The sequence below is a fragment of the Apium graveolens genome, chromosome 6 (genome assembly GCF_009905375.1).
Source record: "Apium graveolens cultivar Ventura chromosome 6, ASM990537v1, whole genome shotgun sequence".
Classification (NCBI taxonomy): Eukaryota; Viridiplantae; Streptophyta; class Magnoliopsida; order Apiales; family Apiaceae; genus Apium; species Apium graveolens.
In genome coordinates this window covers 226,212,215-226,274,301 of record NC_133652.1, presented here as the reverse complement: position 1 = coordinate 226,274,301, position 62,087 = coordinate 226,212,215, and the positions used below count along the sequence as shown (strand labels likewise).

The following is a 62,087-nucleotide window of genomic DNA, read 5'->3' as shown; positions in this document are numbered from 1 at the left end:
CTGTCCAATCACTTGGCGAATCGCCGCAGGGTGATAATCAACCGTCAGCCCTCGGACCACAGAAAACCCATTCTTTTCGGCCTTCGCGTTCGCATAGAACTCGCGAACCACGCTCATCGGTACTGCTTCGGGCGACTCACAAAAAGCTATCCACCCCTTTTCTGCAATCATGGGTAGCAACTCACCATCCCTCCCCGATGGTAAAAACCCTCTCTCCTTCAGAATCGGCTTCCCCAAAAGCCTAGTGTACTCCTCCTCCGCAGCTCTGTCAGTCAACCGAGGCCTTGCAGCAGTACCCCTTGATGAATCAGCAGTAGGGACTGTGCTGCTGCTATCGATAGTGCGTGTTCTCTTGGGTGCCATTGATTCTCCACTAAAAGTGTTTAAGAACTGAGTTTTGGTGCTTGGGAGAGAGTTTAAGTGTAGGAAGTTTGTGGGAGATATATAGGATATGTGTATGTATATATAGGGTGTGGAATAGGTTAAATTAGATTAGGGTTTGGGGATTAAGTGTTAAAATGATGGGGTAGTGGGAATAAATCATGGGTTTATGGGCTACAATTGGTTTTTTTTTCTCTGAACTTAAAAAAAAATTCTGGTAGTCGACCCCTGAGTGGTCGCTCAGCAAAGCTGAGCGGGCGCTCAAGGGGTCACTGGAATTTTTTTTTTCAGCCCCGATTTTCTGATTTTTTTGTGTTTTTAGATAGGTTATTAACTTCTAAGGGTTCCTGTAACAACAATTCATGGGTTGCCTCCCACGCAGCGCTTCTTTTTCGTCATTAGCTTGACGTTGCGTACCCTTCTCAAGTATCAACAAAATGGCGCTAGCCACTTCTCGGTTTGCCATGTCCCCATAGTAATGCTTCAAATGCTGACCGTTAACCTTGAATGCTTGGTCCAGATCATTCTCAAAAATTTCCACCGCTCCATGTAGAAACACAGTTTTGATAATAAAAGGTCCAGACCACCTCGATTTCAACTTCCCAGGAAAAAGTCGGAGCCGAGAGTTGAATAAGAGAACTTGTTGCCCCGGCACAAATAACTTAGGATGTAATTTCCTACCGTGCCACCTCTTCACCTTTTCCTTATACATTTTGTTATTCTCGTACGCTTGAAGTCGAAATTCATCAAGTTCATTAAGCTGAAGCATTCTTTTCTTACCAGCTGCATCTAAATCCAGGTTCAACTTTTTCAATGCCCAGTAGGCCTTATGCTCAAGCTCCGCAGTTAGATGACATCCCTTACCGTACACCAACTGAAACGGGGACATACCAAGTGGAGTTTTATATGCTGTTCTGTAAGCCCAAACAGCTTCATCGAGCTTTAAAGACCAATCCTTCCTTGACGGACAAACAACCTTCTCTAGAATGCACTTTATCTCTCTGTTAGACACTTCCGCTTGACCATTTGTTTGCGGATGATAGGCAGTAGCCACTCGATGATTCACATTATAACGCTGCATCATAGAAGTGAACTTACGGTTGCAGAAATGCGACCCTTCATCACTTATAATTACCCGAGGTGTTCCAAACCTTGTGAAAATTTGCTTATGAAGAAAATTTAGCACTGCCTTTGCATCATTTGTCGGTAAAGCTTTAACTTCTACCCATTTTGAGACATAATCGACTGCCAGCAAGATGTACTGATTATTGCAAGACGAGATAAAAGGCCCCATGAAATCGATTCCCCAAACATCAAAGACCTCGACTTCAAGCATCACATTTAATGGCATCTCATCCTTTCTTGTCAAATTTCCAACTCTTTGGCAACGATCACACCTTAAAACAAACTGATGAGCATCCTTGAACAAAGTGGGCCAAAAAAAACCTGCTTACAGAATACGAGCCGCCGTCTTCTCACCACCATAGTGTCCACCATAAACCGTGGAGTGGCAGTCTCGTAATATCCCCTCCATCTCACAGAACGGGATACATCTCCTGATGATCTGGTCAGCTCCCTGTTTAAACAAATATGGTTCATCCCACATATACCACTTCACCTCATGCAGAAACTTCTTCTTTTGAGCGGAGGTCAAATTAGGAGGCATTACATTGCTGACGAGATAGTTTACAATATCTGCAAACCATGGTTCTTCCTCCTGAACTGCAAACAACTGCTCATCCGGAAAAGATTCATTGATTAGTGTCCTATCTTGTGAAGTAAAATCAGGATTCTCCAACCTAGAGAGATGGTCAGCTACTTGATTCTCAGTACCTTTTCTATCCTTGATCTCTAACTCAAATTCCTGAAGTAAAAGCACCCAACGAATGAGTCTCGGCTTCGAATCCTTCTTGGAAACCAGATAGCGAATAGCCGCATGATCAGTGAATACTGTTACTTTTGTACTAAGTAGATAAGATCGAAATTTCTCGAAACCAAAGACTATAGCCTATAGCTCCTTCTCAGTAGTGGTGTAGTTCATTTGGGCCCCATTTAAAGTCTTACTCGCATAGTAGATCACATGGAAGAGATTTTTCTTGCGCTGTCCCAGAACTGCACCCACCGCATAATCACTCGCATCACACATCATCTCAAATGGTTCTTTCCAATCTGGTGCTGTAATAACTGGTGCAGTGATCAAACTCTTCTTGTGAGTCTCGAATGCTGCCAAACATTCCTCATCAAATTTGAAAGGCACATCTTTCTCAAGAAAATTGCACAATGGCTTAGATATCTTTGAAAAGTCCTTGATGAATCGCCGATAAAAATCCGCATGACCAAGAAAACTCCGGATTCCTTTCACATAATTAGGTGGTGGAAGATTTTCAATGACTCCCACCTTGGCCTTGTCCACCTCCAGACCCTTGTTAGAGACCTTATGCCCAAGAATAATGCCTTCACGCACCATAAAATGACATTTCTCCCAATTGAGCACCAAATTAGTTTCCACGCACCTTTTGAGTACGGCGCGCAGATTATTCAAACATTTATCATATGAATGTCCAAAGACGGAGAAGTCGTCCATGAACACTTCGACATTATTTCCAATCATGTCAGAGAATATAGCGATCATACATCTCTGAAAAGTGGCCGGGGCGCCACATAACCCAAACGAAACTCTGCGAAAAGCAAACGTGCCAAATGGACAAGTGAAGGTAGTCTTTTCCTGATCCTCTGGTGCAATAAAAATCTGATTATACCCTGAATAACCATCCAGAAGACAAAAATACTCATGACCCGCCAACCTGTCAAGCATCTGATCAATAAATGGAAGAGGGAAGTGATCCTTCCTTGTGGCTTTGTTCAATTTTCTATAATCCATGCATACTCTCCATCCTGTAACTGTTCGAGTGGGGATGAGCTCATTCTTTTCATTTGCTACCACAGTGATACCTCCTTTCTTAGGTACACATTGTACGGGGCTTACCCACGAGCTGTCAAAAATAGGATAAATGATGCCTGCATCCAGCCATTTTAGAATTTCTTTCTTCACCACCTCCTTCATGATAGGATTCAGTCTTCGCTGCTGTTCCACAGTCGGCTTACTACCTTCCTCTAGCAGAATTTTATGCATACAATATGAAGGACTTATCCCCTTGATGTCTGCTATGGTCCATCCAATAGCCGATTTGAATTCTCTCAAAATCCTTAAGAGCTTGTCTTCCTCACTACCTGAAAGGTCAGATGAAATAATAACAGGTAAAGTAGATGCATCACCTAAAAAAGCATACCTCAAGTGTTCAGGTAATGGCTTGAGCTCCAAGGCAGGTGCTTCCTCTATTGATGGTTTGAGCTTTCCTTCAGCATTCTTGAGGTCAGAAGTACCAAGAGATTCAAACGGCATGTCCAGCTTTCGCTTCCAGGGAGAAGCGTTCAGATATTGTAATTGCTCGTTGCCATCTTCATCATCGCTGTCAAAATCCCCCACTAAGGCCTTTTCCAATTCATCAGATATTAGCATGCGATCGAGTTCCGAAGTAACCGCAGAATCAATCACATCCACTTTAAAGCACTCCTCATCTTCTGTAGGGAATTTCATTGCCTTGAATACGTTGAAGGTCACATCCTGATCTTGTACCCGCATAGTAAGTTCACCTTTTTGTACATCTATCAAGGTACGGCCAGTAGCCAAGAAAGGTCTTCCCAAGATTATGGGAATCTTCTTATCTTCCTCAAAATCCAGAATAACAAAATCTGCATGAAAGAAGAGCTTATCCACCTTGACGAGCACATCCTCCACTATGCCCCTTGGGTAAGTAATGGAACGATCAGCCAATTGTAGAGACATGTATGTGGGTTTTGGATCAGGCAGATCCAGCTTTTTAAAGATCGACAACGACATCAGATTAATGCTTGCTCCCAAATCACAAAAGCACTTGTCAAAAGTCAAATTGCCAATGGTGCAAGGAATGGTGAAGCTACCTGGATCTTTCAGTTTCGGTGGTAACTTTTACTGCAGAACAGCGCTGCATTCTTCCGTGAGAGCAACGGTCTCAAGGTCATCCAGTTTCACCTTCCTTGAAAGAATATTCTTCATAAACTTCGCATAACTAGGCATTTGCTCCAGAGCCTCAGTGAAAGGTATATTGATGTGAAGTTTCTTGAACACCTCCAGAAACTTACCGAACTGTCTATCCAGCTTTTGTTGCTGCAATCTCTTAGGAAAAGGTGGTGGAGGATAGAGTTGTTTCTCCCCTGTATTAGCCTCAGGCAGAGTGTGTTCAACAGTAGTCTTCCTTGGTTCCGTCGCTTTCTCCTTTTGCTTAGCTTCTTCATCTCTAATTTCAGCTTCTCCTTCTTTTGCCTTTTCAACATCAGCAACTTTTCCAGACCTTAAGGTAATAGCCTTGACTTGCTCTTTAGCTTCCTTCCTGCCTGGTACTTCCGTGTCACTGGGAAGAGTGCCAGGTTGACGATTGAGCACTGCATTGCCTAATTGACCGATTTGATTTTCAAAATCAGCACTAGTAGGTGCAGCTGTACTTCCCTGTTGAGGATATGATTGCCTTGTAGCATACTGCTGTGGTTGCTGGAATCCAGGTGGGTTAAACTGTTTACTCACTCCTTGCTGATATGGTGGCTGAATAGCATTCTGATTATTCCCCCAACTGAAATTTGGATGATTTCTGTTATTAGGATGATAGGTCGCTGGCACAGGCTGCTGTTGTCGCTGATAATTATTCACATACTGAACAGATTCTTTGATAAGAGAACACTGATCCGTAGCATGAGAACCTGCACAAAGCTCACAAACCATAGCTATTTGATTAACTCCATATGTAGCCAGAGAATCAACCTTCATTGATAGCGCTTGAAGCTGGGCTGCAATAGCGGTGGCTGCATCAACTTCCAGAATACCTGCTACCTTACCTGACGTCATCCTCTGAGTTGGGTTTTGATGCTCATTTGCAGCCATAGTCTCTATAAGATTATACGCCTCAGTATAGCTTTTAGCCCATAAGGCGCCTCCAGATGCTGCATCGAGCATGGGCCGAGATTGGGCCCCCAAACCATTATAGAAACCAGTGATCACCATCCAATCAGGCATTCCATGATGTGGACATTTTCTCAACATTTCCTTGTAGCGTTCCCAAGCCTCGCACATAGATTCTGTAGGTTGCTGCGCAAACTGAGTAAGAGCACTCCTCATAGCAGCAGTCTTTGCCATCGGATAAAACTTCACCAGAAACTTTTGCGCAAGATCTTGCCACGTAGTGATGGACCCAGCTGGTTCAGAATGTAGCCAGTCTTTAGCCTTGTCCCTCAGTGAGAATGGGAAAAGCCTCAACTTGATAGCCTCATCAGTCACGCCATTATACTTAAAAGTGCTGCAGATCTCGACAAAATTCCTTATGTGCATGTTGGGGTCTTCAGTCGCTGCTCCTCCAAAAGAAACAGAATTCTGCACCATCTGAATAGTGCCCGGCTTGATTTCAAAGGTGTTAGCTTGAATAGCCGGATGAAGAATGCTTGACTTAATGTCATCAATTTTTGGCCGAGAAAAATCCATAAGAGCTGGATCAGCTTGAACAATACGATCACCCATGTTTACTGGTTCTTTTCGCTCAGTTCCTGAATCCGAATCTTCAAAATCTAACTTCTCCGGAATATCAAAAACTTCGTCTGTCTCCTCAGCTGTATCTAAAGCCCTCTTGCGAGTACGAGAACGAGTTTGCATAAACGCTTGCTAAAGTACCTGAAACACAACCAGAAATAATAAGTAACTACTACGTCCTAATCACTGAGTCCTAATGACCAATGATGGTAAGTACATAAACTAAAAAAATACGCCGAGTCCCCGGCAGCGGCGCCAAAAACTTGTTAGAGCGAAAACACACGCTAATATTCACGCAAGTATATGCGTTCGCAAGTAATATAGAATACTTTCTAGTTCGTTCCCACAGAGACTCAGACTAATTTATTGTCTAATTAAACTCACTCACCAATGTATGATTACTTCTCAATGTTAAGACACTAACACTGAGAATTGTTGACTAAATATTAACTACAATTAACTACTTAATTAATCACTTAATTAACACTTCAAATTATCAATAATAAAATACTCATGAGATCACAACTTCATTACTACTTCCTTCAATAGTCATTGTTATTACCTTTAGCATGTGACAGTGATGATATTAATCGAATAACACAAAACTGATAAAAGCCAACTTTCATTGTACTAATACCATTCTACCAACATCCACAATCAAGATAGAAGTTGAATAGTCATCAATTATGTTGAGTTCCTATATGTCTACAGAAATTGACAACACAACGATTTAAGCACAAGTTATTCCTTTTGATTACATAGGGCAAATAAAACTGTTAGAGTTACCCACTAATCATGCACAACGTACATGAACCTATGCTAGCATGGCAAGTTCTAAATCTCAAGATCCACCGTCGCTTCACAAGAGATTAACACCCTATCTTATATGTTCGCGACGCACATAAGACGAATACGCACAAACAAACTAGATATCATACAATCATCACATACTAAAGTATTAAACAATTAACTAAAGAATTCCATAATAAATCCGTTGCAACCCCATGATCACGATTAGCCCATAATAGCACTTATCGTCATCATGGGTTCATATGAAATCATGATAAACAAACACAAGAAAATATAACTAAACTAATTATATTAAATCAGAGTATGTCATAAGAGTAAATAGGTTCAAGGTAAGAAAACTAGCATCCAACGTTACAACAAAATAAGAATCACAAGAAAATATGCTTCCTCTTCGTTGCTGTGCACTAAACGGTCTTCTTCCTTATCTCCTTCGCTCCTTGCGTAATACCACGATCCTCTCTCTTGAGAACGTCTCCAAATCTACTTATATAATAGTCCCATAAAACTCAGATTACATAGAAGTGGAAGCCAAACAGAAATAGAAGTCCTAAAATAAATTATTTTTTTCCCCGACCCTGCGCGGCCGCTCAGCATAGTTGAGCGGGCGCTCAGCTTTCTGCGCGGCCGCTCAGCTATGCTGAGCGGGTGCTCAGGACCCTTCTGGAAAATTCCTGAGTTCGCTTCGTTCCTTCGCCGTAATCTGCCCATTTCTTCCCTCTCTCAATGATGAACACATGCCAAGGCTTATTCTTGATGATTACTCCCCCGAAATGCAACTAATACCCTGAAATGCATAAACACTAGAAAAACGCATCAAATACACAAAATACTTGATTTCAAGACACCAATTTAAGCCATTTTAAGACGTTCTAAGTGGTATAAAATGCCACTTATCAGAGTTTGGCTATATGGTTATTTTTTTGGTATGGTATTTTGCATAATTATGAAACGACGGATCAATTATTTTGGAAAACCATGTTGATGGAATTATTGTAAACGTGCAATAAATTTTGATATTTTAATTTAATCAGTTATTTAAAGTGTCTTATCTGTAAAAATACCAAATTCGTAATTAGCCAACATTGATTTTAAGGATTATATTTGTATATACAATTTATTTATACAGTCACAAAGAAAAAAACACCCTACCTTTATTCAAAATTAGTAATCACGGAATATTTGTATTATTTAAATGAAGCATAGATGTCCGCTAGACTTTATTAGTGACCCAACGATAAAATTTTTAGAATCTTTAACAGTCTTTTTACTATCACAAAAATTTAAATAATTCAGTTTTGGGACTTAATGTTATGAAATATAATATGAAGAAACATATAAATACCCATGTATTAATTTTGGTTAGTACAACAAATTTCATGATATATCACTAATAAGGCAACATAACTCTTTTTTGTCACAAAGAAGCATAAGATTTTCAGCTGAATGATAACATGAATTTACGCAACATTATTTCCGATATTACAACAAATGATAGATATTAAAATAAGTAGTCAAAACGAAGAGAAATAGGACAGCTTGGACTTTGCCAAAATGCTTCAATAACAAAACTAAGTAGAACATATCAATCCCAAATTGCGGTACATTGAGCCTCCTTTTATATCTTGAACATATGCAACGTTCAATCTTCATTACCCAGATATCTGCATCATATACAGGGACATATTAGACATGGTTAAAAAATATATTAAAACTACTGAAAAAGGGATTCTTAGTTATAACCTTTGACGTGACTGATGAACTGGCGGTGTGTCGTGATTGACATAAATCATGGTTGATACAGTGTCCGATAGCTGAACCAAGCCTGTGTAAATATCCTGAACCAATACAATGCTTAGGTTGGAAAAGATATTCATTAATGTTCCCAAAATAATAAAAGTCGAAAACTTCACCGCGGGGAACAAACTTTGAGCTAGTAAGCTGTTGCACCAAGGTGTCTTCTGTAAAGTAGATGTGAAAGTCTGAAGCAAAGCATTTATAGTTGTTGTTGTACGGAGTCACCACGAAATTCTTTATTTCATACATTTTACCATCAAGCAAGAAATTAGAGAACCGATAAAGTAACATTGGTTTAATCCATATATGTATGCATTCGTGCTAAAGAAACATTATGAAAAAAATTATTCAGAGTTAAGATATGAAGTGGTGATGAGTAAACAAAAATGCAAAACATCAATTACTGTACACTTACATGCTCATCAACTACAATGACATTCAAACCTGGTTCACATGTAGCAGAATAAACAGAGTCAGTCCACTGCCTGAAAATATGAACTTTGATTTTACAATCATTGCTTTGCAAGGGTAGAAGTTGTTTCAAAGTTTGATAGTTTGATGAAGCCATGCCTTTTGGGTGTTTGGGGGAGAAAAAATATAAAGTGAGCATATAGGAAACTGTGAATTTGTTGAATAGGAGTACAGTACTTTACCATAAGCAATGTACAGTGACACCAAAAATTTAATATATAACAGGTTACTGGTGTGTTCTAATTGAAATAAACTAGTTTAACACCAACAAATCCAATGGGTAATTTAACATACTTCTCATTGATCTGTGCAAAAAAAAGGTTAGAAGACAGTACATATATATAAAAATTAATTCATGGGAAAGACTAAATAATCCGGACTTCCTTCAATGATTATTATGAATAAAATACAGCACAGTTAAATAACTTGTAGCAACTATAATTGTAATTTATAATTGAGTTATAATTTACAATTGAGAATGCAGGGTTAGTAAGTACATGAATATTATACAAATTGGAATGTATTAATAATGGTACTCTGGGTGCAAAAACATTTCATACTGCATATGTCTACATTGTAATATCACTCCACTGTATCCAGTAGTACATTCATGAATAAATGCCTCAAAAGCCAAGCTTGTATTCCATGCTCACCATCTAGGTTTTTGGCAAGTTATAGAAGACCTCTTGGTAGACAATATTCTGGGTGACATTTTTTGCACAACCATTTTCACCATCTATAAAAAAATTTAGGCCTTTTGGAGATGTTACCCTGCTCACAGCTACATACATCTGTCCATGTGTAAAAACAGACTTCGGCAAGAACAACCCAACTCTTTTAAGTGATTGACCCTGAGCTTTGTTAATAGTCATAGAGTAGCAGATTTGTAAGGGCATTTGTTTTTGTAACAATTTGAATGGTAACTCGGTTTCGGTTGGGAACAATTCCATTCTTATTATGAAATGTCTAGTACCAACAAATGCACCACAAATTACTTCACACTGAACACAATATTTCAAGCACTTTGTGACAATCATTCTTGTCCCAGTACAAAGCTCCAATGTTTGATGTAGATTTCTCATAAGCATTACAGCAACACCTACCTTTAATTTCAGCTCATGTGGAGGCAATCCAGGGATGTTAATTGAGTTCAGATATTCAGGCGGAAAAGCAAAGTTAAGATCAGTAGCAGTACCACCAAAGTCTTCGGCTTTATCAACACTAAAGTGTGTATAGGAATCTCCTGGAATTTTATCAACAATAACTGAATTTAGATGACCAACAGTATGATTCGTCAGTGTCAATATTGCTCGCTCACTCAGGTATTACGGACACTGGTAGTTGCTTTCAAAATCTGGGTAGGTCCATTCAATCATGTTCTCAACAGTATTTGTAGTCTCTGGATTACAAAAGTGAGCTGGAATGACAATGTCATCTTCATGGTAATCTTGCAATTCATTACCTACATTACAAACCTTGCCATCACCAATTTGAAGTACCCATTCAGCAAAAATTCTTAAAACTTCACACTCTCCTTCATCTTTCCCCTGCTTAAGCCTCATGTTCTGTTTGAGAATAAAAATCTTAGCAAAAGACCATAACCTTGACCTCGTTATACACGCAGCAACGATATCACCTCTTGAACCCAAAGTAATCACTGGTAATATTTGCCTGAAATCACCACCTAGTAGAACTGTTATCTCACCAAAAGGTATTTGAGCTCTTTCAGGGTTAACAACTTTCATAATATCGCAGAGTGAATGGTCTAGACACTCAAATACATGACGACGTTGCATTGGTGCCTCGTCCCATATAATAAGGCTGGTATATTTTATCAACTCTGCTATATCAGACTTGTGAGAAATTCCACATGAAGAATCCTCATCCAAAATAATTGGTATTTTAAATCGTGAGTGAGCCGTTCTGCCTCCGGGCATTAGAGTGGCAGCTATTCCTGATGATGCAACTGGGAGAACAATCTTACCCAAGGATCTTAATTTATATATCAAAGTTTTCCATATATAAGTCTTACCACAACCGCCACTACCATACACAAAATATAATCCTCCAGAATTATTTTTGACAGAATTTAGCACAATATTATACACATTTAGTTGTTCAGCATTGCAATGTTTGAACAACTTAGTGAACTCTTGCTCCATCTCACTAATGTTGTAACTCAATTCATCAGCTACCAAATTATCAACACCAATTTGTAGAAATGATGATGGTGGTTGTGGCATCTGTTTGAATTGATTTAATGACTTTCCAATACACCTCAACAATTTATCCAATTATGCAACACAGTTTCAAATATAATAAGGTAATGGTCAGTAAATATCATCCACACATAGCTATCAATATAAAAATTATGATAGATAAAAAAAATTATGTACTAATATGATAAATATATATATTCGGAGGCATGTTTGTTTAATTAACTAACCTACCAATACATAAAATTGAAGTTGTTGGTCAGACAAAACTTGTTGTGCATTCCCTGACAACTTCCTTTGCTGCCTGATAATATCATCACTCATATCTTTCCAATGTTTTGACCATAAATTACCAAGATCAGAAACTTGACAATTCATCATGATGTGCACAAAAAGCTCTCGAATTTGAGGAGGAAAACCACATTTTGCACAATCCTCAAGAACTTGATGCCATTCGTTATCTTCAGCTAAGAAACCATATTTCAGACATGCCTCTTTGAATGTGCTGCAAACCACCCCATGAACAGTTTTTAGATGTTTAAATGAAGTTGGACTGCGAACCTTAGATAATAACAAATACAAGTACCATATCTCTCCTGAACTGTGATGAGTATACAAAAGTGTGCCAATTTGAATGCCTCTTTTGTGTACTGTCCATACAATGTCCGTGTCATTCCAAACATAAAACTTGGGAATTTGATCATAAGTGTAGGCTCTTGCATTCTTGTCATCAATGTTCAGTTGAAAAAATGTTTTGAATTGACTTCTTTTAAATTTCTCCCTTTGCATTACTTTTTGTAGGTCCTCATTTCCTCGAAAAGTACAACTACGCTTTCCAAGAAAATGAAATGATAATCGAAGAACTGAGATTGATCGGTGTAGGATATCAAAACCAAACATACGATGTGCAGCCTCAGCACCACATATGTACCTACCATCAAAATAGGCTTTAATCTCATCCACAGGAAGGTTGTGTTCAATCCCATCTTCATTCATCTTTTTTGAAACTTCTATAGTAGCACGATCATGTCCTTTAAGGCAGTACTTGAATATATACTTGAGACTACGTGCATGATAACATATCTCCACATTCATATGACACTGGTATTTTACCAAAAGATCGCGGTTGTATGGGACAACATATTGGTTGTCTAAATCAGCCTTCCCCTTTCTCACAGTAATGACAGTTTTACGACGCTTATAGACGGGAAAGCCAGATTTATCAAATATAGTTTGAGCACAGTACGTGTCACAATTATTTCCAAGCTTTTATCACTTTTCAACATCAAAAATAGGGAAACTATCTTGGAAAATTAGAATTAAACACTATTATACTTATTTATTCTTACTTCTTGGGAAAGTGTTTGGTGCATTTCATATTCTTCATGAATGGAGATCTTGTATTTTCCAACCCACATGGTCCATGTATCATATGATATGAAACTGCTGCATAACCGATTGGATCCTTAATAGGGTCAGGAATCTCGGCTGATACAAATTTATCCATATTGGCATTTAGTTTCTTCTTTGATTCATTATTCAACCATATGAGCATATGCACATGTGGAAGACTGCGTTTCTGGAACTCCACAACATACATAACTGAAAATGGGGGAAATATAATAAGTAAAAACTTTATAGACAATTTGAACATTTGTTTTAGAGATGTGAATTATTGCTTACTTCCAACGCAAACTCCAAAATACTGTCTTTTCTTTACATCCTCTACAATCTGGTCTAGTTTCATCTTAAAAACACGTGCTACAATATCAGGAGAGTCCTGTCTTGAATAACCTGTATTGAATTTCATCATCTTTAAAATCTCATCTCACAAAGGATTAGTTGTCATTGTCAGGAAAATGTCCGGATGACCAATATATCGACACACAGCAAGAGCGTCTTGAAAATTCTGTTGCATATACCTTTTTGAACCAAGAAATCTAGCAGGTAGTATGAAACCTTTGCCAATATTACTTGTATCAGCTTCACCACTGTGGAAACTTTTAGCAATATTATCATAAAGATCATTGCGTAGAGTAGTTTGGTGTGTACGGAACCACCATAAACGGGCTTGCTCAATGGCTGAAAAAGCATCAATAATATATTGTTGAAACAATCTTCAACCAAGTCTAGGAGTATTACCTGATAACACAAATAAATAAAAACAAAATCCATAATTTTATTATGTCATCAAACAAAGACTAACAAAAATAATACTTAGATTGTTATATATAGAAATGTACCTTCCTCAGGTCTGACCTGTAACTTGTATGCATAGTACTCCTTCATTGTTACTCTTTTACGCTTCTTACCAGCATTATTTTTGGTCTGAACATAAGGGATATCATCATGATATCCATCCTCTCCAGTAGGAAACAGAAGAAGGTATTGCAAGGCCATTAATTTAGGATGTATATCAGAAATATGTTGAAGACCATCAGTTTTGCTCTCAATAATAATATCCCTTTCACCACATGTATCTTCTAAGTCTCCAACCATGATTGCTCCAACTTCATTTGACAGTCCTATAAAATTTTCACGTCCACTATCAACCCTACAAACTTTCATAACAATTTTCAAATCTTGTATAATTTCTTCTTTAAAACGATCACGGGCCATGCGAAAGTATTTTACCAATTCATTTGTATCATCCAACATTCTTAACAGCCCTTCAACAACTTTAGCATCTACTGTCTCACCATCGGAAACATTAACCCAGCGCATTCTATTCTCCACTTCATGATCAGTGTCATAAATATATAATTGATAAAATTTGGGATTTTCGCCATCATTTGGTATAAGAGAACCAAACACATGATGGTTCTGTCCATTTAGACGATAAACATAAGGAACCGAACCATTATTTATAGAATGGTCAACTTTACCTCCCATCGAAGTAAATGCAAACATTATATTATACAAACGAATGAGCTTCCTGAATTTGTTGCACATTTTAGGATCATTATACAATTTTATTATATATTCAGGGGTTGGAGGTTCCTTTGGGAGCTTTATCTGTCCCCTTCCAAAATATATAGCAAATTCAGGGGTACCTCTCTTTACATTCTTATTCACCCTCTCTTCTTTCCACATGTTGGCTCCACATTTTTGACATTTTCCAGTAGGAGGACCCAAACTGCAATAACCTAGCAAATTGATAATATTATCATTAGTTACTTCATAATCTGGAAATAATAGTGTATGATATACACTATATAATATTTGCATAAAAATAGAATACAAAGCACCTCATATTTTACTTTCTCATACCTATGGTTGTATGAGTACCTTCTCCAGGAAAAATTACTTCATCATCACTATCACTCCCAAGTTTTAAACAAAATATTGAAAAATAAGCACAATGTAGTACTATGAACAGTTGTATATTCAGAGTTAAGAATCTTACCAGCTTCAAAAACCAAAACATCATCATCATCTACCATTCCATACAAATCCTGTGAATTTTCTGTAAAGAGTGTAGTACTGTCAAGTTTTATTGCTTATATAAATAAATCTTTTTTAAAAAGTCCTACAAATGCATAGTTCTGTGAACATATTACCACACTTGTACTCTTCTTCATAGTTTGAATTCTCTGCACCATATGTGTCTTTGGAAAATAATTTTGTACTGCATTCCTTAATTACCTTAGGGTTAATCCTTCTTTCAACCTTTTCTGAGAGTACAGAGGTTGAACCAATTGACTGAAAAGTACCTTTCATGTAAAAAATTGAAAGGAACAATTATTTTGAAGCAGAAACAACCTAGTATACTAGAACCTCATGTCCATACAAGGACTGGATTAATCACAGGAAGATTAATGTCTACTACAATTACATAAAAATATCTACCTAAAACAGAACTTTTATGCTGTACTTCCTGGGATGTTGGTGTTGTGTTTTGTCCTTCATTACAAGATGTGAACATCATATTCAGAGGTTTATTTGGCCTACCAACTACAAAATAATGTGATTAAATATTTTTGAGAAATAAAGATACAAAATCTACTCTTTATTGGAAGCAGTATAAATATTTAAAAAAACTGAAATTGAACCTTGATCTGGTTCGTTAGATATATTTGTGAAGGGAGCTCTAGATGTGATATATGAGCTTGTAGGAGTAGACTGCACAACATTACTGTTTAAAGGAGAATGAATTTCTTGGTCATCAATGAAATCATGTAAGCATTGAGTATTTGTAACATCTTCCAAACCTGGGGTATAAGTCTAGGGTTACTAGCTAATCACCAAACATGTATAACGTGTATAATAATTAAACATATATATATATATATATATATATATCTAACCCCTTTAACACTAATCAGGATCTTTTTAGGTTGAAGTATGAAAATAAGAACCACAATATACTTTATTACAAACCAAATTTAAGATCTTACAAACTCTCTTTATTACAAACCATTGTCTAACAAGTTTTAAACTACTTTTCTCATTTATTCAAACATACTCATTAACTATCTACACTACACTTGCTCAGGCAACTCAAAGCTTTCTTCCTGGATTTGGATCAACACCTTGGGTATGAGAGGGTCCCGCGGCTTGACTCGCTTCTTTGCCACTCGAGTCCTGATAGGTTTCATTTTCTTTCTTAACTGAAAATAATAAGGTGAATAACAACAAGAAAGGGGTGAGCCGTAAGTCGCTCAACAAGTCCGCAATATATAAGCATTGTTATAGTAATTTAAATGAATCGGTAATTTGGTTATATCTGCAAAGACATAACCTCGAGATAAAAGAACGAAGGCCATTATCGGCGATTATCAAACGAACTAATCTGGACACAAGTTCGCACCTATATCCTGCTGATCAGCCAGGATACAGTGGAGATCCATACCTCAATGTATAGATCCATTCGGGTACCCAGACTCTACGTCCAATACAAGGATCCGGTTAAGTCCCGGTCTTATGGATCAAGTGTAGACCTAATCTCAATCGTCACCATCCAGTCCATAGAAGAGCAACCGGAACAATCGGTATGTTTTAATATATTCCAATACCAGAGTATATCAAAATATATGTATATGAGTATAACTATTGGAATATGAATAGAGGATTCAATGAATTAGGAGAAATCAGGAATCGAAATAAAATATGAACTAAGGAATAATAATTGTGTATCAGTGTTTGTGAACAGGAATCATAAGTGTGCAATTGCGATAAGAATCTGAAGTAGTTTAACTATTATGAAATTAGAATAGGGGAAAACTTGTCTTTCACGTGATTTACTCCAAGTACTTCACCGTCTTCTATCTCAGACTCGACTCGCCTTGTTGGCTTTGCTTCTGTCAAAGAAATAGACTTATTTAGTCATTTCACATCTCAATCGCGTCTCAAACCGACTTCACACAGCCTCTATTGTCTACCCATACGCGTATTATTGACTCGTATACTAATTATTAACAGATAAGACTCGATCAAACCACATAATTCACATAAGCACGTAAGTCACACAGTCATTCTATGTTTAAAATAATTTTTTGAATCAAAATCGACTCGCTATTCGCTTAACTAGACTATATCTGACTCGTTTCCTATTTTTTGGGATTTATCGGACTCGTCTCTATACGGAATAAGGCTTACAAGTAAATAAATATCGAAAGTCAACTAATTTCTAGAATAAATTTGGATTTAATACTATTTTTAATGAAAACATATCATTTTTCTGAGTTCAAGAGTTTTCGTTTCGCTCAAATCGGATAAACGGTTCAATTATTATTCAATAATTACAGATAAATCAATTTGTTATTCAAAATAAATAATTATTACTAATTATTAAACCCTAACAATATTTTTAAATAATTATTTGGGGAAAATCATAATTAAAAATGATTTTTCTATAAATTTTGGAATTAAAATGAATTTATTATGATTTATTGAAAATTATTTAAAATTATCAAAATAATTAATCATTTTTAAATAATTAATAATTAATAAATAATTAAAGAAATAAATAATTCTGATTTTTAGAAAATATTTCAGAATTATTTATAATATAAATTAATTAATTAATTAATCAATTTATAAAAAAAATAAAAATTGATTTTATAATTAATAAAAATAAAAATAAAAATTATTTTCCAGAAACACTTATCAGAAAAGAAAATCTGACAGAAACATATCAAAACCGGGTTGCAGAACGGGTTGCAACCGGGTTAAGATGAACAAAACGGGTCAGGAAGAACTCGCCCGAAAATTCCCAATTTCCGGTGGGTTTTCCCGATTCCGTTCAGTCAAATTCAGGCTAACACAAACATTGTTTGGTCCTTTCTCGACGAGGATCGATTCCAAATCAACACAACATCTCAAACACACCATCCAATCATCAAAATCATCCCAGAATAACAAACTCGGATCAAACCGACTAAAAATCCGGCCAAAAACCGATATGCTTCATCTGTACATGGAACTTCACGCTTTATAGTGCAAATCAAAGCTTATAAACTGTATAATCAAAGCCCTAACCTCTAAAAAACCTCGGCTTCTTCTGAAATCAAAAAACGATTCAATTAAAATTAAGTATAAACCCTAGAAATCGAATATCACTATTCAGGAATCGTTTGTTCAATTAAATACCATGAATCGACTGTAAATCATCATATGAAGCTATATCAATCATCAAATTATCCTAATAACCCTAGAATCAAAAAGTACCAAATCGGGTATAAACCCTAGAAATCGAAAATCAAAAATAACGAATTAAAACATGAAATTGATGGTAGAAATAGAAAGAACAAATCAAAACCTTCGATTTGGATACTTGAATCACTCGATTTGGTGCAGAAATCAGCTCAAAATCCTTGTTTAATTCTTCGACCTGAATTCAAACCCGACCCGTTCTTCAGAGAATTTTAGTTATTTTTCTGATTTTCAGCAATTAATTAATAATTATTAAATAAAAATTAGGCTATTTATAATAGGTAAAATAATACTCCTAATTAAAATTAAGGCCCTAATTATACATCTTTTAAAATTAATTTGCCCCTACTTTTATAATTTTTGAGTATTAAATTTAATTTGTAAATAATTAATATATAAAATATATGTGCCAAAAATTCCCAAAAATGTTAATAATTCAAAAATAGAAAGAAATGTTATAAATGAAAGTCCTATAATTTTATAAAAATAAAAATGTGATTTTTTTGGGGTTTTTAACGCGATGGTACAAGCCGTTCTAAGAAAAATAAGGCCAATTATTTTATTTGAAATATCAGCTATTAAAACATAGTTCGGGTCATATAACTTTTGATACGAAGGCTTTAAATACGAAATAAAATATCTGAAAAACACCCTGAAAATACCCGGATAATACAGATTACACATAGCACGTAACAATTAGGGTTTTATAGCTAATTACACATAAACGACATAATAAAGCACATAATTTATCATTAATACGATATAATACAAGTGTAATTTCCCAGGCGTTACATCCTTCCCCCCTTAACAAGATTCTGTCCTCAGAATCTCGCTAAGAAAACAAATGGAAATACTTTTCTAATATTTCACTTTCAAGTTCCCAGGTCGACTCTTCAACCCTAGGATTTCTCCACAAAACTCGCACTAAAGATACAGACTTATTTCTCAATACTCTCTTTTGCCGATCTAGAATTCTTATTGGTTGTTTTATATAAGACAAATCAGGTTGAATTTCTATCGGCTCATATTCTATCACATGTCTAGAATCAGGATTATGTCTCTTAAGCAATGACACATGAAACACATTATGAATGTGCTACATGTGAGGGGGTAAAGCTAACTCGTACGCCACTTTTCTGAATATTTTCAAGATTTCACACAAATAACAATTATAACATGCCATGACATAGCAATGATCATTTTAAACTCATATAACACATTATATTTATTTATTTAACACAAAATATTCACATAATTTTCCCGGATATTACATCATTCCCCACTTAACAGGATTCTGTCCTCAGAATCAGCCTAGGAAAACAAGTGAGGATACTTGACTTGCATTTCGCTTTCCAACACCCATGTCGATTCTTCAACCTTGGAATTCCTCCACAAGACTCGCACTAAAGACACATATTTATTCCTAAGCACTCTTTCTTATCTAAAATCTGCACTGGTCGCTCTATAAAAGAAAAATATGGCTGAATCTCAATTGGCTCATATTCTATCACATAATTCGAATCAGGCAAATAACGCTTCAACATTGACACATGAAACACATTATGGATATGCTGTATGTGGGGTGGTAAGGCTAGTTCGTAAGCGACCTTTCCCATACGTCTCAAAATCTCAAAAGGGCCAACATAACGCGGACTCTACTTTCTCTTCTTCCCAGATCTGGATAAATGTAACGACTGGGAAATTTACATTTATATTATATCATAGTCATAATAAAATATGTGTACTAATGTGTCATTTATGTGTGATTATCTGTTAAACCCTAACTGTGATATGTTACGTGTATTCCGTGTCATTTCTGTATTTTTAAGGTATTTTCCCGATATTTTATTAGGCATTCATCGTTTCCATTTGAAACGTTTTACGACCCAAACAATGACTTTAAAGCCAGTATTTCAAATAAAATAATGGGCCTTATTTTTCATCAAACGGCTTTTACAATCGCATTATTCTGAACATCTAGATATTTTATAAATTTTTTCGTTTTACGAAAAATGACTTTTCCGGGCCCCATTGGGTGTCAAAAACCCCACAAAAATCACATTTTTATTTTTATAAAATTATAGAACTTTCATTTATATTATTTCTTTGCATTTTTGCATTATTCACAATTTTTGGGAAATTTTGGCATATATATTGTATATATAAAATATTTATAAATTAAATTTTAATACTCAAAAATTATAAAATTAGGGGGCTATTAATTTTAAAAAGTGTAGAATTAGGGTCTTAATTTTAATTAGGAGTATTAATTTTACTACTATAAATAGCCTAATTTTTATTTAATTAATCATAATTAAAAATTAAAATCTGCAAAATTCTCTGAAATCGGGTCGGGAAGAACAGGTTCGGGTCGAAGAATTAAACCGTGATTTTGATCTGATTACCGCACCAAATCAAGCAGTTCGAGTATCCAAATTAAAGGTTTTGATCTGTTCTTTCTGTTTTTAGCATCAATTTCACGTTTTAATGCGTAGTTTTTGATTTTCGATTTCTAGGGTTTATGCTCGAATTAGGACTTTTTGATTCTAGGGTTATTTTGATGTTTTGATGATTGATATAGCTTGGTTAGATGATTTACAGTCGATTCATGGTATTTAATTGAACAAACGATGCCTGGACAGTGATTCACGATTTCTAGGGTTCATATCGAATTTTCAAAACACAACTCGATGATTTCTGTGAATATTTGGTTCTTGTAATATTAGGGCTTTGATTGTATATGTCCTTAGCTTTAATTTGCACTATAGAACGTTAAGTTTGGTTTACAGAATCAAAAGATGATATTTTGGCCGGAGTTTATGTCGATTTTGACTGGAGATTGTGATCCTGAGATGTTTTGGGTATGTTTTGGCCGTGGTTAGATTGTTGTGTTGATTTGCAATGAAAAGCACTCCAAAACAGCACCAAACGGTGTTGATTTAAGGCTGATCGGAGTTGGCCGGACTCCGGGAACTCACTGGATTCTGGGAAATATCCGGTGGTGTTCTTGGCAACCCGGATGGTGACCCGGTTGACCCGTGTGGTTGACCCGGTTTTGATCCGATCCTGTCAGATTCTGGTTCCTGACAAATGTTTCTGTAATTTATTTTACTTTTATTTTTATTTTAATTATTAAAATCAGTTTATTTATTTTGTAAATTAATTAATTAATAATTTAATTAATTGATTTATATTACAAATAATTCTGAATTATTTTCTAAAAATCAGATTGAATTATTTTCTTAATTAATTATCATTTATTTATTATTTATTAATTATTTAGGAATTATTTAAATATGATTAATTATTTTGATAATTAATCAAATAATTTTCAATAAATCATAATAAATTTATTTTAATTCCAAAAATTATGGAAAAATCATTTTTAATTCTGATTTTTCTTAAATAATAATTTAAAAATTATTTTTGAGCTTTAAAAATCAATAATAATTATTTATAATGAATAATAAATGGAATTATCAGTATTTAATTGATAATAATTAAACCGTTAGTCCAATTCGCATGAAACGAAAGCCTGTTGACTCATAAAAATGAATTCTTTTCATTAAAAATAATTTCAAAGCTTAATTTCTTCTAGAAATTTGTTGATTTCATTATCTGTTTGATTATCAGTCGAGATACGTGCCGAGACGAGTCCGAAAAATTTCGGAAAAATGGGAAACGAGTCAGATAACGATCAGTTGAGCGATCAGCGAGTCAATTTTGGTTCTAATAATTATTTTAACCATAAAAATGATTAGGTGCTTATGTGTATTACGTGGTTAATTGAGTCTTAATTGCTAGTAAGTAATATATGAGTCAGTCATAAGCGCATGGTTAGATGTTAGGAACGGTGCGAAATCGATTCAAGATACAAATGAAGTACGACGTGACTTAACCATTCTGTTTTACCAACAGAAGCTAAGCTAGCCAAGCAAGTTGAGTCGGTACTAGTCCAAGGTGATAAACGAAAGTGATCTAATTGCAGTGAGTCGCGCAGAAGGCAAGTTTTTCCCCTATTCTACTTTCAGAAAAGTGATATTGATTCAATTGCTTATCATATTTGCACTCTTTTGATTATTGTTCTTAATCACTGATACACACTTGCTATTCCTTTGTTCATATTTCATTTCGATTCTTGATTTCTCCATTTCTTTGGATACTTGGTTCATATTCCATTGATGATACACTGAGATTGATATATTCTGGTGATTAGAATATGTCAAAGCATACTGATTATTCCGGTTGCTAAGCGATGGACTAGATAATGATATGTTGGGATTGAGTGTGTCTTAATCCTGAGGACCAGGATGACTGGTGCCTCGACGTGGGCCGTAGTGCCTGGGTACCCGACTGGATCTATATAGTGAGATATAGATCTGCATTATATTCTGACTGATCAGTAGAATATAGATGCGAACTTGTGTCCAGTTTAGTTCATTTGTACTTGCCAGTAATGGCCTTCTTTCTGTTCTCGTGGGGTTATATCTTTGCAGATATACCCGGGATGACGAATTCATTTAATATACTTTAACACTGTTTATATTTTGTGGACTTGTTGAGCAATTTTTGGCTCACCCCTTTTATTGTTATTCACCTTATTGTTTTCAGTTAAGAAGGAATATAAGATCCATCAGGACTCGAGTGGTAAAGAAGCGAGTCAAGCCTCGGGATCCTCTCATACCCAAGGTGTTGATCCCAATCTAGGAAGAAAGCTTTGAGTTGCCCGAACAGGTGGAATGTTGATAGATAGTGTGTGTGTGTTTGAATAAAAGTTGAACTTAGTTTAAAATGAATTAGACAATGGTTTGTAATAAAGAGAGTTTGTAAGATTTTGAATGTTGGTTTGTAATAAAAGTAGTTAGTGGTTCTTGTTTTCATACTTCAACCTAAAAAGATCCTGGTTAGTGTTAAAGGGGTTTAATTTCATTTCTTTATTAATTGTTAATCAGATTGTACAGGTTTGGTGATTAGCTAGTAACCCCCAGACTTATACCCCGGGTCTGGAGGGCGTTACAGGTTTGGTATCAGAGCTCTAGGTTTGGTCCCTGAAAATAAGAACATTAGGATTAAGATAGGATAGGGAATCACATAAGATAGGGATAGTCAAATTAGGAAGAATAGTGTTAGGATTTAGGTCAGATTAGAATAGGGAAGTATAAATCTTAGGATTGTCTAGTGACCTTTTCTTTTCTTTGGTACATTATAAGATGACATCTTCTGGTTATTATGCATCTTTCGAGAGGACAGTCATTGGGCCAGCAGCTCCAGTTATACCTCCAGTATCTGAGTATATGTTTCCTCCTCTACCACCTCCACCATCATTGCCACAGGAGCCGGTACCACCAGTTCAGGTGATAGTGCATGACCACATAGAGATGTTTGATCCATTTGAGTTCTTCGAGCCGATGGTTCCTTTACCAGTTGAGCACCAGTTTATACCAGGCATTGAGCAGGAGTTACCACCACCACCATTGTTACCTCCTATACCAGTGCATGCCCCAGAGCTGGACATAGTTCAGATGATTCCAGTTGAGGGGATGAGAGAGCATAATGTGGATCTACAGTTAGGCTTACCACAGCAGGGTGCAGGTATACCGAGGGTTCCTTTCCAGGAGTCAGTTGGTCAGGTTGCTCAGCCGTATATGGTACCATACCATGAGTATAGAGTCATGAGGGATGATGTGGAGTATTGGCGGGCACAGTGTCGGGAGATCATGCATCTGTTTGATCAGAGGGACAGAGGACCGTTAGCGTCCCTACAGCCGGATTATTATATGAGACAGCGATTGCAGTCAGTGTTGATGAGCGTTACTTGGGAGCTGGATGATTTGACTCATGACGGACCTCCTTCGTTTGCAGAGTTCTACAGGGTTTTCCGCTTGGCACAGAATTTGGTCCAGGCACTTAGAGAGGAGCTTAGGCGTATTTCGCCTGGGTTTTGAGGCAGTGATAGTTTGAGACAGTGACTCCAGAGTACATGTGTATATAGAGGCAGCATAGTATAACCTAGTGAGTAGTGTGTATGCGTGTATCAGTAGTTTAACTTGTAGTAGTAGTTTAACTTGTAGCGATAGTGTGACTTGTAGTCGTAGTGATGACCAGTAGCCTGAGACTTTTTGTATCAAGCATTTACACCTGAAGCTGGTGTCACATATATATAAGAGGAACTTTTTCAATTTCTTTTATTTAAATTCCAGTCTTTACAGTTTTACAACATTTACTTTCACTTTACAGTTTTCCATATTATAATTCCTGTTAAAAAAAAAGAACAACCATTTTATTTAACTGTTTATATTTCTAATTTTTACATTCAGCAATTGTTTTTTTAAATAAACCATGTTATTAATATAGGATAAATTGTTTTCCTTACATACTGTCAATTATTTAGTAAACTGTTAAATAAATATCACCTGTTTTATTATCAGAAGAAGAAGATGGCACCAAAGAGAAAGACTAAGGCTGAGACCTCTAACAGCAATTCCGAAGACCAGACTAATGAGACCATGAACCAAATGTTCCATCTGATACAACAACAGATGGTAATGATGCAGCAGCAGATGCAGCATCAGCAACAACAGATACAACAACAAATGTTACAACAGCCACCTCGTCCTGAGCCTCAATTACCACAAACATTACCTATTGTTACTTTTAAGCAGTTTCAGTCAGTTAAACCTCCAGAATTTGAAGGGTCTACTGATCCTATTAAAGCTACCATCTGGTTAAAAAAAATAGAGAAAGCGTTCACACTAGTGAAGATAGGTGAGGACCAGAAGACTGATTTTGCTAGTTACCTGTTAAAAGGAGAGGCGAATTATTGGTGGGAATCTAAAAAGGCTTTGGAGGGTGAAGATGTTATTGCGTGGGATAGGTTTAAAGAGTTGTTTTTAGAAAATTTTTCTCGTTATGTGAAGAATCAAATACAGATTAAGTTTTTAGAATTGAAGCAGGGAAATATGTCTGTGGCAGAGTATGAAGCCAAATTCACTGAGTTGGCTAGGTTTGTTCCAGAACAGGTTGACACTGAAGAGAAGCAAGTTCAAAGATTTCAGGTAGGGTTACGACCATGGATTCGTGGCCAAGTTGCAGTTTTCGAATTAACGACGTATACCGCCGTAGTTCAGAAAGCTCTGATTATAGAAGGGGAAAGTGAAAGATCTCAGCAAGACAAAGGACAGGAAAGTTTCCAAGATCGCTCCAGCAGAAAGCCGGGATTCCAAGCCCGGGAAAATTTGAATTTTAAAAGGATAGGACAAGGTCCACAGAAAGCAAGTAATCGTTTCCAAACCTCCAGTCAGCAGGGAATGGTCAGAATTCCAGTACCGTACTGCAAGACATGTAATCAAAAGCATACGGGTGTATGTATTAAAAGGGATGTGACGTGTTACCGGTGTAAGCAGAAAGGGCATTATTCTAATGAATATCCAAGAGGTAGAACAGCGGAAATGACTTGTTTCCAGTATGGAAAGAAAGGACATATCGCAGAAATTGCAAAGGACCAGCTATGGCAGCCAGTATTCCAAGAGTGTTGACATTATCTCCACCGCCGCCTAATCAACCCAAAGCAAGAACTTTTAACATGACAATGAAAGAAGCAGTGCAGAGTCCAAGTGTAATTGCAGGTACGCTTTTGGTGAATTCCGTAAGTTCAAAAGTATTAATTGATTCTAGAGCTACTCGTTCATTTATTTCTGAAGAATTTCTTGATAAGTTACATTGTGGAATCGAATGGTTGGGCGAGATGTTAATTATAAAATTAGCGAATGACGACCAAGTTCCAGTGGATCGAGTATGTCCTGCGTGTGATATAGAAATAGTCGGACATCATTTTTCGGTAGATTTAATTCCTTTTAAGCTAGGAGAATTTGATGTCATTTTGGGAATGGATTGGTTAGCTTGTCATAATGCTCAGATAGTTGCGCGAATAAGAAAGTTAAATTACGAAATGCGGAAAATGCAATGGTAATATTCAAAGGCGAAAAACAGCGGAAGAAATTTCTTACCATGATACAGACTAAACGATTGCTTCGACAAGGATGTGAGGCATACATAGCTTACGTGTTAGATACTGAAAAAGGAAGTCCTAGAATAGAAGACATTCCTGTTGTATGCGAATTTCCAGACGTCTTTCCAGATGAGCTTCGAGGGTTACCGCCAGATCGAGAAATCGAGTTCACGATTGATCTAGCACCAGACACAGAACCAGTTTCAAAAGCTCCATATCGGATGGCTCCAGTCGAAATGAAGGAATTGTCAACGCAACTGCAAGATCTTCTAGACCGAGGCATCATACGACCTAGTGTATCCCCATGGGGTGCACCGGTGTTGTTCATAAAGAAGAAGGATGACAGCATGCGATTATGCATCGACTATAGGTAATTGAATAAACTCACTATCAAGAACAAGTATCCCTTACCGAGAATCGACTATTTGTTTGATCAGCTAAAAGGAGCAGCATGGTTTTCAAAGATAGATTTGCGATCAGGCTATCATCAATTGAAGATTAAAGCTGAAGATATTCCAAAGACTGCATTTCATACGAGATATGGGCATTACGAGTTTTTGGTAATGGCATTCGGTCTGACAAACGCACCAGCAGCATTCATGGATTTGATGAACAGAGTATTCAAGAAATATTTGGATAAATTCGTGATTGTATTCATTGATGACATCTTGATTTATTCCAAGACGGAAGAAGAGCATTCAGAACACTTGAGGATAGCTCTGGAAATTCTGAGGAAAGAGCAACTATACGTGAAATTTTCGAAATGTGAATTCTGGTTAAGGGAAGTACAATTTCTAGGGCATATCATTAGTAGAGAAGGCATCCAAGTCGATCCAGCAAAGATTGAAGCTGTGTTAAATTGGGAAAGACCAAAGACGCCGACAGAAGTTCGAAGTTTCTTGGGATTGGCAGGATATTATCGAAGGTTTGTCAAAGATTTTGCGAAGATAGCAACGCCGCTGACCAAGTTAACTCGAAAGAGTGAAAAGTTTGAATGGAATGATAAATGTGAGGAAAGTTTTCAAGAGCTGAAGAATCGGTTAGTAACCGCACCGGTACTTGTATTACCAGACGAATATGGAAATTTCATCATTTACAGCGATGCTTCGTATCGTGGGCTAGGATGTGTATTGATGCAACACGGTAACGTTATCGCATATGCTTCAAGACAACTTAAACCTCATGAACAGAAATATCCTACTCATGATCTGGAATTGGCAGTGATCGTATTTGCATTGAAGCTTTGGAGACATTATCTCTACTATAATAACCCCCAAAATTTTGAACTTTTTGTAACCCTTATGAATAGTGTTTTAGCTAAATGAGAAAACTTTTCATGCCACACTATGTAGGGGTTCTGTTATGAATATTCTGAGATTTTATTAGTACTCTATATGGTATATAAGTGTATGTAAAGATCGTCAGAATCCAATTCCGAACACTTTGATTTTTCCCGGAAATCCACTAGATACGGAAAGAATTGAGTATAAGGTAACAGGATAAGAAGGATTTAAATTAAAGGATTATAAGAGAGGATCATAAAAGGAATATAATATATTGAGAAAGGTTAAGGGAACCTAAGTAATAAGATCCCAGGTATGATCCCTCAAACGATAAACGAAAACGAAAGTTAAGCGAACTGCATAACAGATCAGCGGTCATTAGGCAAACAATTAGGAAGTTAATCAAAGAGATTAGAGGGGAGGATGTCATCCAACCAATAAGAAGAGGACAAAGAGGGAAAGATGACATCATAGCATGACATAAGCATGACATGGGAAGGAAGGAGATGTGGTTGAAGTAGAACCACACAAAGTCCAAGGTTAATAATGTAATTAACCAAAACAAAACAAAAACAACCAACCAAAACAAATCAAAGCAAAACACAAAATCATTTCTTTCATTCAACCAAGAGTTGCTCTCCGCTTTTTCATTTTTAAGAAGCAAGAATTTCAAAATCCAAGATTCAAGCTTCCTAAATTGGTAAGATAATTCCCTAGTGTTCCTTGTACATAGATATGGCTATATTATGAGTTTAAGAATCCCATTCATTCTCTATCTTCTCTAATAAATCAATGAAGAAGACAATGAATAGTGATTTCAAGGTTTTTAACTTGATTTTTCTTGCTTTTCCTTTAAGATCCAAGCATTCCTAAGACTCCTCAAGGCTTCCTAGCTACTCACACCACTTCAAGGAAGGTATATCATCTCCAAAACCTAGCTTTAATTTGTATATTAGGTTGATTTTGGTTGTTAGGGTAAAGAGTAACTTGAAACTTGTGTGTTTAAGAGTTTGGGTTGGAATGGTGGTGATTGAATTGTTGAAATCTTAAGATTTGCTTGAAGAATGTAGTATAGTTTAAATTCAAGTTTTAGGATTAAGTAAATTGGTTATAATGAGTTGATTTGGGGCTTTTGTAATGTAGTTTGGATGGAGCTTTGATTGGGTTGTGAATTGGGGTTGAATTGTGGTTGTTTTGAATTGGTTTAACTTTGGGAAATCGCGTAAACATAGCCGTCGTAATGTCCGATTTACTGTAGACTGCTTTTGTTCATAACATTAGGACCCGAGAACCCCCTGCTAGATTATGATCATTGCCATTTTTAGATAGTTCATGTTACGAGCTTCGTTTTGATATGTAGTTTGTTTGATTCCGATGTACGGTTTAGGAGAAACGACCATTTTAAGTAACGGCGTTTCGCGAACGAAACTTTTCCCCTCGCCTTACTTTGAAACATAGGTTAAAGACCAAAAAGGGTTAATTAATGTATGAAACAATTATGGTAAGAGTGTTAGGCAGTTGGTAAGACACTCACAAAGGAATCGCCTTAAAACTCGTAATGGTTAAATTATTAAAAATGGTGGAGCCGAGGGCACTCGAGTGACTTAAGAGAATCAGTAAGCGCAAAACAAGCGTTAGAGTCTAAGTTGGTTAAAGTATAGATTTACAAGTGACTTTGGTTTAATTCCAACTTACTTGTTGTTTATAGGTTACCAGACTCGTCCCGAGCCATTTGTAACCCCCAGTCGCTCAGGCAAGTTTTATATCCGTTATACTGTTGTGGTGATGTATACACTTGTATATGCATTATCTTGTAATAGATGCATGATGGTTATATTAGCAAATTCTTGCGATATATTTTAGCATGTGATATGGTACATATGCATGCCTGTTTCATATTCTTGCCATATATATCTATTGGTTCAGTTGATAATACCTATGCTAGAGAATAGCGGTAATTTGCATATACCCTTAGTATAGGGATCCAAAGGTGAAAACATTTTCTAAAACCGGGAGTCGAGGATCCTGAGTAGATTTTGTATATATATATATATCTTTATATATATACGGTTATAGTTTTCAAAACTATTAATCGAATAAGGTTTATTCGATAACTTTATCTTTATTTTATTATTTGAATATTACTTGAATATTCATCCGAGGGCTTACGACTCCTTATATTATTTAATGAATATTATTTCGAATATTTATTCAAGGGATTATGACTCCTTTTATTTTATTAATTGAATATTATTTGAATATTCATTTGAGGATGTATGACTCCTTTGTTTATTTAATGAATATTATTTATAATATTCATTCGAGGTATTATGACTCCGTTTATTATTTATTAATATTCTTTACTTTATTAAAGAATAATGTTCGATAATCAAACTTACTTTTGATATTCAAATAAAGATATTACTTTTGTATAAGTATATCTTTGATTATTTACTATTCATTTCAAGTAAGTTTTCCAACTTCTACCTCAAGTATTCTTTATGGGAATATTATTTAAATAATAATATTCAGATATTTCTTTTATTTTGAGACTGATTTACTTCATTAAATCAGCATCATTCCAAACACTCTTTAAAGTGTTTTCAAGTCTTTAAAATGATTTTCAAAAGTTAGAGCGGATCCCAAAACTCATTTTTATATTTAAGATCTTCCTTTTAAAAAGGGGATTTAAATACTCGCTCAAAACCTGAGGGATCCGGCTCTGTGGTGTGTTTTATATTCGCAACAAGGTTGCTGTCTTGATAAAAGAGTTTTTGATTACTTACCCAATACTCGGGAAGTAAAATTCTTGGAACTAGTTAATCCATTAACATGCATCGCCTGGGAAAAATCGGTGAGTTTTCCTTTCCAACTAGATACGACTTCTTGGTGGAGCCGTATCAACAAGTTTCTACTTGGGGAAAGTGGGGACGAGCTTTACGTTTCAGAGTCATGGATTTCATCTGAACTAGGAGTGGCGTAAGTGGTCGAGTAGCGCCGGCCCAGCCTTATTATATTGGCCCAAATGGCCTGAAAATTCCGCTAAGGCGGTCCATTCCTTAGGAGTTCAGTGTTCGGTTGACAAGTAAATCCGACAGGTTCTCCTCTACATGTAGAAAATGGTGGGGTTGCACTACTACGACTGATCATCGTAAGTGGTCTTCCTGGCGCGGCAAACTCCCGTAATGAGTTCATCATCCAATTGGATATTTCTGCAACACTACACAGAGCACTTCGATAGAAAGGCTACGGTTGGGCGATTGTTGAGTGTTGGCAGGGTCAAGTTTTCAAAATGATGTTTGCATCAAATGAAGTATCTCATAACTTCATTTTATTTTGATGATATTTTAAAAGATTTAATCTATTCAAATCCGGTCTTGTAGTCTCATCTATGTGATGAACTTTTGAAACTATTTATAACTTGAACGGTGGTAGTTCAAGTAGTATTTGGAAAAGATATAAGTATATTGGAGTATCTTGTAACTTCACCTTTTAAACTTATATATAGTTAATGGTTGTCTTATGAATGACAAAGACTTTATGAAAAACGTTGAGAAAAGGTTAGATATATGAGATCACCTTGCAACGATATTTTTTATACAGTTATAAACTGGAACTTTGTGTATATTATACATGGAAGAGGACTTCCAAGATTTTGAAAAGTATATATGTATATATACTGAATATTTTGCGACTTCATCGCATTAAAATATCAAACTTGGTTCATTTCTTTTGACCAAGACTTTCATGAGTACTATGAAAAGGCTCATATATTGTTAATCATTATAACAATTATTTTGGTGGGCTTGTTGCTCACCCTTGCTTTCTTCTTTCATCACACAACATCAGATAGACAAGACGAACATGACCAAGCTCCCAATTCGCGAGCGAATAGGAAACGTTCCGCAGCTTCCTATAGGCATTGATGTCGCTGTAGCTTAGGTAGGAACTACCAATAGGCTAGGCTTCAACTTTTGATGTACCAGATTTATGTATATTTATGAATTGTAATAATGGCAAAGAAAATGTAAATTTATTCAGAAAACCTTTTAAGGTGTATTGGCAGATAATTGTGGAATAAAATGGCTTGTGATTATTTTTGGATGTTCATCTCTGAGACTATAACTTGTGGTGTATGTGTTTATTGTGGGGTCGCAGTACAGAGTAGTTGATTAATTATTAAGATTGGGTGTTATTAAGGGAAATGGAACTCGTGACAACCCGGATCCCCGACCCCGGATTTGGGGGTGTTATAGAAGTGGTATCAGAGCTAAGCGTTATAAACCTCAGAGAAGATGTGACGTTAAGATAATAACTAAGATAATAAGAACTCTTGCCAAGTTCATAGTCGGGCTACCTAACGTAGTACTGACAGTTAAAACCCTTATGGGAACCCTTATAAATATCGTGATAGAAGCGTAGTTCGTTATCGTATATGGTAGCGGGACTCCGAACCCTGAGGTTGAGGAGTAACAGCGCGATGATGTTTTATTACTAATTGGAGATCGGATTGTGGATCCGATAGAGCGTCCTAACGCTGGACCGGATGATGTTGATATTGAGGATGTAGCGGTTGAGGGTGTTATCCTAGAAGGGATTGTTGCTTAGGAGGATCCCGTGAAGGATCCTGACAAGAATGAATAAAGGACCACTGAGGAATTGATGACCATGGTTAGGGCAACTCCCAAAGGTAGGATTGGCCGGTCACTACCAGAGGTTCGTTCAAGTTTGTAAAGATAGTAGCCCCTTTAACGCGGCTTACTCGTAAGACCGAGAAGTTCGAATGGACAGAGAAATGCGAGAACAACTTTTAAGAACTGAAGCAAAGGTTGGTGACGACCCCTATGTTGGTGTTGCCGGATGGAAAAAGGAGATTTTGTGATTTGTAAGTGAAGCTTCGCATAAGGAATTAGGGTGCTTCTTATACAGCACAGCAAGATAATCGCGTCCGCGTCAAGACAATTAAGGGAATATAAGATTCGATATCCCCACCCATGAGCTTGGGCTCATGGCAATAGTTTTGCCCTAAATATTGGAGGCACTACTTGTATGGAGAGAAGTGCGAGATTTACCTAAGCCATAAGTGCTCTAGTACATTTTTTACGCAGAAAGAGCTCAATATACGCCAAAGGAGGCGATTAGAGCTAATCAAGGATTACGATTATGAGATTCTTTATCATCCAGGGAAAGCCAAAATGGTGGTTAATGCCCTTAGTGTAAAGGAGAGACTCAAGATGATAATGTCTTTGGGAGAGTTGATAAGAGATTTTGAGAAAATGGAAATAGATATGAAGGTAACCGGAGCCGGTACTGAAAAGCTGTTTGAGATTGCAACACAGTCCGAATTATCGAAAAAGAACATATTGTGCCAGAAAAAGTGATGAAGGAAGGCAAAGAGCCAACAATTAGATAAAAGATTAATACCGAGAAAGATGATAAGGGAATAATGAGGTATTCCTACAGAATTTAGGTTCCAAATGTTCAAGAGCTTAAAGATGAGATCTTAGATGAAAGCTAGTTTGAGGAATAAGATTTAGAGCAAAACCTGAACGTGATAGTCACGGAGGTCGCCATCAAGATAGAATGAACCCATAATATAATGAAGTGGAAAATGAGGATTTAAAATGTATAAGATAACCCCAAGTATGGGAGAAGGATGAAACATTTCATACTAAGGAAACAGAAAGTCGAGTAAGGAAAGGAGACCCGAGACGGCACTCTTATACGACAATTTAGGGACCTTTCTAGACAGAACTTAGACTATTATCCCCAACCACCACCCTGAGGAAACAATGTGGTGAGAAATTCTTTCAGGACCTTTAAGTCGCTAAGCTCTCAGAGTTCCAAGGAACAAGCTGACCCAGTCGAAGCAAGAGCCTGGCTAGAGGAAATATAGAAATCATTTGAGATTCTAAATGATTGACGAATCATAAAAGACTGTTTTGTCACTTACCCTCCTAAAAGAGAGGCCACCCGCTGGTGAAAGACCAAGAAAGGCACGAAGCCAGAGGTTAGAATAAACTGATTTAAGTTCAGTCAATTATTTTCGGGAAAGTAATTCCCAAGGTTATGGAGATAGTGTAAAAGCTTTAGAGTCAGAACAAAGGCAGACGAGTATGATAAATTATGAATCTAAGTTGTAAAAGTTATCAAGATTCGTTCCGAGGACACGAATCCAGAATGACGGGATGTTTGAAATCAATACTTATGTTGTGTTAGTTCATGAAATAATGATAAGAGAAAGGAAAATAAAAAAAACTGAAGTGGAAAGGAATATATAGGCAGTAGAGTGTGAGGAATGATAAAGGAGTTGGGTATGAGGAAACCCTAAAGACTCGTAGCAATAGATATAGAAAAGTATGTAATCGTCAGGATGAGGGTGGTTCACCATGAGTTAAAATTGATGGTGAAAGGCATAAGAGATACATATATTTTATCCCCTGTAAGTTGGGAGGATTCGAGGAAACCTTGAGATAGTTCGAAGGATAAATAATGAGATGCAGATAGACCGAGGAGACAAGGAAGTAAGAAATTAGGAAAATTGGATGAAGGAAGTGACCTTCAAGAATGTGAAGTGTAAGACCGGTGGCTTGATACCCAGAAAGGGAGACGCCAGGTATGAAAGATATCCCAACATTGAGATGACTGTTGAGATAAACAACAAAAGTAAATAAGGAATTATTAAGAAGAAGTTCATGTTGAACACGACCAATATCTTCCAGAACATCCTTGTTATCATTACCAAATTAGGCAAGAAAAGCGGATAACCATTGTTATCTTTTGGAGGCCATATTGATTGACCCCATTTTGAATACAGATGTTATTGTGAAATTAGGCATATACTATCGAGGTGGGAATGATTGAATAAGACACCCTTATCAGGGATATATGACTTGATTATCCATGGAAGGATGCATGTACCTTTTTAAAGGTGGAATTAAGGATAAAACATCGGTAACTTAAAATGAATCCAAGGGGAATGCATAAAGGTTGGCATTTCACCCTTAATAGGGATGGTATGAGTTTTTACAGTATGAATTGGAAAGGATTAAGGTAATAACAACCTTTAAGGATCAGTGGAGAAATTTTTCAGAAGTATATAGACTATGATTCTGGTATTAATAAATGGTATCTTGATATGCCCTGTGCCTAGGGTGTACCTGATGAAGGATTTAAGGATAACCTTAGAAGTTTTACCAGGAGAAAGGTAATATTCAAAATTCTCAAGAATAAAAATGTTAATAAAGGAAATAGGATGTAATTATAATGATGCCAAGTGGGGCACGTGTTAAACCACGAGAAAGTATAGATCGACCCAATAAGGGTCAAGATTGGTGAAAACAAGAAGGACCCATGATAAGAAACGTTCTAAGTATGATTGAGAGTCAGTCGTGACAGTGATTAACCTCTAAAGACTGAGGCAATAACTTTTGGAAAAATGGTGATTTTTTTTTTACTCATCAGATTTTAAGGAAGACATCTTCACATAAGCAGTGATTGAAGTGAGGTAGAAAATTTATTTGGAGGTGGTTAAAATGACATTGACTGAAAGGAAAGTTTACTATCAGGAAAGGCCAAAGAGGTGGCCGACACCTTAGAGGAAAGAGGATAATTATAGGCGCTTGTGCCAAAAGAATACAGTGATGATGGTTAAGGCTGTGAAGGTTGTATTATGGTTTGGAAGATTGACATTCCTTCTGATGACCGTGCAATGTCCAACCGTAATAGTAGTTGGTAAAGGTTTAATTCGTGTAATCGCCATGAGCGGGCTATCTATCTTAGAAGGTCCTATCTTGAGAATGATCCAGGACTATGTTTCAAAAAGGACTAAACAAACATTTGAGTTAAGTCTTCTATTGAAGGCATATGGTTAATAATGGTATTAACCTGCTATCGTTGTTTTCATTGAAACTCTTCTGCAATTTTATCTGCTTCATGTCATGAATGTACGTCAGGATCAAGAGTGCTCTTCATGAATCATGAATGGTGATTATGTTACCTCCTTAGAAGAATTAGATACGAGATGTATGGACTCCGTATGGTTAGCTATTAAGACTTCATGGAAAATGAATGACTACAGTAGGTCAGTGGTGGACCATAGTAATGCAGCAATGATTCTGCGAGTAATGAGCTGATTACAACCGTGAGAGTTGTATTGGAATGGATGTTGAGATTGAGTACCACTAATCGGGTCGTGGTAGTGTATAAGTTATCATTGATAGACTAATTAAGTAGAGTATCTACCTATTGAATATTTATTCCCTCTTATGAAAAGAGAGTCGTATTACTATACGAGGAAGGTTGCGGTGCAAGCATAGAATTCTAGTAACGACGATGTCTAGAATGAGATCCCAGATTCGATTTTGATATCGAGGGAGTTTCAAAGGTGATTGTGTATAAGCTCGAGGAAGAGCATGGGTCAATAGAATGATGGACGGAATAGCAAAAATATTTAGGCATGTAAAATACGATGCTATAATACTTGATGTTGATATAAACACATATATGTTTTGTTCTCCTATGACAAACCTCTATAGTTCAGAGGTAGGTTCCAAGCCAGATATTTTGTGGCAGTATATTTTTTATATTTACAATTCTCTTCAATTTGTTCTTTTCTCTTCTTTTCATTTCATATAAACTGAGAAGAACAATCCTTCCAGAAGGGGAGGTATTGCCGAATGACTATCTATCTGTGTGATAGAAGCCTAGTAGGATACCATCTATTGTTTAATTGCTTGTCAAGTACTAAAGGCTGGCCACCTTCTGTACTAACTATGCGATATAACAAGTGTTCATGATCATAGTGATCTCTCAATAAATTCTTTTACTTATATATGAAGGATTAAGCTTTCGAAAATAGAAACAGCTGAAAAAGGAGTAATAAAGTTGTGGTAGTATTCAGAATGGAAACACATTCGTGATACTAAGGTTGGCATGGTTATTAAAAGGTTATAGAACGCTAACGAGCAAAAGTATAACCAGTATAATATTAGGAACGGAAGGTAGTAGCGATTATGAACTGGAAAAGAATGGGTAAACAAATGTTTGACTTGCCAAAGAGTAAAGGCAGAGCACTAGAGACCCAGTGGACTTTTACGACCCTTGGAGATTCCCGAGTGGAAATGGGAACAGATAGCGATGGATTTTGTTGTAGGCTTGCCAAGGACGAAAGCCAATCATGACGCCATTTGGGTAATTATAGACCGACTGACAAAGTCAGCCCATTTCATTCCTATCAATGAGAGATACACCGTCCATAGACTGGTGGACATTTACCTTAAGGAAATAGTGACGCGACATGGAGTCCCAGCGTCCATTGTCTCAGACCGAGACCCCAGGTTCAACTCCAGATTTTAGAGGAGCTTTCAGGAATGTGCGGGGACCAAGTTAAATATGAGTACCGTGTACCATCCCCAGATGGATGGGCAAAGTGAAAGGACCATCCAGACACTAGAGGATATGTTGAGAGTTTGTGCAATAGACCTTAAAGGAAGTTGGGATGATCACTTGCCGTTGATCGAGTTTTCTTATAACAATAGCTTTCATGCTAGCATCGGAATGCCCCCTTATGAGGCCCTGTACGGAAGAAGGTGTCGATCTCCCTTATACTGGGATGAAGTAGGAGAGTGGAGGATGCTCGAACCCGAAGTGGTCCAAAGGACCAAAGACATAGTGGATCTTATCGAGGACGGCTTGTAGCAGCCCAAGACAGACAGAAGAAATATGCAGATCTAGCCCAAAAGGACAAGGAATATGAAGTCGGGGACGTAGTACTGCTAAAGGTATCCCCTTGGAAGGGATTAATGAGGTTCGGAAAGAAAGGAAAACTAAGCCAAAGGTATATTGGACCTTTTGAGATATTAAGACGGATTGGAAAGTTAGCTTACGAGCTAGGCTTACCCCCTAACTTGCAACAAGTTCATAATGTGTTCCATGTGTCAATGCTAAGGAAGTATCATCGGGATGCCAGACACATAGTGGAGTACGAGCAGGTGGATATGCAACCAGATCTGACTTACGTGGAAAAGCCAGTAAGGATTATAGATAAGAAGGAGTAGGTGCTTCGGAACAAAGTGATCAAGCTAGTCAGAGTACTATGGCAGAATCATAATGTAGAAGAATCAACTTGGGAACTAGAGAGTGCAATGCTAGAAAAGTACCCCTATTTGTTTTCTATTTGATTCCGGGACGGAATCCTTTTAAGGAGGGGAGACTGTAATAACCCCCAAAATTTTGAACTTTTTGTAACCCTTATGAATAGTGTTTTAGCTGAATGAGAAAACTTTTCATGCCACACTATGTAGGGGTTCTGTTATGAATATTCTGAGATTTTATTAGTACTCTATATGGTATATAAGTGTATGTAAAGATCGTCAGAATCCAATTCCGAACACTTTGATTTTTCCCGGAAATCCACTAGATACGGAAAGAATTGAGTATAAGGTAACAGGATAAAAAGGATTTAAATTAAAGGATTATAAGAGAGGATCATAAAGGGAATATAATATATTGAGAAAGGTTAAGGGAACCTAAGTAATAAGATCCCGGGTATGATCCCTCAAACGATAAACGAAAATGAAAGTTAAGCGAACCGCATAACAGATCAGCGGTCATTAGGCAAACAAATAGGAGGTTAATCAAAGAGATTAGAGGGGAGGATGTCATCCAACCAATAAGAAGAGGACAAAGAGGGAAAGATGACATCATAGCATGACATAAGCATGACATGGGAAGGAAGGAGATGTGGTTGAAGTAGAACCACACAAAGTCCAAGGTTAATAATTTAATTAACCAAAACAAAACAAAAACAACCAACCAAAACAAATCAAAGCAAAACACAAAATCATTTCTTTCATTCAACCAAGAGTTGCTCTCGGCTTTTTCATTTTTAAGAAGCAAGAATTTCAAAATCCAAGATTTAAGCTTCCTAAATTGGTAAGATAATTCCCTAGTGTTCCTTGTACATAGATATGGCTATATTATGAGTTTAAGCATCCCATTCATTCTCTATCTTCTCCAATAAATCAATGAAGAAGACAATGAATAGTGATTTCAAGGTTTTTAACTTGATTTTTCTTGCTTTTCCTTTAAGATCCAAGCATTCCTAAGACTCCTCAAGGCTTCCTAAGGCTTCCTAGCTACTCACACCACTTCAAGGAAGGTATATCATCTCCAAACCCTAGCTTTAATTTGTATATTAGGTTGATTTTGGTTGTTAGGGTAAAGAGTAACTTGAAACTTGTGTGTTTAAGAGTTTGGGTTGGAATGGTGGTGATTGAATTGTTGAAATCTTAAGATTTGGTTGAAGAATGTAGTATAGTTTAAATTCAAGTTTTAGGATTAAGTAAATTGGTTATAATGAGTTGATTTGGGGCGGTTGTAATGTAGTTTGGATGGAGCTTTGATTGGGTTGTGAATTGGGGTTGAATTGTGGTTGTTTTGAATTGGTTTAACTTTGGGAAATCGCGTAAACATAGCCGTCGTAATGTCCGATTTACTTTAGACTGCTTTTGTTCATAACATTAGGACCCGAGAACCCCCTTCTAGATTATTACCATTGCCATGTTTAGATAGTTCATTTTACGAGCTTCGTTTTGATATGTAGTTCGTTTGATTCTGATGTATGGTTTAGGAAAAACGACCGTTTTAAGTAACGGCGTTTCGCGAACGAAACTTTTCCCCTCGCCTTACTTTGAAACATAGGTTAAAGACCAAAAAGGGTTAATTAATGTATGAAACAATTATGGTAAGAGTGTTAGGCAGTTGGTAAGACACTCGCAAAGGAATCGCCTTAAAATTCGTAATGGTAAAATTATTAAAAATGGTGGAGCCGAGGGCACTCGAGTGACTTAAAAGAATCAGTAAGCGCAAAACAAGCGTTAGAGTCTAAGTTGGTTAAAGTATAGATTTACAAGTGACTTTGGTTTAATTCCAACTTACTTGTTGTTTATAGGTTACCAGACTCGTCCTGAGCCATTTGTAACCCCCAGTCGCTCAGGCAAGTTTTCTATCCGTTATACTGTTGTGGTGATGTATACACTTGTATATGCATTATATTGTAATAGATGCATGATGGTTATATTAGCAAATTCTTGCGATATATTTTAGCATGTGATATGGTACATATGCATGCCTGTTTCGTATTCTTGCCATATATATCTGTTGGTTCAGTTGATAATACCTATGCTAGAGAATAGCGGTAATTTGCATATACCCTTAGTTTAGGGATCCAAAGGTGAAAATATTTTCTAAAACCGGGAGTCGAGGATCCCGAGTAGATTTTGTATATATATATATATATCTTTATATATATAAGGTTATAGTTTTCAAAACTATTAATCGAATAAGGTTTATTCGATAACTTTATCTTTATTTTATTATTTGAATATTACTTGAATATTCATCCGAGGGCTTACGACTCCTTATATTATTTAATGAATATTATTTCGAATATTTATTCAAGGGCTTATGGCTCCTTTTATTTTATTAATTGAATATTAATTGAATATTCATTTGAGGATGTATGACTCCTTTGTTTATTTAATGAATATTATTTATAATATTCATTCGAGGTATTATGACTCCGTTTATTATTTATTAATATTCTTTACTTTATTAAAGAATAATGTTCGATAATCAAACTTACTTTTGATATTCAAATAAAGATATTACTTTTGTATAAGTATATCTTTGATTATTTACTATTCATTTCAAGTAAGTTTTCCAACTTCTACCTCAAGTATTATTTATGGGAATATTATTTAAATAATAATATTCAGATATTTCTTTTATTTTGAGACTGATTTACTTCATTAAATCAGCATCATTCCAAACACTCTTTAAAGTGTTTTCAAGTCTTTAAAATGATTTTCAAAAGTTAGAGCGGATCCCAAAACTCATTTTTATATTTAAGATCTTCCTTTTAAAAAGGGGATTTAAATACTCGCTCAAAACCTGAGGGATCCGGCTCTGTGGTGTGTTTTATATTCGCAACAAGGTTGCTGTCTTGATAAAAGAGTTTTTGATTACTTACCCAATACTCGGGAAGTAAAATTCTTGGAACAAGTTAATCCATTAACAGGCATCGCCTGGGAAATATCGGTGAGTTTTTCTTTCAAACTAGATACGACTTCTTGGTGGAGCCGTATCAACAAGTTTCTACTTGGGGAAAGTGGGGACGAGCTTTACGTTTCAGAGTCATGGATTTCATCTGAACTAGGAGTGGCGTAAGTGGTCGAGTAGCGCCGGCCCAGCCTTATTATATTGGCCCAAATGGCCTGGAAGTTCCGCTAAGGCGGTCCATTCCTTAGGAGTTCAGTGTTTGGTTTACAAGTAAATCCGACAGGTTCTCCTCTACATGTAGAAAATGATGGGGTTGCACTACTACGACTGTTCATCGTAAGTGGTCTTCCTGGCGCGGCAAACTCCCGTAATGAGTTCATCATCCAATTGGATATTTCTGCAACACTACCCAGAGCACTTCGATAGAAAGGCTACGGTTGGGCGATTGTTGAGTGTTGGCAGGGTCAAGTTTTCAAAATGATGTTTGCATAAAATGAAGTATCTCGTAACTTCATTTTATTTTGATGATATTTTAAAAGATTTAATCTATTCAAATCCGGTCTTGTAGTCTCATCTATGTGATGAACTTTTGAAACTATTTATAACTTGAACGGTGGTAGTTCAAGTAGTATTTGGAAAAGATATAAGTATATTGGAGTATCTTGTAACTTCACCTTTTAAACTTATATATAGTTAATGGTTGTCTTATGAATGACAAAGACTTTATGAAAAACGTTGAGACAAGGTTAGATATATGAGATCACCTTGCAACGATATTTTATATACAGTTATAAACTGGAACTTTGTGTATATTATACATGGAAGAGGACTTCCAAGATTTTGAAAAGTATATATGTATATATACTGAATATTTTGCGACTTCATCGCATTAAAATATCAAACTTGGTTCATTTCTTTTGACCAAGACTTTCATGAGTACTATGAAAAGGCTCATATATTGTTAATCATTATAACTATTATTTTGGTGGGCTTGCTGCTCACCCTTGCTTTCTTCTTTCATCACACAACATCAGATAGACAAGACGAACAGGACCAAGCTCCCAATTCGCGAGCGGATAGGAAACGTTCCGCAGCTTCCTATAGGCATTGATGTCGCTGTAGCTGAGGTAGGAACTACCAATAGGCTAGGCTTCAACTTTTGATGTACCGGATTTATGTATATTTATGAATTGTAATAATGGCAAAGAAAATGTAAATTTATTCAGAAAACCTTTTAAGGTGTATTGGCAGATAATTGTGGAATAAAATGGCTTGTGATTATTTTTGGATGTTCATCTCTGAGACTATAACTTGTGGTGTATGTGTTTATTATGGGGTCACAGTACAGAGTAGTTGATTAATTATTAAGATTGGGTGTTATTAAGGGAAATGGAACTCGTGACAACCCGGATCCCCGACCCTGGATTTGGGGGTGTTACATCTACGGTGAAAAATATGAAATCTACACAGATAATAAAAGTCTGAAATATATCTTTACGCAAAAGAAACTGAACATGCGACAACGTCGATGGCTGGAATTGATAAAGGATTATGATGTCACGATTAGTTATCATCCAGGGAAAGCAAATGTTGTAGCAGATGCGCTGAGCAGGAAAGAAAGATTGAATCGGTTAACTTCATGTGAAGAATTGGCCAAGGAATTTGACAAATTGGAAATTGAGATTTGTATTCCCAATGAATCTGCCGAAGCTATCTGTGCTATGACTTTCCAACTAGAATTGCTCGAGAAGATTCTCCGCTGTCAGGAAGAAGTAATGAGTCAAGATGACGACCTAACGGGAGAAGAGATCACCACTCAGAAAGATAACGAAGGAATTTTACGTTCTGCGTCGAGAATCTGGATCCCTAATGTGGCAGAATTAAAAGAAGAAATAATGCGATGTGCGCACAGTTCAAAGTATTCCATTCATCCAGGAAGCACAAAAATGTATCATAATCTGAAAGAAAACTTTTGGTAGCCAAATATGAAAAAGGAAATAGCAGAATGGGTGAGTAGATGCTACACATGCCAACAAGTTAAAGCGGAACATCAACGTCCGAGCGGATTATTACAACCGTTAGACATTCCAGAATGGAAATGGGAACATCTAGCAATGGATTTTTTAGTAGGACTACCGAGGACTAGGGCATATCATGATGCGATATGGGTAATCATTGACAGACTCACAAAGTCAGCACATTTTCTACCAATTAACGAAAGATTTTTACTCGACAAGCTAGTGCACATATATCTCAAGGAAATTGTGATGTGACATGGAGTTCCAATATCTATCGTGTCTGATCGAGATCCTCGTTTCAACTCAAGATTTTGGAGACAATTTCAAGAATGCCTTGGAACTAAATTGAACATGAGCACCGCTTACCATCCGCAAACCGATGGGCAAAGTGAAAGAACTATCCAAACGATTGAAGACATGTTACGAGTTTGTGCGATCAATTTTGAAGGCAGTTGGGACGAGCATTTACCTCTAGTGGAATTTTCTTATAATAACAGCTATCACGCCAGCATTGGAATGCCACCGTATGAAGCACTATACGGGAGAAAATGCAGATCACCAATACATTGGGATAAAGTTGGAGAACGCAAAATTTTGGGTCCAGAATTAATTCAACAGACGAAAGAAAAGATTGAACTCATTCGGAAACGACTCAATGCAGCACAAGACAGGTAGCGCAAATATGCAGATCAAGCCAGGAAAGATATGGACTATCAGGAAGGAGAAAATGTACTACTCAAAATATCGCCATGGAAAGGATTGACCAGATTTGGAAATAAGGTTAAATTGAAAGCACGATACATCGGACCATTTGAAATTTTGAAGAAAGTGGGAAAAGTTGCGTACGAATTAGCTTTACCGCCTCATATGCAACATATTCATAATGTGTTTCACGTGTCAATGCTTAAGTGATATAATCCTGATTCTAGGCATGTAATAGAATATGAGCCGATAGAACTCCAACCTGATTTGTCTTTTGTAGAACAGCCGGTAAGAATTTTAGATCGGCGAGAGAAAGTATTGAGAAATAAGTCTGTATATTTAGTGCGAGTGTTGTGGAGAAATCCTATGGTTGAAGAATCAACCTGGGAACTTGAAAGCGAAATGTTAGAGAAATACCCTCATTTGTTTTCATAGAAGATTCCGAGGACATAATCCTTTTAGGGGGGGAAGGATGTAACGACTGGGAAATTTACGTTTATATTATATCATAATCATAATAAAATATATGTATTAATATGTCATTTATGAGTGATTATCTGTTAAACCCTAACTGTGATATGTTACGTGTATTCTGTGTCATTTCTATATTTTAAAGGTATTTTCCCGATATTTTATAAGGCATTCATCGTTTCCATTTCAAACGTTTTACGACCCAAACAATGACTTTAAAGCCAGTATTTCAAATAAAATAATGGGCCCTATTTTTCATCAAACGGCTTTTACAATCGCATTATTCTGAACATCTAGATATTTTATAAATTTTCTCGTTTTATGAAAAATGACTTTTCCGGGCCCCATTGGGTGTCAAAAACCCCACAAAAATCACATTTTTATTTTTATAAAATTATAGGACTTTCATTTATATTATTTCTTTGCATTTTTGCATTATTCACAATTTTTGGAAAATTTTGGCATATATATTGTATATATAAAATATTTATAAATTAAATTTTAATACTCAAAAATTATAAAATTAGGGGCCTATTAATTTTAAAAAGTGTAGAATTAGGGCCTTAATTTTAATTAGGAGTATTAATTTTACTACTATAAATAGCCTAGTTTTTATTTAATTAATCATAATTAACAATTAAAATCTGCAAAATTCTCTGAAATCGGGTCGGGAAGAACAGGTTCGGGTCGAAGAATTAGACCGCGATTTTGATCTGATTACAGCACCAAATCAAGCAGTTCGAGTATCCAAATTAAAGGTTTTGATCCGTTCTTTCTGTTTTTAGCATCAATTTCACGTTTTAATGCGTAGTTTTTGATTTTCGATTTCTAGGGTTTATGCTCGAATTAGTACTTTTTGATTCTAGGGTTATTTTGATGTTTTGATGATTGATATAGCTTGGTTAGATGATTTACAGTCAATTCATGGTGTTTAATTGAACAAACGATGCCTGGACAGTGATTCACGATTTCTAGGGTTCATATCGAATTTTCAAAACACAACTCGATGATTTCTGTGAATATTTGGTTCTTGTAATGTTAGGGCTTTGATTGTATATGTCCTTAGCTTTAATTTGCACTATAGAACGTTAAGTTTGGTTTACAGAATCAAAAGATGATATTTTGGCCGGAGTTTATGTCGATTTTGACCGGAGATTGTGATTCTGAGATGTTTTTGGTATGTTTTGGCCGTGGTTAGATTGCTGTGTTGATTTGCAATGAAAAGCACTCAAAAACAGCACCAAACGGTGTTAATTTGAGGCTGATCGGAGTTGGCCGGACTCCGGGAACTCACCGGATTCTGGGAAAAATCCGGTGGTGTTCTTGGCAACCCGGACGGTGACCCGGTTGACTCGTGTGGTTGACCCGGTTTTGATCCGTCTCTGTCAGATTCTGGTTCCTGACAAATGTTTCTGTAATTTATTTTACTTTTATTTTTATTTTAATTATAAAATCAGTTTATTTATTTTGTAAATTAATTAATTAATTATTTAATTAATTGATTTATATTACAAATAATTCTGAATTATTTTCTTAATTAATTATCATTTATTTATTATTTATTAATTATTTAGGAATTATTTAAATATGATTAATTATTTTGATAATTAATCAAATAATTTTCAATAAATCATAATAAATTTATTTTAATTCCAAAAATTATGGAAGAATCATTTTTAATTCTGATTTTTCTTAAATAATTATTTAAAAATTATTTTTGTTTTTTAAAAATCAATAATAATTATTTATAAATAATAATAAATGGAATTATCAGTATTTAATTGATAATAATTAAACCGTTAGTCCGATTCGCATGAAACGAAAGCCTGTTGACTCATAAAAATAAATTCTTTTCATTAAAAATAATATCAAAGCTTAATTTCTTCTAGAAATTTGTTGATTTTATTATGTGTTTGATTATCAGTCGAGATACGTGCCGAGACGAGTCCGAAAAATTCCGGAAAAATGGGAAACGGGTCAGATAACGATCAGTTGAGCGATCAGCGAGTCGATTTTGGTTCTAAAAATTATTTTAACCATACAAATGATTATGTGCTTATGTACTTATGTGCTTATGTGTATTACATGGTTAATTAAGTCTTAATTGCTAGTAAGTAATATATGAGTCAGTCATAAGCGCATGGGTAGATGTTAGGAACGGTGTGAAGTCGATTCAAGATACAAATGAAGTACGACGTGACTTAACCAGTCTGTTTTGCCAACAGAAGCTAAGCCAGCCAGGCAAGTTGAGTCGGTACTAGTCCAAGGTGATAAACGAAAGTGATCTAATTGCAGTGAGTCTCGCAGAAGGCAAGTTTTTCCCCTATTCTACTTTCAGAATAGTGATATTGATTCAATTGCTTATCACATTTGCACTCTTTTGATTATTGTTCTTAATCACTGATACACAGTTGCTATTCCTTTGTTCATATTTCATTTCGATTCTTGATTTCTCCGTTTCTTTGGATACTTGGTTCATATTCCATTGATGATACATTGAGATTGATATATTCTGGTGATTAGAATATGTCAAAGCATACCGATTGTTCCGGTTGCTAAGCGATGGACTGGATAATGATATTTGGGATTGAGTGTGTCTTAATCCTGAAGACCGGGATGACTGGTGCCTCGACGTGGGCCGTAGTGCCTGGGTACCCAACTAGATCTATATAGTGAGATATAGATCTGCATTATATTCTGACTGATCGACAGAATATAGATGTGAACTTGTGTCCAGTTTAGTTCATTTGTACTTGCCAGTAATGGCCTTCTTTCTGTTCTCGTGGGGTTATATCTTTGCAGATATATCCGGGATGACGGATTCATTTAAAATACTTTAACACTGTTTATATTTTGTGGACTTGTTGAGCAATTTTTGGCTCACCCCTTTTGTTGTTATTCACCTTATTGTTTTCAGTTAAGAAGGAATATGAAACCCATCAGGACTCGAGTGGTAAAGAAGCGAGTCAAGCCTCGGGATCCTCTCATACCCAAGGTGTTGATCCCAATCCAGGAAGAAAGCTTTGAGTTGCCTGAACAGGTGGAGTGTTGATAAATAGTGTGTGTGTGTGTGTTTGAATAAAAGTTGAACTTAGTTTAAAATGAATTAGACAATGGTTTGTAATAAAGAGAGTTTGTGAGATTTTGAATGTTGGTTTGTAATAAAAGTAGTTAGTGGTTCTTGTTTTCATACTTCAACCTAAAAAGATCATGGTTAGTGTTAAAGGGGTTTAATTTCATTTCTTTATTAATTGTTAATCAGATTGTACAGGTTTGGTGATTAGCTAGTAACCTCCAGACTTATACCCCGGGTCTGGAGGGAGTTACAATAAACCTTTCCAAGGTGAAATCTTTAATAGCACTGCTTTTTCAACTTCAAACTCCATATCCCTCCTCGCAGGGTCAGCATATTTGCGTTGACGATCTTGGGCTGCCACTAATCATTTTCAAATGATTTCTACTTTCTCTTTCATCTGCTGGATCAGTTCTGGACCCAAAATCTTTCACTCACCAACTTCATCCCAACAGATTGGGGATCTGTATCTTCTCCCATATAAAGCTTCGTAAGGCGGCATCCTAATACTGGCATGATAATTGTTGTTGTAGGAGAATTCAACTAATGGGAAATGTTCGTCCCAACTTCCTTCAAAATATAGAGCACATACTCTCAGCATGTCTTCAATAGTCTGAATTGTCCTTTCACTTTGACCATCTGTCTACGGATGATACGCAGTACTCATATTCAGCTTCGTTCCGAGACAATCTTGAAAACTTCTCCAAAATTTTGAATTAAATCGAGGGTCTCTATCTGAAACTATAGATACTGGAACTCCATGTTGAACCACAATTTCCTTTAGGTATAACTGAACCAATTTATCCAATGAGTATCTCTCGTTGATAGGAAGAAAATGTGCGGACTTAGTCAATCTGTCAATAATAACCCAAATAGCATCATGATTTGCCCTGGTCCTCGATAATCCAACTACAAAATCCATCGCAATATGTTCCCACTTCCATATTGGGATGTCCAATGGCTGTAATAGTCCACTGGGCCTTTGATGTTCCGCTTTGACTCGCTGGCAAGCGTAAAACTTCCTTACCCATTCCACAATTTCTTTCTTCATATTTGGCCACCAAAAGTTTTCTCTTAAGCCTCGGTACATCTTTGTACTTCCGGGATGAATTGAATATCTGGAGTTTTGAGCGTCTCAAAGAATTTCATCTTTCAGCTCGGCTACATTTGGTATCCATATTCTGGAAAGAAAATCTTAAGATTCCTTTATCATCCTTTTGACTCCCTTTCTCTTATCATATCAACTCTTCTTGTTCATGGCTCATTACTTCTTCTTGACATCTTCTTATTTTCTCCAACAGTTCTGGTTGAAAAGACATTACACACAACATATCTGTAGACATGCTTGAAATACTGACCTCTATTTCAAACTTCTTAAATTCCTTGATTAATTCCTCCGATGAAGTGATCATGTTTAATCTTTCTTTTCTGCTCAGAGCGTCTCCCACCATATTTGCTTTTCCTGGATGATAGTTGATGGTATAGTCATAGTCCTTGATCAGTTCTAGCCATCTTCTCTGCCTCATATTCAATTTCTTCTGGGTCAAGATATACTTTAAACTTTTGTGGTCCGTGTAGATCTCACACTTCTCTCCATAAAGATAATGCCTCCATATTTTTAATGCAAACACTATAGCTGCAAATTCCAGATCATGAGTTGGATACTTATCTTCATATGGTTTCAACTATCTTGAAGCATAGGCTATCACTTTATCATACTGCATCAAAACACATCCCAATCCTTTGTATGACGTGTCACTGTAGATCATGAAGTTTCCTTGATCATCTGGTAAGACTAACACTGGGGAAGATACTAATATGTTCTTACATAAATCTTCTGTAGTAACCTGCCAATCTCATGAAATATCTTACTTCCATTGGTGTTTTTGGTCTCTCTCAATTGATTATAGCTTTAATCTTTGACGGATCCACTTCCACTCCTTTATTACTAATCACGTGCCCAAGAAATCGTACGTCTTTTAACCAAAATTCACAGTGTCTCTAGAACTATTCTCAAATGCTCTACATGCTCTTCTTCCATCTTAAAATATATTAAAATGTCATCTATGAACACAATCACAAATTTATCCAAATATTTCTTGAATACTCGATTCATTAGATCCATGAACGCTGCTGGTGTGTTGGTTAATCCAAATGCCATTACCCAAAAACTGATAATGCCCATATCTGGTTTCGAATGCTGTCTTTGGAATGTCTACTGGCTTGATCTTCAATTGATGGTATCTTGATCTTAAATCAATCTTAGAAAACCAAACAGCGCCTTTCAGTTGATCAAACAAATCATCAATCCTTGGCAACGGATACTTGTTTTTAATAGTCAGCTTATTCAATTCCTGGTAGTCGATACACAGTCACATACTTCCGTCTTTCTTCTTGATAAATAACACTGGTGCACCCCACGGAGATACACTTGGTCTTATAACCCCTTTCTCCAAAAGATCTTGCAGCTGAGTTGCTAACTCTTTCATCTCTACTAGTGCCATTCGATACGAAGCTTTAGAAACTGGTTTCGTTCCAGGTGCTAAATCAATCACAAACTCAATTTCTCTGTCGGGATTTAACCCTGGAAGATCATCTGGAAAGATATCTAGAAGTTCATTGACAACTGGAATTGCTTCGAGTACGGGAACTCCTTTGATGGTGTCTATCACATAGGCCAAATACGTCTCGCAATTCTGACGCAATAACTTCTTCGTTTGAGCTATTATTAAGAACTTCTTTTCCTGCTTACTCCCTCGAAATATCACCTTCTTCTTACTATCCAATGTCTGAAGTCTCACTTTCCCATTCTTACAATCGATCTGAGTGTTATTCTCTAACAACCAATCCATTCCTAAAATAACATCAAATTCTCCTAACTTGAAAGGTATTAAGTTGGCATAAAAATGATGTCCCGCTATCTCAATGTCACATCTCGGGCACACTCGGTCGATGAGAACTTGGTTCTTATTAGCTAATTCTATCATTAACGCTTGTTCTAACAATTCAACTTCGCAATGCAGTTTATCAACAAAATCTTGAGAAATAAATGACCTTATAGCTCCAGAATCAATTAAAACTTTAGCATCTACGGAGTTGACTGGAGGCGTATCTGCAAACATATCGGAACTCTGAACAGCATCTTTCATATTCATGTTGAATATCCTGGCCTTTGGCTAGTTCTTTGCTGGTGGTTCTTCAATCCTTGCTACACCCTGAGAGGATGGTCCTGCAATCCTTGGTACATTTACACCTTGAGTTTGCTCTTTACAGTTGTTGGCATAATGCCCTGTCTTCCCGCATCAGAAACATGTAACTTCTGGCATCTGATTATGGCATTCATACGCATGATGTCCCATCGTATTACACTTATAGCACACAGAATTAGCTTTGCAAACCCCAAAGTGCTTTCTGCCACAAAACTTACAATCTGGCATTGGTAGAAGATTGGACCTCTGCTGATTTGAATTTTGAAAAACGGCTACCTTGTCCTTCATTTCCTGATTGTGGTCTTTTGAAACCCACATTCTTATTACCTTGAAAGTCTGGCCTTTTGTTGAAACAGCCCTGGAAATTACCCTGATGTTGTCCTCTTCTTGAGGTTTCTATTTTCCTTTTCTTTCCATTCTTTTCTCTCTGAGATATGTCACTTCTACTTTCGATCACTATCGCTTTCTAAACCACTGCCACATATGAAGTCAACTCAAACATGGCCACTCTATTCTGAATCCAAAATTTTAATCCCTGTTCAAACCTTCTTGCTTTCTTTTCATCTGTATCGACCTGATCTGGCATAAACCTCGCCAATTCAGTAAACTTGGCTTCATATTCCACAACAGTAAGATCACCCTATGTCAGGTTCAAGAACTTGATCTCCACATATTCTTCATGTACCTCGGGAAATACTTTTCCAAAAATAGCTCTGTGAATCTTTCGCAAGTCACAAACTCACCTCCTTCCAATGCTCGTGTGGATTTCCACCAATAGTTTGCCTCACCCTTCAGAAAGTAACTGGAAAATTTGGTCTTTTGTTCAGATCTTGCTCCGACTAAGTCAAAAGCCTTCTCAATCTCTTTAATCCATGCATTGGCCTCTACAGGGTCAACACTTCCCTTAAACTAGGTGGTTTCACAGCTTAAAATTGCTTAAAAGTCACTGCAGGTGGAGCTGCTGCTTGCTGCTGCTGCTACTGTTGTTGTTGTTGCTGATGCTGCGTAAGATGCAACACCTGTTGCTGCATCAGCCCCAACATCTGGACAATCACTGAATCTGTACGACTCTCGATACGATCATCTCCTTAATTATTCCTTCTCTTTGGTGCCATTACTCTAGTAAGAAACAAGTAACATATATAATAATCTGTCAAGCATTGTGTCAAATATGTAGATTTCCTTTAGCATATCAAAATTCTCAAGCATCTCTTTTCAAAATATCATAAACTTTCTACCATATTATCACATGGGACATGATTATCTCATAATCCTGCTTATTATCTCGAGAATAATAACATAAGGAAAATTAATGAAGAATTATCCAAACCTTTTAAACTCTGGCTCAAAATCTCAAATAAACCAACCAATGGTGGATAGGGTTGCAACACAACCTTTCAACCTCTTTTATCACTTCTTACTATCCTCAGAAACCAACAAAATAGCAAAGCAATGGCACAAAAGCCTAAAGCTAAATGTAAAACATGAAACCTGAACAACTTAGCTATAACCCAGCCCAATAACCTAAACTTAACCCTATAAGAGTTAAACTACACGCTCTTATCTTATGTGATCTTCTTATGCTCACTTAAGACAATCCTAAGCCTGTTTCAATGACCATAACCTGTAGCTCTGATACCAACCTGTGATGCTCTCCAAACCTAGGGTCTAGATTTGGGGGTCACTATATGATAAACCACAACATAATAGACACAGAGGAATAAAATAATAATTATGACTCCTTGCATGCATCTAGATTGATCACATGTTATAGTATGAAACAAGCACTAATATAAACTAACTATTATTACAACCCATAAGTTTAATTAGTTTTACAGACTATTTAAATTTTATTACAAACCTCTAGGCTAGACAAACGTCCCAAAACAATCTACCTGGAAAACACATCAACCTATTTACAAGCACACAACTCCTGATCAAATCTGGGACTCAAGCCTGCTCTGTCTTAACTGAAAGATCAGAATAATAAACAAGTATGAGGGAAGAAATGCTCAGCAAGTGGTATGTAGTTTATAAGTGAAGAATAATAACAATATCTGAGTAAAACCAGAAGCTGATATAAGCTTTAATGTTTAAGAGACATTTTAACAAAACACAATTATGCACTATGCTGTTCCTGATGATCTGTCATGAAACATCATCGGTATCCCGCGGCCATAGCGTAAATATAGGTATCAGTATCCCGCAGCCATACCACACCTATTGTTAGTGTGTGTGCCCTATAGACAACACTATTATATTTATATTATGAAACATTTGGATTATTAATTATGATTATATGGATTATTCTTTAGTAATTTATTATATCTTTATTTTCTGCGATACGATGTTAGATTAATAAATGTCCTTGGAATATGATATGTAAATTTATATCTCTAAGTACGTGACTTAGAAATGAGATTATGAGAATAGTATTGATACTCCTAAAGGTCCCTAGTCAAGTATTATTGTTAAGGGACGATAATAAATACATTGAGACTGGTGTGTTTGTTGGCTGATGATCACATCTCATTGATCATAGGTATGGTGATACTAAAGTCAAAACACAGGCACATGTATTAAATACATGGTGTTGGATTGACCCGTTGTGAGATACTACATGTTTAAAGTGTCATAAGTTAATCTCACAGTGATAATGATGTATTGGTCCTTTGACCTGAAATCATTATATTTTTGTACGAGAATTAATATACTTTGATACTATTGAAAGTTATCCTTGACCGGGTAATAATAAAAGTAGACATTGGGCACATTATGAATCGTATGAGAAATATGAATGATCTAGATGGGATTTAGCCCTCCTTTCTTAAAGGAGTGATATTATTGGCCTCTTGATTGAATAAGACTATAAAATGCATGGTCGTGCTCAAATACTTAGATTTTAATAAACTCCAACTTGGATTAGGGTTAGGACTGTTTTTGACCTCTCTATATAAACATCTTTAAGGCTAAAATTAGGGTTATGTTTTTTATTAGATAAAAACATAAAACCCTAGCAGCTAAAGGTGAGAGAGAGAGGGGAAAACAGGTCCGTTCTTGGTGCTAGTACATGCCTCCTCCGTACCAGCTTTCGTGTGGATACCTCTACGGCGTAGATCGTCAAGGAGGGATACATGGTGTTCGGTTAAAGCTAGGATCTCCTTTTGACAACCATAATAATAAAGCTCTTAAAGGTAAAACATCTATTCTCCGTAATTATCCGTTCATTATACATAGATCCTGCGGTAGGGATTCGAAAATTTTTGATTTTCCGTTGCGTTTTTATGCTCGAATCTTTAACACCCATTGGATATCCATAAAAAGGCAAATACTTGCTTGGCAAGATATTACACTTTCATATAATAGCTCACGCTAGACCGGTGCCTTGGCCTCTTATGCTAACCAATAACTAATTCACAAAACAATTTTGATCAAATGAGTCGTATTAATGACATCCTTATATATTTAACTCCCCATTTCACATGGTCCGGAGTTATCTCAACAACTGATGGCAAAATAACTAGAACAAATAGTTATTTGCTAATCTCATCGCAAAGTTTCACTATATAGAGTATATCTGGATAGCATAGTTATTCACTATCTATCAAATCAAAAGATTTTTTCTAGCAGAATGATTGCTAGAATAAAAGAATTCCAATAAACATATGACTATTGGTATCCAATGCGCTGCCAGATTATTTATAAATAGTTCTAATATTTTAAATATATAAAACAATAAGCTATTCTGAATTTAGAATATGGGAGAAAACTTGCCTGGTATACTCGATATCTTCTCACTATAACTCTGGCTTATAACTGCTGGCTACTGACTCCGTCTAACACTTGAATGCACTCCTTGCTATTCGATTCTATAAACAAAAGGACTATCTTAATTAACAGAACCAAACTCAATTCACGTAACTATACGTCTTTACATCTACCCAATCATTTATAACTAATCATGGCATTTTAAAACTGTAAACAGATAGCATGCATATCATATAACACGTAATCATGTTATTCGTATAACACGTAATCACATATTTCATGCAGCACATAACTCAGGTCGTCAAAATATAGGTTTTAGTACATTCAGAATTGAAATCAGGTCAATAACTGTATTTATCGATCAACTACCGACTCAGTATTACTCACAAATCAAATGACCTTGCAATACAAAAGAAATTAGGTCTCAAAAGTATTTTTATTGGAAGCATAATCTTTTTCTGAGTCTGTACACGTTCATTTCGTATTAAACGGACGAACATCAACCAACAACCTCATAATAATCCAAAAACTCGAAATCAAAAACAAGAAAAACAAGAACTTCGACTTATACTAAAACATAACCAAAATCAACAAAGTTATATACTAAATCGACCCTCGTGAACTCAGAAACAATAATCAATCAACCAAATCATCAAACAATCCTTCTAGAATCAAAAATGAATTTAGACAATAAACTTGAAAAATCGAATTTACAGAATACTGCACCTCGATTTGTAAAATTGATACCAATAGAACGGGCTCGTTGAGAGGATGATTTTCATTACTAGAACACTCGATTTGGTTTCCTGGCTAGCCCGAAATCATTGATCAAAGGTTGAGCAAGTATTTTCACCCCCAAAAACTATATTCTTGATTTTTTATAAAAATAAAATGAAAATAAAAATAAAATAAAATAATGTAATATGCTATTTATATTATCTGAAAAATAACTACCCAAAAATCAAATAAGGGTGTTTTTATCCTTTAATTAAAATAATTAAGCCCCAAAATAATAATTATAGGGAATAATTTTAAAAGTAATAAAATATAAAATTTATGTCAAAATTTCCCAAAAATTACGAATAATTCAAAAATATAAAAATAGTGGGTATTTGAAATACGAATGATTCTATAAAAATAGAAACGTGAAATTTGTGGGCTTTGACGTCCCGGTGGGGTCCCGATCCGTTGATTTTTGAGGAATCAAAATGATTCCTATATTAAAAGAAAATCGCGAAAATACATAAAATACATTCAAATGCACATGAAACGAGATAAAACGAGTACCTCGATAGAACGCAAATAATTACGAGTACAGACTGCAGATCGATTCATATAAATGCCGTTTAAACACATATTAATTAATCAAAAAATTTCTGGCCCATACAGGAATACAAATAATAATTATAACATGCCATAACATTAACACGTTATAATTATTTATTTAACAAAAAATATTCACATAATTTTCCTAGATATTACATCGTCTTTGAATTCTTCAGAAATAAAAGATCTCGTAGCTCCAGAATCAATCAATAATTTTGCATCTACTGAATTCACAGAAAGCGTACATGTAATCAGACTAGGACTCTGGACCGCTTCTTTCATTGTCATGTTAAGAGTTCTCGCTCTAGGCTGATTATGCTGTGGTGGCGGAGGTAGTGCCAATACTTTCAGAACACTAGCGGCCATAGCTGGTCCTCTGCAATCCCTAGCAACATGTCCTTTCTTTCCACACTGGAAATAAGTAACCTCTGTTCTTCCCGCTGGATATTCATTAGAGTAGTGCCCTTTCTGTTTGCATCTGAAACATGTCACATTTGTCTTGATACAAACACCCGTATATTCCTGACCACATGTCTTGCAGTATGGCAGTGGGGGTCTGATAATTCCCTGCTGATTGGGAGCTTGGAAATGATTACCAGCTCTCTGGTTTTCTTGTCTTGTCCTTTTGAAATTCATATTTGTCCGGGCTTAAAATCTCGGCTTCCTATTGAAACGATTCTGAAAACTTCCTTGTCCTTTTTACCTTTGGGACATCTCACTTTCCCCTTCAAATCATGGCTTTCTGAACCACGGCGGTGTAAGTCGTAAATTCAAATACTGCCACTCTGCTACGAATCCATGGCTTCAATCCCTGTTGGAATCTCTTAGCCATCTTCTCTTCAGTATCAACCTGCTCCGGAACAAATCTAGCCAACTCAGTAAACTTTGGCTTCGTATTCTGCCACCGACATATTCCCTTGCTTCAGTTCCAAGAACTTTATTTCCATCTGGTTCTTCATATAGCGAGGGAAATATTTTTCCAGAAATAGCTCTTTAAACCTATCCCAAGTCACAATGTCTTCACCCTCTAAGGCTTTCCTGGATTCCCACCAATAATTTGCTTCCCCTTTCAGGAAGTAAGTAGCAAAATCAGTCTTCTGATCCTCTTCAACTTTAACAAGCGCAAACGCTTTCTCCATTTTCTTTAGCCAAGCCCTAGCCTTAGTAGGATCCACTGTACCCTCAAACTCTGGAGGCTTAACTGACTGGAACTGATTAAAGGTAACAACAGGCATAACTGGTAGTAACTGAGGTTCAGGATGAGGTGACTGTTGTAACATCTGTTGTTGAATCTGTTGTTGCTATTGTTGCATTTGCTGCTGCATCATTACCATCTGTTGTTGCATCAGATGGAACATTTGGTTCATAGTATCATTAGTCTATCCCTCAGAGTTGCTGTTGGAGGTTTCAGTTCTGGTCTTTCATTTTGGTGCAATTTTTCTAATAATAAAACAAATGATTCCTTTTTAATGATTTATTAAGTAGTTGATAATAGATAAAGAAACAATTTATCCAGTATTAAAATAGGAAATTTAAACAATGGATAATGGAAAGAAAATAATTAAAACAAGAGATTTAAATGATTTGAAATTTAAACTATCAGTTGAAATGATTTTATAATTTGAAATGAAAATGATGGTTCACTATTTTAAATTAAATAGGTTTTAAAATATGGAACTGTAAAAACAATAAAAAAAATGTAAATGCTGTAAAGATTGGAATTTAAATATATGAAAAGAAATGGTTGAAAAAGTTTATTTTATATATATATGACACCAGCCTCAGGTGCAAGTGCTTGGTACAAAATTTTAAGTCAGATCTGCCATGGCTACTGCTGATACAAGTCAAAACTAGATACTACACACATACATAACTAACCACACTCTACTATTCTGCATCTATCTACATATATCACATATAATACACAACTAGTCTCCCACTGTCAACCATCAGAATCCTGGTGGAATGCGCCTCAACTCATCACGGAGTATCTTAATAACCGACTGTGCCAAACAGGTAGCTCAATGATACTCTGCATAAGAATGCCGCCCATCGTGCATCAAAGCATCCAACTCAAAAGTGGCACTATGCAATGTCGACTGAAGTCTCTGCCTCATCATGTAGTCTCGCTGAAGTGCAGCTAACGATCCTTGGTCCCTCTGGACAAACAAACCCATAATCTCTCTACACTGTGATCTCCAATACTCAACATCCTCTGTAAAGCATAATGTAATGTAACATATAATCGAGGATTTATAACTCAACATGAAAACAGAAACAGATAAACAATATTAAACTGCAAAGCATAGGATCCCTTCAGATAAAGACAGGATAAACACATAAAACCAAATGATATGATTGATTCATTAAGTCCTTTAACAGATCATGGGAAGAAGTTCATTTTTATGTTCAAGCAGCCATGAAAAATAAGAAATCAAAGGGATTTAGACGTTAGTTGCATGTATTGATTTCAAGTGTTAACAGATCAAGGGTTCAATGAAAGAAGCAATGGATAAACATCAGTCTGTATCAACTCAGGAACACAAGAAAAATTGAATTAGGATCCTCACAATGCTAGTTGTTTGTGAACCAGACCTGTGCACCAAACATCAGCATTCAAGAAAGTATTTTGATTAAATTAACAGAAGAAAAATGATTGATACATTGAAGAATAGTTTGACAAAGAGCCAAAATATTCTAAGTCATAACAGCTCTCTCTACCTGTCACCACAGAAGCTGTAACCACAGAGAAAAAACTCTAAGGCAACTCTGTCGCCATAGAGTTGTCGCCACAGAAGGTGTAACCACAGAGAAATTGCTCTAAGGTAACTCTGTCGCCACAGAAGGTGTAACCACAGAGAAAATACTCTAAGGCAACTCTATGACCACAGAGTTGTCGCCATAGAAGCTATAATTACAGAGAATTGTTCAAGGCAACTCTGTCGCCATAGAGTTGACGCCACAGAGCTTGTCGCCACAAAGGAAGCACAAGGGAAAGCTTGTCACCACAGAGCTGTCGCCATAGATGAGTTATTCACAGAATTGCATGCAGCAAAATTAATGAATTATGTGGACAATAATTGGCCACCTGTCCATTAAATTTTGAAAGATTACAAAGCAGCAATTGAATGTAATTCATTCAGTTGGTTATCTTCTTCAGCAAACACAAAAAGTTTACGAGAGGTCCATTAAAGCTTCACATTTATTATCCTTGTAAACATATTGTTATGGTGCTGAATTTATTTTAGCTAATAAATAATTTGATTAGATTGTAGCAACCTCAAGGTTTATATTAATAAAACAATATATTCCTCGAATTGTTTTGTATTGTTTTTGATTCCGCACTTTTAATTAAGAACTTGAAACGAATCGAAAAAGATTGTAGGTATCATATTCAACCCCCCATTCTACGATACTTTGGGACTAACAATTGGTATCAGAGCTTGTTGATTGACATACAAATCAAGATCCGGAGAAAGGAACAAGTTCTTAAAAATTCTTAATTTTTTAATTTTCAAAAATTCTCATTTCTTGAAATTTTTGAAATTTTAAATAATTTAATTCCGCCAAGATAATGAATAACTAAAGAATTAGAAGTATAAAGGTTCCCCCATTTGACAGAGACAATTACAACATTTGGAAGAAAAAGATGATGTTGTTTATGAAAGCTTCGAATCCACTCTACATTGCGATATTACTGAATGGACCTTATGTTCCGATGGAAGTAATTGCTGAATCCACAACGACAACTGGTGTGAGAATTCCTTCCTCATCCACTCCCAGGGATTCGTCTAAATATACGGAAATCGATAAGGAGTTGATAAATCTGGATACAAGCCTTCAACTCATAATTATGGAATTGACCGATAATGATATGAGCCATCAACTTCTAGGAAGTAATAGTGCAAAAGATATGTGGGACACCATTGAGCTTTTGATGGAAGGAACAGAGGAAGTCAAAGAAAACAAGATGGATATTCTGACGACTCAGTATGAGGCATTTAAACTTCAACCCGGAGAAGCACTGTCTTCACTCTTTGAGAGATATACAAGACTGTTAAGTGAATTAAAGCTGCAAGGGAAAGTCTATCCCATACGAGAGTCTAACAGAAAGTTTATACTGACGCTCCCAGTTCACCTGGAACAAAAGAATACATCAATCAGGGAAAGAGCAGATTTTATCACTATTCCCTGGATGTGATCTATAGTAAGTTAAGAACACATGAGCTAGAGCAAGAGCAAAAAGCCATTATCTAATGACCTGGTTCTATTGACAGTAGGAGTACGGCACTTGCAAAAACCACTGTACTTGTAGTTCGTGAACCAGAATCTCAAGAAAATAAGGTTGTACCCTCCTCAACAATTAAAGAAATTATCGTAGCTGAAATTACTGATGGTGAGCCAGAGGATGAAAATGAGTTCTATACTCAAGAGGAACTTGAACAGTTGGAGGACAAATCTATGGCATACATGGCTACAAAATTTAGTCATGTTAGATTCAGAAGAAAGCCCAACTACAAACCAAGGGGTTCATCAGGTAGATTTCAGAAAGGAAGCTACTCGTCAGGGTCAAGCTCCATAGGAGGCTACAAGTCAAGTTGGATTGATAAGAGCAAAACTAGATGCTATAACTGCAATGAGTTAGGGCACTTTGCATCTGATTGCAGAAAGCCCAAGGCAGTTAAATCAAATGACTCCTATAAAAAGAAGGAAACTTATGAAGATCTGAAAAGGAAGAATAAGAAGCTGAAATAGAAGTTGAATGCTTATGTGGTAAAGGAAAAAGGAAGAGCATACATTGGTGAAGGCAAAAGCTGGGATGATACTGATTCGGATGAAGAGGAAGAGTATATGAATCTGGCCCTTATGGCAGACTCTGCAGAGGAATCACCACAATCATCTCAGGTTCCTGAACTTACCACTATAGATATGTCTGTATCTGAATACAAATCTACTGTGCATGAACTTACTTTAGAATTGTATAATGTTCATACAAGCATACTTGCATATAAAATGGAAAATGATAAGTTAGTTCTTAAATCTGAGAGTTTAACCTTTAGGAATGAAGAACTAGAATTGCTTGTAGTTGGACTAGAAGACCTTAAGCAAAAGAAAGAGTATCTGGAGAATAAGGTTAAGTGCAATGCAGACATAGAAGCTATTCTTAGAACCCAAATTGCTGACTTAGAAGAGAAGTTACAGGCGTTTAAGAATGCAACTCTGACTCAGAAGGGGATAATAGATAGTCAAAGATTTAAATCTAAGACTTTAATAGGATTTGACTACTCTCAGATGAACAGTAGGAAACATAGTGGTACATCAGAGATAAACATGTTTGTCTCAAAAAAGGTTCCATATATTATTAAGGATGTTGTATCTCCTCTATTCACTGAGTCTGTTTCAGAACCTTTGGATGAAGTAAGTTTGCTAATCAATGAGGAATTGATTGTTGAAGATAGAGAGAAGGAAGAGGAATCCCCTAAGACTCCTAAGGCTCCAGCAACGAAAGCCAAATCTATAGCTGGCCTAGGTACTAAGGTGGATATAAAGGAACCTGAAACACTTAAGAAAGAAGACCCAATAGTCAACCCTAAGACTGGTGAGAGTGGTAAGGTTAAGACTAAGAAGAACAGGAATGACAAGGTAGGTGTTAATAAGAAATCTGATTTTGCATCTTCCTCATCTGCATCTAGGAAGCTGTGTAATAATTGCAATTCTGCTGCACATCTTACACATGCATGCACTAAAAGTAAAGTAGAATCTGTTACAACTTCAAGTATGCCTCCCATGCCTAACATGCCTAGTTTTGATGAACCTTGTGGTATAGTTAGATGTATGCCATGTGCATTTGTTACCATGTATGAATATTTTAAAGCTTTTCTTGCAACTGCTAGAACTTGCATCAACACTAAGAAAAGCATGAGTAATAAGCACACACAAGACAAGACTGCTACTCCTATCTCTAAGTCTGACAACACTGTTGAGACTAACACTAAGAAGGAGCCAGTCAAAGTGATAGCTAAGCCTGTTAAGGATTCAATTATTGATTTTGTTTCTACCCCTAAACCTTCAGGACCCAAGAAAGCTTGGGTACCAAAGTCTTTTTAATCAATCTGTGTTTGCAGGGTAAGGTAAGAAAAGAAAAGATCATGTGGATTCTGGACAATGGGTGTTCTAGGCACATGACAGGAGAAAAGTCCCTGCTCACAGGTATGGTTGAGAAAGCTGGACCTATAGTTACCTTTGGAGATGACAACAAAGGATTTACTAAGGGATATGGGAATTTGAAGATTGGCAATGTCATCATTGAAAACATCACTCTTGTGGAAGGATTAAAGCATAATCTTCTGAGCATAAGTCAGTTTTGTGACAGGGGATATAATGTTGATTTCAGAACAGAAAGATGTTTGATATCTCACAGGAAAGATGAGAAGCTTGCTTTAGAGGGAGTAAGGAAACGTAATCTATACGCAGCTGACTTGAAGTCTACCTGTGATGGAGTAAGCAGATGTTTCTACAGCAAAGCTTCATCAGAATTAAGTTGGATATGGCACAAGAAGCTCTCGCACTTGAACTTCAAGATAATGAACTCTCTGATCAAGAGAGAACTAGTGAGAGAACTACCACAGATGAAATTCTGTCAAAAAGGACTTTGTGAAGCATGTGAAAAATGGAAATCAAAGAAAGCATCGCACAGAAGCAAGGAAATGACAAGTATAACTGAACCTCTTCAGTTGATTCACATGGATTTATTTGGTCCAGTGAACGTATTGTCACTATCAAGGAAAAGATATGCTTTAGTAATGGTCGATGATTTCTCCAAGTACACATGGGTGTTGTTTTTACAATCCAAGGATGAAGCACCTCAGCTGATAGTGGATCATATAAAGAAGATTGAGTTGAAAGCGAAACTACCTGTTAGAAAGATCAGATCTGAAAATGGGACAGAATTCAAGAATGCATTTGTAAATGAATTTTGTACAGAGAAAGGTATTTCGAGACAATACTCAGCTCCAAGGACTCCATAACAAAACGGGGTAGTAGAAAGGAAGAATCGTACCTTGGTTGAAGCAACAAGGACTATACTAAGTGAATCAAGACTTCCTACCTACTTCTGGGCTGAAGCTGTCAACACAGCGTGTTACACTCAAAATTGTACCCTGATTAACAAAGATCATGACAAGACTCCTTATGAGATTATGGCTGACAAGAAACCAACACTGAAAT

The 62,087-nt window shown here is 36.3% G+C and overlaps 2 protein-coding genes and 1 non-coding gene across 3 annotated transcripts; 1 reads left to right on the top strand and 2 right to left on the bottom strand.

The window, feature by feature from the left end:
* Positions 1 to 5,486: 5,486 nt before the first annotated feature.
* On the top strand, positions 5,487 to 5,593 carry LOC141669465 (small nucleolar RNA R71). The gene has a single exon (XR_012553749.1). It is a non-coding gene; the product is annotated as a small nucleolar RNA R71 (small nucleolar RNA).
* Positions 5,594 to 8,444: 2,851 nt separating this feature from the next.
* LOC141665765 (uncharacterized) lies at positions 8,445 to 11,313 on the bottom strand. The gene is made up of 6 exons (XM_074471745.1): positions 10,404 to 11,313; positions 9,860 to 10,334; positions 9,015 to 9,084; positions 8,753 to 8,920; positions 8,546 to 8,640; positions 8,445 to 8,466 (listed from the first exon to the last, which is right to left on the bottom strand). Exons 1-6 carry the CDS (start codon positions 11,311 to 11,313, stop codon positions 8,445 to 8,447), a joined length of 1,740 nt encoding a protein of 579 aa, XP_074327846.1.
* An 87-nt stretch (positions 11,314 to 11,400) lies between these two features.
* On the bottom strand, positions 11,401 to 57,037 carry LOC141665764 (uncharacterized). The gene is made up of 10 exons (XM_074471743.1): positions 56,892 to 57,037; positions 55,106 to 55,338; positions 14,847 to 14,999; positions 14,693 to 14,752; positions 13,530 to 14,432; positions 13,246 to 13,368; positions 12,970 to 13,080; positions 12,731 to 12,888; positions 11,521 to 12,552; positions 11,401 to 11,424 (listed from the first exon to the last, which is right to left on the bottom strand). The coding sequence occupies exons 1-10, from the start codon at positions 57,035 to 57,037 to the stop codon at positions 11,401 to 11,403; spliced, it is 2,943 nt and encodes a 980-aa protein (XP_074327844.1).
* Between the last annotated feature and the right edge of the window lie 5,050 nt (positions 57,038 to 62,087).

What these genes read in the sequence shown, in the direction of transcription:
- LOC141665764 (XM_074471743.1), bottom strand. Translation starts at nt 57,037, where the DNA reads ATGGGTTTGTTTGTCCAGAGGGACCAAGGATCGTTAGCTGCACTTCAG. An exon ending in GAGTCCTAGTCTGATTACAT is followed by an intron (nt 15,000 to 55,105) that starts GTACGCTTTCTG and finishes TTTACATGAAAG; the next exon opens with GTACTTTTCAGTCAATTGGT. An exon ending in ATCCAATCGGTTATGCAGCA is followed by an intron (nt 12,553 to 12,730) that starts GTTTCATATCAT and finishes AAGTGATAAAAG; the next exon opens with CTTGGAAATAATTGTGACAC.
- LOC141665765 (XM_074471745.1), bottom strand. Translation starts at nt 11,313, where the DNA reads ATGCCACAACCACCATCATCATTTCTACAAATTGGTGTTGATAATTTG. An exon ending in GTTTTTACACATGGACAGAT is followed by an intron (nt 9,085 to 9,859) that starts GTATGTAGCTGT and finishes TCATATTTTCAG; the next exon opens with GCAGTGGACTGACTCTGTTT. An exon ending in GTTCATCAGTCACGTCAAAG is followed by an intron (nt 8,467 to 8,545) that starts GTTATAACTAAG and finishes TATATGATGCAG; the next exon opens with ATATCTGGGTAATGAAGATT.